We start from the raw sequence: 71,842 nt of genomic DNA on the forward strand, positions 1-71,842 counted from the left end.
AGCCGGAACGGACGGTTATTATTGAGATGATAATTGAAATTATAGTTAGCCATGTTTCCTGTAATGAAACTAAATCTGGTAGAAGCTGATTGCATAGGCAATTTAAATCTGTTGAAGCTGAGAATATAGATCGGCAATTTCACTGGAGTACACTTAAGAACCATCTTGGCGGGAGTGCCGCAGCCGCGACTACCTTTTCTAGAATCCTGGTCTTAGGATTTTGACCTGCGTTACATTTCTTTGTCTTTGACTGTGGGCAAGATGGACCTGCAATATTCTAAGGAGACCCACTTCGTTTCTGGGCGCGGAGATCAGACTCCATATCCACACAGTCCATAGGGGATGCGTCCATAACGCTGTTCGAAGGAGAGGCCTGAGAGGTATTTTGTTGCTCATATTGTTTTTGGCCCTGTGGAGCGGAATTGATTACCACAGAGGGAGGAGCAGCTTCCGAAGCCAAAGAAGGCAAGAGCGGAGCGGTGGGCGTCTGCAGCATATTGGTCATCTGCATAACTATTACCTGCGAAATGCACGTGGAAACGGTTTTCATAATGCGATCCATTGCATTTGCCACAGCTTTCTCAACTGCCGCTGTAATAGCCTGGGACAAACTGGCATCCATTATTGGTGGGCATTTGGCGGCCACACTAGAGTAGCCTGAAACTCCCTCCTTGACTGTGGCAAAAGCCTCTCTCCGCGTGCATCTGCGCTTGTCTATAAGCTCGAGCACCTGAACTTCTTGTGCTCGTGCAGGACAGTCAGGCGAATCAACAGGGTGAGCACCACTACACAAAAACATTTCTGTTGCTGGTCGGGACATTCCTCTCTGCAATGACGTTCCCCACAAGCACAGCAGCGTAAGGCCAATTTGCAGGCTTTGCCGCTGTGGCCAAATCGCCAGCAGTTTTGACACTGAAGGGGTCGAGAGTTGAAGGCATCTACTCGAAAAACCAATGGCCACACCTTAATCTCTGACGGCCAGAATGTTCCTGCAAATGTGGCAATGACGGACTCCGTAGGAATTTTTACTCCGTCAATGATCCTGCTGCATCGATGGACAGCAATCACTCCTGCAGGCGAGAGGTTCTCAAGTGTTTCCAGAGGTCTCCACCGAGAGTCGACCCCTCGGACCATGCCCTTGGAACACGCTAGATGAGGCGGAATGAATGCGCTCACCGGGTGGTTGGCGAAGGACGTACACTTCAGCAGGTCTTCAATACAGTCCTTATCCGGTGACCTGCACAAAATACCACCTCTTCCGAACTGCCGGACATCGGTAATGCGCATGAAGTGCTTCGATGTGGACTGAAGAGCCGCCTGTACTGCCTCCGGGTTGTTCAGTCGGATCGCGCCTCCATCAGAAGGCACTGAAGCGACCGGAATGCTCTAAACTCCACTGCGGAAAAACAGATCAATTGGGAGCTGGTCTTGAGGAAGAGATGCCGATCAAGGGGAAAACCCCTGGCCGGGAGAAGTAGACATTAAGCTCTCGTCCCGCGCCCAATCACCCTAGAACAGGAGCAAGTAGGCACAGACAAAAAGTAGAAATTTAGCAAGCCAGCGCAACCCCGCCAGGTACTTAGCCGCTACCCCGCAGCCTGGCCTGCTTCCAGAGATGTTGTTGCTAGCCTATCAAAAGATGGTACATACCCACACTGTGGGATCGGCCAAGAATCGGGTGGCTATTCACCTGAACGCAGTTAATAAAAAGGAAAAGCACGTGGGAGAGCAACACCGTTGAATTCTTCCTCATGAACAGTAAAGGGATGAGAGTTTTGATTTCAAAATTATATGAATAATAATAAAGAGAGGGATTAACTAATAATGATTAAGTCAAAATGTAATAATTGATAGAAAAGAAAAATTTTGGAACACTTAGCAAGGCAGTCGGTGAGATTCTATCAAGAAATTTAGAACAGCGGTACAAACAGATCTGTGGCTGAACCCAAATGTGGTGGCGCCAAATGATAGCAAGAGCGGGCTGCTCAAACTAAGGCCAAGATGCTGCAAGGGCTCCTCCAGCAACCTTTTTCTCAGAGAGTTGAATCGGCGACAATACAGCCAAAAATGTTCTATAGATTCAGGCTCACGACAAAATGCACAAAGGGGAGAGAGCGCCAAACCAGACTTGTGTAAATAGAAATTTAGAGGGGGGAGGCGGCAGCGCAGCCTTGTTCTTCTTCTTAGTAAGCATGACGCCTTTCTGTGTCTTCTTCTTCTTCTCCTTAGTAAGCATGGCACGTACATATCCTGAAAGGCAGTCTGCAAGAATAAGAACCCGTGCTACATGCCTGGGAAGTTTTAGAAAAGCCAAACCAATGGCCAGAAACTCTGCGAACAATATAGGAGTATAATCTGGGGTACGCACAGAATAGCTCCAAGCCAGCTCCTGCGAATATGTCCCAACCGCAGCCTTGTCACAGCTGCTGGAAGCATGAGTGGAGATAACAGTATGAAGAGGAAAATTCTGTAGGTGTTCAGAAAGGAGACCATTTAGGATATTTGCGAGCATATGTTTCGCATGGGACGGGAAAATACGGTCGTAATAGAAGACGGGGTCAGCCTGCGTATCTGCAACTTGTTGGTAGGAGATCAGATCAACCTGAAGCGGGGCTAACAGATTCTGCGTGAACCTAACTTGCGGAAGCTGATAGCGTGGCCAATGATTAGTGAGAAACAGGTGTGGTTGGGATAGAAAAATTGGACTAATAATGCCGGGTGCCGGGTAAAAGTACCTGAGGAAAGTACGCACTGTTAGAAGTTGGAAGCGGGAAAAGAGATCGGGGATACGGGCTTCCAGATAAAGGAGAGCGTTTGAAGCTGAATTTGGGAGGCCGAGGCATAGCCGTAGGGCACGCCTTTCCAGAAAAGCTAATGGCTGCAGCTTCTAGTTGGCGCTACCAGAGAATAAGACGCAACCAAATTCCAGAATCGGTCTCATATAAGCCTTATACAGCAACAGTAACGTGTCACGACGCATGCCAAACTTTTTATTGCCAACTCGTGTCAACCGGCTTAGATCACGTTTCCCTTTAATAACATTGTTCTTAATATGGTGTCGCCAGTCCAAACTTTCATCATAAGTAACGCCTAGGTATTTAACCGACTCCACCTGCGGAATTGGAGTGGAGCGGTAGACTAGCGAGATGTACAAAGGAGTGGCGAGCGGAAATACCAGCGCGCCACATTTGCTGACATTAAGTGATAAATTAATTTGGTTCAACCAGAATTCAATAGCATTCAGGTATGCCTGCAAACACTCGTAGAGTGCATGAATATCATTTGCTGATGCGAAAAAACTATATCACCTGCGCATACATAAACTGTAATGTTTGGATGAATGCGTATGTCCCGAACCAATATGTTGAAAAGCAGTGGAGACAAAATAGATCTTTGCGGCACACCTCTTGATTGAACATAGGTATTAGAAAAGAAAGATCCGTCTGTACAGAGGAAATATTTCTTTCTTTTAAAAATTCACAAATCCAAGCATAGATTTAGTGCGGCGGATGTCGCCGAGCAAGGTAGTTAATAAGGACCGTGTGCTCAACGCTGTCGTAGGCCTTAGCAACATCAAGTGTCACCAAGGCCGCAACTTCTCTCTTGCGCATTGAGAGTCGCATTCGGCTCTCGAGATCCGCATGCGCGGACCTTATGGAACAACCGCGACGAAAGCCAATCTGTGCGGAGCTGAGGCCGTTAACGTGATGAACATGCTCTGTGAGTCGACTGTGTACTACTCTTTCTATTAGCTTTGCTAAATTTGAGGTTAAAGTAATCGGCCGAATATTGTCTAAAGGAAATCCATTCTCGGCAGTTTTCAAAAGTAAAATTATTTTCGCAATTTTCCAACTGTAAGGAATCCAAGAGATTTCCAATGACGCATTTACAATATCCAGAAGGTGAGTTGGAAAGTCTTGCACTAAAATGTTTAACATGCCCACAGTAACCACATCAGATCCCGGAGCAGCAGACTGCATCGAGGAAACAATTGGGAGGAGTTCCGACACATCTACTTGACCCTACAGGTAGCAGAACCACCCAGAGGCAGAACCTGCAGAAGCTTGTGCATGAGTATGCAGGCCCACCAGAGGACCTTTTCCTTGAACTTAAAGATAGATATATTGGCAATGCTCCTATCCAAGCCTTCCCAGATTATGCTGGTCCGGAAAACACGCAGCTCGACTCCCCCATTACTGTGGATGAGGTTAGGGCAGAGATTGCCAGGCCAAACTGCAAATCCGCCACTGGCCCAGATGCAGTATCGAACAAGATCCTCCGCAACCTGGATGAAGTGTCGCTACAATTACTAACTGAGTATATGCAGAAATGCTGGTCGGAGGGCTCCATCCCACAAATATGGAAAACGGCAGAGATCATTCTCATCCCAAAGCCAGGGAAGGCACTCAGCCTTGAGAACCTCAGGCCGATTTCGCTCACGTCTTGTGTAGGTAAGCTCATGGAGCACGTAGTTCATACCCGCCTCAACCGGTTTATGGAGGAGAACGAGATGTACCCTCCAACCATGATTGGATTTCGACCAAAACTTTCTACGCAGGATGTAATGCTTCAGCTAAAACATCAGATTATTGAGGCAAAAACGCGGGACACCAGAATAATTCTTGGACTTGACCTGGAAAAGGCCTTTGACAATGTCAGACATGATGCGATCTTGGAGAACCTGCATGAACTCGGGGTGGGAGCCCGCACCTTCAACTATATCCGCGACTTTCTCTCAGGTAGAAAGGCGCATTTTCAAGTAGGAGGTCTCCACTCGCATGACTTCCCCCTCGGCAACAAGGGCACCCCGCAGGGATCGGTCCTATCACCATTTCTCTTCAACGTTGCAATGTTGAAACTTCCACACCAATTAGCGCAGGTTCCGCAACTCCACCACAGCCTCTATGCTGACGATATCACCTTGTGGACCGCCGAGGGCAATGATGCCGAAATCGAGGAGAGACTACAGCATGCAATAGATATCGTGGGGAACTATGTAGACCCTAGGGGGCTGCGGTGCTCTCCAGCCAAATCTGAATTTCTCATATTCCGCAACATCAGATCCCTTGCGCAAACCCCACCGGCCATCGAACTCAGTATTCGCGGAGTCCCCATTCCTCGAGTGCCCAAAATTAAAATCTTGGGCCTAATTCTACAAGAACACGGCTTCAATGGTGACGTAATTCGGAAGCTTCAGGGAACCTCGCAGCAAATTATGCGACTCATTCGCCGCATTAGTAACCGCCACTCGGGCTTGAAGGAAAGCAATACTCTCCGTTTAGTACAAGCCTTTGTGATAAGCCGCATAGCTTACGTATGCCCTTACCTACATCTCAAGTCAGCTGAAAAAGAAAAAGTGGAGGCTATAATCAGAAAATGCGTCAAACAGGCAGTTGGGCTACCCATGCACACAGCGACTGAGAAAGTGTTAGGTCTCGGTCTTCATAACACCCTAAGCGAGATTATTGAAGCGGTAACCGTCTCGCAGTACGAACGACTATCGGCCGCACCAACTGGCAGACACATTCTGTCCACACTAGGCATAACATACGAACGACAAGGCGGACCCACAACTGACCTTCCCAAACATATACGCCAGCTTCTGGTCATTCCTCCACTACCTCGGAACATGCACCCAGATTTCCACGCTGAATGTCGTACAGAGAGAGCCAAATCATTAGGCAAACGCTTTATTAATGATACCTCTGTGGTATATGTAGATGCGGCAGATTCTTCGGCTGACCAGATGGTAGCTGTGGTCACCACGGAACGTGGTACACTCATAACTGGGGGCACTGTACGCACTCAGCACACACATGTTGGAGAAGAAACAGCCATCGCTCTAGCCATTGTGGGATCCTCGGCAGAAACCATTGTCAGCGACTCAAAATTGGCTATACGTAACTACACGTTTGGAAGAATCTCCCCACAAGCAGCACGGATTCTGCCAAAGTATCAGCCCACGCGGCGCATTCGCCTAATCTGGACGCCTGCTCATGCTTCCCTTGCTGGTAATGAGGCGGCTCATAACCTAGCTCGAGAACTGTCCCGCCGAGCTGGGTCGTGCAGCCCACCCGCCCTATACTCTGGCAAGGACAGGTTGTTTTCTTAGAGAAATCCTGCAGCACTACAGGCTTGCAAGACTCAGATTCCCCCCAGAAGATAAAACGCTCTCCAAGCAACAGGCCAAAGCCTGGCGTAAACTTCAAACTAACACCTATCCAAATCCCCAATTGTGTAGCTTCTATTCGGAAGGACTCTACTCAAACAAATGCAAAAATTGTGATGCGAAAGCCGATCTAAATCGTATGATCTGGAACTGCCCGCAGTCCCTACCCGCGAGTCACTTCATTACCGACTCTGCTCATTGGGAGGCTCTATTGCTCAGCCCCGACCCGGGGATACAGATCAAGCTCCTCCAGCTGGCTGAAGACGCCGCCGCTGCCCAAGGGATAGCGGCCGCCGTTTAAGCGGGGGGCGACTTCGTGTCGCTCCTCTATATCCGCTGGAAATAAAGTTTCACAACCAACCAACGTCCACATCAGGATAGTCCGAGCTGGGGGCGAGAGTGTGCAAAGGTTCCGTTTTCTGCACTTGGAAACGTTAAGCGAGCCCCTGAGCGATACGTTCAAGGTGTTGCTTAGCTTCCTGCGGAGACAATATACCATTGACATTATGCGGTTGGAGGCCGGAGAGTTGTTAATTCTGCGCCATGAATCTATATAGAGCCTTCTTATTCTGGGGTTTAGAGAGATAATTGTTTAAATTCTGATTATAATCTAGATTACAGCCGTTCAGGTCAGCTTCCTCTTCACGCTACATAGCACGCGGACTCTGCCGCCTCTAAAGGCACCTACGGAAGGATAACGTTCGCAGCACTCCAAGCGGAAATTGCCCTTTTTTGCCTCAATTTTGACACACGCAGCTCCGCTTGGGTGTATATTACCTCTCCTTCTATTCTCTCTCCCTGTCCCTCACCTCTTTCATTTCATTTCTCCATCCTGCCTGCTATCCTTTGCTTCCGCTGCCCCAGCTCAGGTGCTTCAGTATCGATGGCAGATTCCGGGGATAGCAAAAAGCTTTTCCTTCCTTTTTATTAGTATTTAATAAAACCACTACTAGCTCCGCTCGCACCCGGCGCGGTGGCTCAGTGGTTAGAGCGCTCGGCCTATCGATGGCTCGCTGTTGCGACTAAAATTTCGGTGCAACTACTCGCAATGCATGACCGATGACAGCTGCTGCTGCTCAGTACACTGGAATGAAGGACAGCGTCATCGAGATTTTTCCCTGGTCGTTGCATATGTACAAAAATGCAAAGGTTCTTGAACGACAAACATTCATTAAAATCTTTGTCCTCTACTTGCTACTTTCATGGCCTTTACGTTTTTCATATCAGCGGCATGCACTGCTTTGCTGGTCCCGGACCGATATAGTTCTAGACTTCGTGTGATATTTTCTTTACTTAATAAATACGCAAAAACATGGAAGCATTGGTATCAATTATGGCTGCCACGAATGAACGATAAGGGGATAGTTGGTATGACATGATTACAAGAAATAAAACTGAGCATGGAACCAGACACAGAAGATAAGCAAACAGAGCTCGTCCTGTTTCCTTCTATGCTGTGTCTTGTCCCCTGCCCAGTTCTATGTTTTCTAATCATGTCTGCCACGATTTTTAAGACATACGAATACATTCCTTTATTTAAAAAATACATATTTCACTTGTCTAGACAGTGCTTAGCGTTATCTAATACACATTGGCATTGTCAATGGCAATGCAGTTATTATTGATCCTTCCACAAATTCTATGAGGAGGCCGGGCTGCGACATGAGCCCTCCTCGGCACAAAATTTCTGACTATGCCACTGCTTACGCCAACTCGATAATCTGATTGTTTCTTTTTTCTCTCAAGTTGTTTCGGTTTCGTTTCAACAGCCGAACAAGCAGACGATTTGAGATCACGTGAGTCATGCAAAAACTGCGATATAATCGCTGCTTATTCATTTTGTAGGATTACAACTCTTGAGCAGGCTTGCGTAAAAGTTTATGTGAATTAATAGACGAAGGTAACAACCATGCTGCAGTTTTTCTTTGTCTGGACCTCAACGCGTCGGTTTCGTCACAGCCGCCATTCGGCTGTTGAAGACGAAAGCCTAAACAGCATCTTGTTGGCGCTATCCACGCGGCTATCCATATTTTCTAATGTGCAGCATATGCAGCGCATCATGCCAAACAAGTAACTCACGAATAAAATTTGGTGTCACTGCTCTTTTAAATTAATGAGATGAAAATCTGTATTTGCGACTTATTTCTTCAGCTATACTTCCAGGCTGGAGACTATAACATTGACTTCAATCACTATCAACTGCTCTTCGAGACGGAGAGGAAGAAACACCTAAAGGTCATCTCTAAACTGGCGGCAGCTCATGTGCAACGGACGAACCTGCAGAGAATGAACATGTGGCTTGCTGTGTAGGTACACTATTTCTTCTCAAGGGTTTGACTCAGTAATCATTGTATTCTTCGGGCAGGTCATCAAGGACTTCCTCCATCTACTTGATGAAACAGAGCACAACCACCAACATCGAAACATGCTCCTATTTGCTTCAGAGCAAACGACAGAATCTGTACGAGTCCTTTTGCTGTCGGCTTTAGACATAACTGATGAGCTGCACAAAGCAGGTGTGCCTTATTGCTGATGGCCAAGCTGAACCAAGATCCGTTGGAGGTAACACGTGTGCATAATGATGAAATGGTGAACATAGCTCAATTCTCTTGAAGTAACAGAGTATAACCCAATGGGCACTGGAACTCCCTTCGACATTCTGCGGATGATCTGAACGTCCGGAAGACGTCCATAGGAGTGTTAATGTTCACTGGGTAAGCGTCAGCCTGTTGTAAAGAGCGCAATTTCCTTGAAGTAGCGGCGTATAAGCGGCAGCCTGTTCTAAAGAAATAAATTTGGTTATAAACGGGTGCTATTACTAAGAAATTTTTCGCCTGCTTTCTTCTTTTTTTTTTCAGAGATTCTTCGGAATTGTCCGCTCTTTTCACGTCGATGATGACCATCCCACGATTATACAGTTCAGCCAGATTTGTCGGCTTTTGTCCCTGTTCCCCCCTGTGAATAATGCAGTTGAAGGGAACTGTTGTGGAGCCGCTGAAAGTGTCCTCGTGTCGCTGCATGACAGCCTCGAAGAAAAGGCAATGGCTGCTGCGAAGCTCAGGAATGCTCTGTAAGAAAAGCTGTGCAAGAAGCTTCTTAGCATCAGCTATCTTTCGGGTGAAAGTATTGACCTGGGCGACCATGGATATGAAAGAGCCGGCCCAAAAGAAATGGTTGCCTATTACTTAGCAGGATATGTGCATAAGAAGATAACTAAGGCAGTGCATTGTAGGATAGCCAGGTCACGCTGACGGCTGCTCCTGAACACGCCAGCCCAAGTGTTGTTGTCCAGGATCATTTGACTGACCTGAAGTCGTTCAAGCCAGGATGCCTTCGCGAGCCACCGCTATGCTGTACACAGTCATTAAGAAGATGGACAGCATTGTTCACAAAGCCCTTGAGAAACGCGTTGTATTTGGTGACCTGCTCAGGGAAGTACTAGATAGGCTTGAGGAGTCCTCTGTGCCTGCAGTCGGTTGTGATGTTCACTGCAGAGAAGTCACTGCTAAGAAGCGTAAAGGATTGGGCAAGTTGGTCAGACATGCTTAACGGAATAATGGCGCAGATTAAGTGACAGGACAGCAGGAGAGTACAAACACACACAAGCGCCACTCAGCAACCTTGCTTTTCTTGAGTTCCTCCTTTTTCTTGGTCTTGAGTCGATTCCTTTCTTCATCACTCAGACGGGCCTCTACTTTTTGTTTCCTGTGCAGGCCTTCAGCGACCGATACCAACAAGGGATCCGGATAGCCCGCTGTCTTTAGGCGCGTGACCTGCATACTGAAGCTTCTGTCCATTGCATGATGACACGAGTTTCTGAGAGCATCGGTGAAACAGTGTTGCACAATGGCTCTCTTTACTAGTTTGGAGTGGGCTGACTGGTATGGCAGGAGGCCTTTCTTCGCTCTGGGTTCATAGCACCAACAGATGTGGTTGTCCTTGAAGGTCAGACGAAGGTCCAAAAACCTTATAGAACCTTCACTTGGAAGCTCATGAGTTAGTAGCAGAGGCTGTAAGCCTGTCGTGAACTTCCTCAGCGTTCTATCAATGAGATCCTATACCATATCTTCACGCCGTTTCACACAACCTCAAAAAGATCGGAGCTCGTGCGAAAGTCAGAGTGGTATGTTCCGCTCCTGTCAAACTTTCTGCCCTTTGTAAGAAATCCTGCCATGTCAAGAAAGCGAAGCCGGACTGCATAATGAACCATGAGAACAAATTCGTAGCCTGTTCTGAAGGAGTCGTTTACAAGATCCCTCTACCATGTGGTGCCAGTTACATAGGCCAAACAGGAAGGTGCCTCAACGAGCGTCTGAAAGAACATCGCAGGAAGTTAAGTCAATTGGCAATTGAAGGCCATTTAGCCGAACACTGCAGGTCCTGCAAGTGCAGGGCGCTACTCAAGAAATGCTCTGTTATTTACAAGCACAAAGATCAGCTCACCCGGGAAATTGTAGAAGCGCAAGAAATAGCGCGAGCATAGAATACCTGCATCAGCGCGGCATCAATCTGCCTAACGAAAAAAGAATTAACCTTCCTCACCAAACGAGAGCACTCTGGAGGTGGCAGACCTACTTGAAGGGTTTTGTTTTTGTTGTCCTTTACTCTTTATACGGGGCCCCGAGGTCGTGTCAGCATGCTTAGTATGTTTTTTTTTGCGCTTTTATACCAGGTTCCTTGTTATTCACTTTCATCGAATTTAGCCGTGTTTTTGTTGGCTTTGTAGTTTTGTTTTATTCGTCTTGTTTTACACTGAGTCTTTGCGTGTTCTGTTGACGTTACAGGTTTCATTCTCATGGTTTTAGCCTTTTTAGTCCTCCTTTGTCATTTCCCTGCTTTTGTGACGTGGCCTTCCGTCATAATTTTTCTTCGGTGATATGTTCGTGATTAGTTTAGGTTTTAGGTTGTGTCGTCCCGTCTTTTACCTCTTGTTTTTTTTTTGCCAGTTAGTCATCTCTGAGACAGGGATGTTCCACGTGCTGCGGTAGAGCTTTGTGCACTCGTCATGTTGTTTGCCTCGTGCGATATCATGTTTTTCCGCTTCGCACATCGCGTCCATGTGCGTCACTGTTTGATTATTGTTAACAGTTTGGGCGTGTTGTTTTGTATAAAGTCGGCATATTGGCAGCCAAACAGTAAAGTTGTAAGTGGCGCTTGTGTGTGTTTGTACTCTCCTGCTGTCCTGTCACTTGATCTGCGCCATTATTCCGTTAAGCGTCACTGCTAAAGTGATCAAATTTTGCGTTATCATGAGGATACACTTTTTTTCCAGGAAAATGAACTCTGAAATGTTGGTAACTGCTCAAGTGCAGTAAGCGAGAAAGAGAGCAAAACTGCTTTAAGCACCTATATATGGAACGCTTTTTACAGCAAGGTGCTTTTTTTCCCTCTTTCAATGGAAGCGTTTGACATTCAAAATAAATTAGTTATTTTTTTAAATGGCGCAGTTCAACCGTGAAAGCGCCGTCAAGAACTGTGTAATAAAATAGTTGAACAAGTTTATCCTTCCTTGTTCATATAAAGTTCAGTTATTCGAACCTAATGAACACAAGAAACAGAGGATTGTTTCGCTGTACAGATTCTGATTGGTGTGCAGTGCTATAACCGCACTAAAAGCAAACATACACGTGTGTGTGTGTGTGTGTGTGTGTGTGTGTGTGTGTGTGTGTGTGTGTGTGTGTGTGTGTGTGTGTGTGTGTGTGTGTGTGTGTGTGTGTGTGTGTGTGTGTGTGTGTGTGTGTGTGTGTGTGTGTGTGTGTGTGTGTGTGTGTGTGTGTGTGTGTGTGTGTGTGTGTGTGTGTGTGTGTGTGTGTGTGTGTGTGTGTGTGTGTGTGTGTGTGTGTGTGTGTGTGTGTGTGTGTGTGTGTGTGTGTGTGTGTGTGTGTGTGTGTGTGTGTGTGTGTGTGTGTGTGTGTGTGTGTGTGTGTGTGTGTGTGTGTGTGTGTGTGTGTGTGTGTGTGTGTGTGTGTGTGTGTGTGTGTGTGTGTGTGTGTGTGTGTGTGTGTGTGTGTGTGTGTGTGTGTGTGTGTGTGTGTGTGTGTGTGTGTGTGTGTGTGTGTGTGTGTGTGTGTGTGTGTGTGTGTGTGTGTGTGTGTGTGTGTGTGTGTGTGTGTGTGTGTGTGTGTGTGTGTGTGTGTGTGTGTGTGTGTGTGTGTGTGTGTGTGTGTGTGTGTGTGTGTGTGTGTGTGTGTGTGTGTGTGTGTGTGTGTGTGTGTGTGTGTGTGTGTGTGTGTGTGTGTGTGTGTGTGTGTGTGTGTGTGTGTGTGTGTGTGTGTGTGTGTGTGTGTGTGTGTGTGTGTGTGTGTGTGTGTGTGTGTGTGTGTGTGTGTGTGTGTGTGTGTGTGTGTGTGTGTGTGTGTGTGTGTGTGTGTGTGTGTGTGTGTGTGTGTGTGTGTGTGTGTGTGTGTGTGTGTGTGTGTGTGTGTGTGTGTGTGTGTGTGTGTGTGTGTGTGTGTGTGTGTGTGTGTGTGTGTGTGTGTGTGTGTGTGTGTGTGTGTGTGTGTGTGTGTGTGTGTGTGTGTGTGTGTGTGTGTGTGTGTGTGTGTGTGTGTGTGTGTGTGTGTGTGTGTGTGTGTGTGTGTGTGTGTGTGTGTGTGTGTGTGTGTGTGTGTGTGTGTGTGTGTGTGTGTGTGTGTGTGTGTGTGTGTGTGTGTGTGTGTGTGTGTGTGTGTGTGTGTGTGTGTGTGTGTGTGTGTGTGTGTGTGTGTGTGTGTGTGTGTGTGTGTGTGTGTGTGTGTGTGTGTGTGTGTGTGTGTGTGTGTGTGTGTGTGTGTGTGTGTGTGTGTGTGTGTGTGTGTGTGTGTGTGTGTGTGTGTGTGTGTGTGTGTGTGTGTGTGTGTGTGTGTGTGTGTGTGTGTGTGTGTGTGTGTGTGTGTGTGTGTGTGTGTGTGTGTGTGTGTGTGTGTGTGTGTGTGTGTGTGTGTGTGTGTGTGTGTGTGTGTGTGTGTGTGTGTGTGTGTGTGTGTGTGTGTGTGTGTGTGTGTGTGTGTGTGTGTGTGTGTGTGTGTGTGTGTGTGTGTGTGTGTGTGTGTGTGTGTGTGTGTGTGTGTGTGTGTGTGTGTGTGTGTGTGTGTGTGTGTGTGTGTGTGTGTGTGTGTGTGTGTGTGTGTGTGTGTGTGTGTGTGTGTGTGTGTGGCGCTCTGAGAGGCGACCGCACATTCGGCTGGTCGAAACCGGCCGCTCTGACTACATTCGGCTGGTTCTTTCCGAGCGCTCGCCTCCAGGTCAGAGCGCCCTGACGCGCTCCGAGAAAAAAGTCGGAGCGGCTCCGAGATGTGTTCACGTGACAGAGCCACTTCCGCTACGTCGCGAAAGCAGTGCGAGTTAACCGCGGTGTCCCCTACTCGTAGGCAGACGCAAGTGCCGGCTTTTGGTGTAGTCACGCAGTTGTAGCGTCCTTGCTGTGTTGTGTTTTGCGTGGGCCGCGCTGCGTGAAACAAAAAAATGTCAAAGAGGCGCCGGCTAACTACGCTTGGAATGCCGTCTGTGTTGCTGTCGCACGACAACAGTGATTCCAGCAGCAGCTCAGACGAGGACGACAGTGCTATCCACAAGGCGATGTACGAAAAATGAGCGTCCCGTTTGATGGAAAGCCGGGGTAGCGATCGATACAGGCTAAGCGGTGACCGCGATGCAAACTGTGTGCGACCACGTGCGGCTAAAGGTAATCAAGGGACCTTACGTGCGGCTACTGTTGACATGTCAGCAGCGATGCCGCGTCATGGTTCCGGAAGTTACGTCCTCTTTCTGCCTCCTGCGCTTCCGCTCTGAAAACTCGCTGACCATTCGGCTTGACTAGTCTCGCTTTGCGTGGCCAATCCTAACCAGATCGCGGGAGCGACCAGTCGAAGACACCAATAGTGACACACCCGAGAAGGTTGGGATGATAGATACCTAAAAGGCTAAGCGCGCCTCGTTCAAATATCGTTCGCCCCAACCCCAGTGGTTGCACCCTTGTGCCCTCCAAGCGGAACCGCTTTTCGCCACGTATCAACAGCAGTTATGCCATATTCTTGACTGCTTACGTCGGGGGGAAAAAAAACGCACAGGTATGGGCGTGGCGCCGCCCGCCTTGACGAGAGTGTAGCGGGCGAGATGTGTAGAAAAACGCGACTGCAGCGCCAGTAGTTCCAGCGACGTCCGTGATAGGCGCGCCCAACGTTACTAGAGTAAAGCCCTAGAGTAACGTTTAGGCACGCCAGCATGACAGTGTTCTAGAAGGTATTGTAGTGGCAAAAGCGGCGCTCTCCAGCTTTAGAAGCGGTTGCTGTGGCGCGTCGCTGGCGTAGACTCCTGGAGCAGAAACAGCGCGTCGTCATCACGCTGTTTTTTATGGCGTTATCGCATAAGTATCCCATCTTTATAATGCATCACCGCTTGGCTGCCAATGAAGATGCAAAAACGAATGGATAATTATTTTACATTTCAAAGGGAAATCAGTGGCTGTGTTTCACTGACGGCGCCAGCGGGAGGCAAGGAATGGCGGCGGCTTCCACGAAAATTTGCCCGGCGCTCCTTTCTGTCACTGGAGGAATTGATTTTGTTCGCTCACAAGCACCTAAGCAGCTTAATCTTTGCGTTGCGTTATGTGAAACCAATATATCGCGGTCTCAATGCCGCGATTTGTTCTTTTTATTTTTTCTTGATGAGGAACAATGCCCAAAAATTATCTCCCCCTTCGACGTAAGTACGTAAGCCACCCCCGTAGGATGTCCTGGGTAGCCCTTGGAATGGTAAAACCATAACCTACAACTTTTGGCTGCAAGTTTGCTCTATTTGAAAGAAAGGCAACTGCCAATCTTGGTTTTTCTGGGTTTTGTCTCATTATTTTGTTTTTCAAAATGTCAGGTGGAATATCTTCCAGACGAAATAGGATAGCGCTTGAACGATGAGTCCGCAAGTGCCTTTTACTGTTTCGCTCACTCGTTGAGGTTCACAACACAGGACACCGGATCCTTGATTTTTTTTTTCCTATGCAATAATTCACCACCGTTCTGACTGTAGTTTTATTCGTGAACATTTTATAATGCTATTAAAATATCATGCGCTCAAGGCGTTCTTATAACGCTCCTAGGAGAATTTACAGCTACTCATCCATTGTTGGACATTTCATGGCTGATGAAACGGGCGGGTGTAGCATCAGCTGCATGGAAGTACGAGGCCCACTATTTAATGAAGGCCGTTCATACATTAATGCAAATCACCTTATTGTGCGCGATTTTCTACCCATCGTGTGAGTGCTTATTATTTCTTCAAGTTCACTTAAATAGGTTGCGCCATTAATTATGATGGCCAACCCATACATTTACTGGTTCTTCTAATACTCGCTTCTCAATGCTCTGTTTTTCACTATTAATTAATTAATGCAAATCTTACAATTGAGTTCCATGTCGCTCCTCCCTAATGTTAGAAATGACTGTTTTTCAAATTTAAGTTTAACGTTAACGTAACCACAAGCCAAATAAATGCAGTTTTAGAATTATAAATTGCTAATTTTGATGCAGTTAACAACGCAACAAACTTCTGAAATGAATGCTCTATTAAGAGCATCCATTTCGGGCTTGGACGTACATTATTATATGGGACATATTCACCAATAAAACAACAGCTGTCATGTTCACATGATACATATATGCAGAAAACTTCCCCGTTCCAACTTTGTACTGGTTCTCAAGCGATGGAAAGAGTGACTCAAAGGTACCGTGGCGGACGCCTTAATGGTGTCACTGCAGGGACTGCGGCTGCCTGCCAGGCTATGAGAGCTGTTTAATGATCACGAATAGTGGCCGCCTTACCAAAGAAATTACTGAAACCGTTCAAATTACTTCTGCCGCATCAGCGAGCCCTCTCTCATTCCCACAGAAAGGGAAATGTTTCTGTCAGCGTCGGCGGACGTAGGTCTCTTCTGTTTGTCTCTTCGCATAGTTTTATTTTTTGCCTTCTTTTTCCTGCTTAATGAGCACTTGCTTTATTGTATTTTTTTTCGCGCTTCCCTTTTCTTTCGCCGCCGTGATTTCTGACCAATGGTTGTAGTGCGCGCACGGCTGCTGGTCAGAAAGATTCGGGTTGGATCCCGGCCACAGCGGTCGCATATTTAGATGGAAGCGAAGTGCTATAAATGCACGCACGTACTTTGCGATGTCAGTGCACATTAAAGAACGTACCCCAGGGCTTCGAAATTATGCAGAGTGACTACGGCGTCCTTCGTAACCCGAGTCACTTGTCCCAATAGCGACTCAGATTACGAGGTTAAACCCCATCCAACCGATCCAAGCGTTTCAGTAGTTTATCTTCTCCAACACCTCCGTTCGTTCCTTTTACTCTTCGTCCACACCCTTTCATTCTTGCTTTACCGTCGTTTCGTGCTATTTCCGAGTGGTATCACCTCCATTTCATTTAGCCTATCATCTTTCACCTCCTCCTCAAGCTTCACTGCTCATAGCTTGTAATTGTTCGTCAAGTTTGCCCGCGTTCGCTGGCCGCCTACTTGCTGTTCAGTGCACTTTCCCTGCCCCAGATTGTTTTTTTTCTTTATGTGCCTTTTTTTGGCGATGCATCCTCAGGATGCCCCACTAAGGCGAAATGTTCGCCGTCGGCTGGGTCGGGAGTAGTACCCGCGTATTCTAGACTTTTTCCATATGTTTATGTCTCCGAGGGGCGCGCTTACCCGCTTTTATTATCCCAACGAGCTTAAAGCGCCCCCTTTTCCCAACGACAACGCTCAAACTCGCTGAATGCAACGACGCAGCAACGCAGACGGCCGGCATTTCCCCTCCAGTATTCGGCGGCAGCGCCGCGCGCAGCCTACCGCTGTTTTTTTTTTTTTTTGCTTCAGCGCCTCCCATTCAAACCCGCTTCGCTCTTGCCACTACAACTCCTCCTAGAACACTACAAGCATGGAGGAAAAAAGTTTTTTTTTCATCCATGCACGCCAGCAAGCGGCGAGTATACGGAGCTGCGAAACTGAAACACAGGCGGCATAGGCGTTTGACACATTCTCACTTCTAGTTCACGGTGGATGAAGTGCTCTTCCATGGCTCTTTCAGAAACTGGCATAGACGGTGGCGCCAGTTTTATCTCTAGGCAATATTTAGAAACTCTACGACGACGTAGACTACAATTTTTTAAATATTCCGCAGCCATTAAAATACAACCGCCGGAGTGAAAGTTAAAAAAAAATAGTAAAGGGGTTAATTTAGAGAAACTTTTTTATTCGGATCATATGTTTCATCACTTTGCATTCTCTATTACTGGCAACTGTTGCCAGTCGCTATGTGTGGTGCTGCGATGCGGCAAATAACCGCGCTGCAAATACATTCCAGCTTCCGTACGCAATGTAAAAAGAGCAATAAAATAGTTTTAAAACAAAAACCGAAAGTACATTTCTGCCGCTAGGCGGCCACTGGTACCTTTGGCCATTTGATTTTTCCCGCCTGCACTCTGTGCCCGTGCTTCCGAGGTTGATGTGAAATGCGTTTTCGTCCGCGTTTTTCGAGGTAGGGTGTTGAAGGGAGTGGGCATATATGACTGGAGAGGTGCGTAGGTTCGTTCACTGCTGTCCGAGTACCGTATCTGACGCATAGGGACAGAAACTGCCTTCGGAGCAAAACTTGTTGTTGGGCTAGTTGGTAAGCCATGATCTCGGAAGAACCAGTGCAAAAAAGGACAACGGACAAGGAAGAAGGACGACGACACGGAGAGAGCGCACCTCTGTCCTTCCTCCTTCGTTCTTGTCTGTTGTCCTTGTTTACGCAGGTTCTTCTGAGATCACGGCCTTCGGACGCTCTGCCGAATGCGCTTCATTGTTCTAGATTTGGAGAAAGTCTGGCGCTCACTCACATTTTAAACGTTTGAAGTCAGAAAGCATGGCGGAAGTTATGTGCGCGTGTTCATGCGCCAGAATGCATTTGTGAAGTAGCAATCGTTGTCCTGAAGTCGATGTTAATGAAAAATACCAGCGCTGCCGTGATGTGGAGACGGGGAGCTTCTCGGCACTACTCACCTGCCTCGAAAGGTACGCAATCCTAGCTATATCTCGATACGTGCTAGTGTGCATTTTTCAAAGGATATTTTGCGAAATAGCAGCCTCCGGGCTTGCCGGCTCTACCTAAGTGGCATAACCAGCAGAGCGACAGGCTCCTCTTTCCGTAAAGTATCCAAGAAAGAGACGCAGCACCGAACAGAGTTCGCCGAGGATCATTCGTCTCGCAGCTGTTATTGTTTTGACGAAATGAGTGTTGCAGAGTACTGGCGCATGCCGCTTAGGAGCTCAAGTATGTGTGTTCTGCCAAATTTAAAGTCGTTTAACGCTATTTTGTCAAATTCCTTGGCGTATGGATTATTCACACGCGGTAATTTTTCCGGCCGTGCACAGCGACTGTGTTTTCTGCATAAAATGCATTCCGTATGCCTGACGTCTGAGTTCAAAAGTTTTTCTGCTTCTCAGGCGCTGACCGCTGGTCGTTTTGTGCGTCAGGCCGCTTTGCAGTTGATGCTACCATCTGTTTTAGGTTTTGTGTTTTACAACGACACCCAGATTAAGAGATCCTGTGCCGTTGAAGCTAGGTATCTTTAGAATGCTTATTCAAGGTTTTAGAAGCTCCATTGTTTGGCTAGAGTGCCCTAATTTCTGAATTTTGGTGTTCTGTAATCTTGATGGTATCAAATGAATGCCTGCAGGGAGAGACAACTACTTCCACATAGGTACCCACAGCCATAGCTTTCACCTTGCTGCCTCTGGGAAATATTCATGAGCAGTATGGAAGCAAAGGTGTGTTTTAGTTCTTGCTGCGAGCTTCTTTTTATATTGTATGTTAGGTTCTATTCGGACCATTTTTCCTTCTTTTCTTCATCGAGCTGCTTCATGAAACAGGGTAGATAGCCTAACAATGCCCACATTTATTTCTACAGCCCCGGTCAAAGTATACAGCCCAACGGGGTTTCCTTCTGAGCTGTTTAGCATGGCTCCCTAGCACATCATGCAGTCCAAAGTGTGGGAGGATTGGGGACGCAAAGCCTTTCTTTCGAGAGATTACGGTTGCTGAGGATGCATAACGAGGCATGCTGCAGACCTCGCAGCGAAACCCTTTGAGCTGTATACTTTTGACAGGGACTGTACATCCCTGCTAGTTCGTTGTCAGCATAGGGTTATCGCAAAACAGTGAGTATTGTTGAACATTGTTTTCTGAAATGCTGCATTAAATGAGTGAAGTGCCAAATGTGTGCATGGGTTTGTTTTGTATGATGTGAGTAGGCCAAAAAATGTAGCTTCTCGCGCATCTTCTTTTGGTGTGTCGTGAAGTTGGGAATTTCTAAACATGGTCAGCATCATTTGTTAATAATGGAAATCGGGTTGTTACAAAAAGTAATGCAAAATAAAATCCTTTACTAAATCAACACCCCAACTCACTTGGTGCTCGTTTTAAGACCTGCTTTCATAATTAAATATATTTGTACAGATATTCGGGCCTCTGTATGACAAACATAACGCAGGTTCACCCATTTACATAAGCCACTCACAAAGTCCTAATGCATCAGTAAGTATGAATACTTAGACAATCAAGTGTAAAACTTGAAAAAAAAAAAAAAACGTAGACTCTGACTGTAGCATCAGCATTGAAGCTGGCAGCCGTAGCTAGGATCAAGTAAAAGGCATTGATAAAGATGGCATAGAAAGCCTGGAGGGCTAGTTTGTGTGACATCTGGCGCCAAGAGCACACATACAGATGTAGGCAAGTGCAGGCTGAGTAGCTTTTTGGTTGTTGTAAATCTTCCATTTCCTCTACATTAGAAAGGCCTGTACAGTCTCTTATGCCAGTGCAGACTGTATTAAGCAGAATATCCAAATGTGTGGTTCGTAACCCTACTGATTCTTTCTTTTTTTGAAGATGTAAGTGTTCATTGGTCTTTTTCTAACAATAGCTGGCATCCAAATTATTTAAAGCATTGGCCACAGTGTAATCGGTAGCATTTACCTGCTGCTTTTAATCCGTATGTCTGTCACTTGCAAGCAGAGGAGGATATTCCACCTCACCGCTTCTTGCATTGCATTAGAAACTATGAGCGAAAGGCAATGGCTTCCAGAAGTGTGCACATGCCCACGGGCCAGTCATGGTTGTGGAAGCTGCCGCCTCACTAGCATAGGTTCGGCTCCACTCTACGAAGTTGTGAGATGGAGCTTACTAGCAGTGTAGGTAAAGTGCCAGACTGGGTGTTTAAAGTGTTTTTTTTTTTTTCTGGTATAAGCATGCATTGAGGTACCTGCCTAATTTTTAAAAATCTTGCGACAAATTCTCTAACACAATGGCTGTCGGTATTATGCAAATCGAGCGAATCTGGAGAGAAAGAGAAATTATTTTAGTCCGACATTGCAATTTTCGCAGCATATGCAAAAATTCAGACTGCCCTCTTGTGTATTTATCACTGCAATTCTTCTTCTATGACGTTATTGCAATCACGCAAAAGTGGTTAAAAGAAAATGGAACTGCTGAAGTACCTGGATATGCCATGGCATCATTACGGAGGTCCTGCGCATCATGCGGTGGTGGCGTATCGCTTTTTGTAAAGAAGTTGATTACCAGTGCATCACGGATAGTTCATGTAGTAAGCAGTCTGTCAAAACTCTTTGTTCACCTCAGGTGTGTTCTTAATATTGGGGTAGTATACCGACCTTCCAACCCGAGCATAAAGAAATTTCTCTTGGATATGGAAACTGTCATCAATCCGCTAATTTTTTTAATGCCCCAGTTGTTATATGCAGTGACGTCAATATTGACCTTTTTTATGATGGATGTTCTGAGTGTGGATTCTTGCTTCTTATTTAGTCATTTAACCTTAAAAATGTTATTAGTTCTCCTAATAGAACAACGCAGAAATCTTCAACCCCTGTTGATCATATCTACTGTGACAACGAAATGACCGTGCGCATTGGCGTTTGTGAAATAACTATTGCTGATCACTGTCCAACTTTCATGTTTTTACCGCACAGTTACATGCATCCATATTGCAAAATGTACTCTCGAGATATAAGAACTCGAGTGAATTATGCCAGTGCCCCAAACCTCTTGTAGGGCACTGAGTTTGAAAAATTCCACGACAGTGGCGTCAACACAAAATGCGAGAAGTCGAGGGTGAACAAGATAGTGAACAAGGGAGCCGTAGTGCTCCCGAAACGTCTTTTCATCTTTTGACTTTGGCCAGTGACCAGCAATCTGCATCAGAATGCGAGAACTTCATCCATTCCATATCAAACACTATAATGAAATCCACACGCAAAGGCGCACGTCGCAACTACGAAGAAGCTGTGCACCCATGGATTAATGATTGTATACTTTGTGTTCTAAAGAAAAAGATTCCATTTATCACAAATGCAAGCAAAACAAAACAGCTATTATCGCGGACAATTCAAGCATTATACCAACCTTGTCACGAAACCCAGCATTGATTCGAAACAAGTGTGGAAAATTGTAAAGGATGTCACAGGACTTGGACAAATGAAACGTATTACCCCTGATGGCTGTTCCATGCAAATTAATAATGATTTTAATAGCTACTTTGCTAATATTGCTGAAACCCTTGCAAATCAGTTCTCGTCTTATTCCACTTATACATATTAACCCACCTAGGGCTGTCCACAACAACCATAATCTGAGTACGATTACTGTCGAGGGCATTGTATCTGTTTTAGGAACACTGCCGGTTAATAAAGCAGTTGGGCATGTCGGTATTCACACCGCAATATTAAACTACAACAAACATGCGACTGAGTCTAGATGCTGTAAAAATATTCTCAAAGTAGCCAAAAGTTGATCCTGTTTACAAAAGTGGGGCCCAAAACGATCCAAGCAGTTATCGACCGATATGAGCACTAAGTATTATCAATACTATTTTTGAGAAACTATTCGCTGCTCAGCTAAGAATATTTGTTAGAATAACATAATCTCACTTCAGCAGCATGGCTTTGTCCCAAATAGGTCTACCTCTACAGTGGTTCTAGCACTTTCCCATTTGATAAATTCAGCTCTCCATAATAACAAAATTGCAATCAGCATTTTTTTGTACCTGAAGAAGGTATTCACAGTGTATCGCATTCGATACTATTAAAAAAATTTTCCGCTTATGGGCTTTCTGATGATATGCTGAAATTTTTCACTAGTTACTTATCATCTCGACAATAAAAAGTGGTAATTAAAAATCATGAGTTTAAATATAGGAACCTGAAATGCCGAGTTCCCCTAGGATCTGTCCTGGGGCCTATACTGTTTTCCCTTGATATGAATGACCTTCCACGTGCAGTTTCATGCTCCAAGATTCTCAGTATGCAGACGATACTGCCCTCATATTCACAGGTAATTCGTTGTCTGCAGTGCAAAATGGCATGATGAAAGATTTATTGGGCATCGGCTCTATCTGCTTGTCTTTTCAAGTTCTGAGACATGGGTGAGACAAGTTATGTCTCACAACTTGATAAGAGTAGGAGCTAGAGCTGGTGTGAGTAGTATTCCCTGCTGCAAACAAATTCCAAATCTCTGCAAGACCATCAGCTGGGAAGGGCTGTCACCTGCATTCTACAGTGCCACAAACATATGGTGTACAGAATGGAGCTATTCCGTGGACTATGTTATATCGGCCAAAGAGGCAAATGCCTAACTGACTGTCGAAGAGAACACGAACGCTTCTTAAAGCCACCTCCCAAACGCATTGTGGTCATACGTTGGCTGCCATGCAAAAGCTGCACCCCTGTTTTCAGCCGGACAACTTTAGTGTACATGCATAAGGACCACAGAATGTGGGAGATTGTTGTGGAGGCGTTTGATTCATCACGAGCAAGACAAGTGCTTCGGCAAACCTTCTGTTGCGCTCACACTAAGAGAACTAGACTACCTCAGCAGCTTAAATGACAGAGTGGTGGTTTTTGTACATTCTTGAACATTTTTCTGTTAGTTTTTATTTACCATTGTTTTTGCCCCACGCTGTCAATTTTTGATGCAGTGCCGCGTGTTTGTTCTGCTCGTTCTTTACTTTTTTATTGCGTGACAGTGATAAAGGTCATCAATCGGGACTCAGCACTGTGTCTATCTGCTTCGTACATCTTGTCGTAATCGTGCTGTGCCTTTACCTGATGAGCATCTACCGACTAGCTCGAGAAAGTAACCTTTTACATTGTGAAGCCATTTTGCAGGCTACATGCAGGAGCAGGATTGTGGTCAGTGGTATGAAGCCTCATAGAAAAGGAACTTGCATTCATACTTCCAATATTCACAAAAATAAACAGTTTCTTGGCATGACTTTTTCTCCAAAACAGTGTAATGTACTGAACATGCCTCATGAAATGAAGAGCTCATGATTTTTAGATTGAGCATTTTAAGTTCACTGAGAGCAGTATTTCGAAGCAGTTTGGAGCCTTTGCTTTAAGAATGCATTAAATTACTAGTGCAGTGCAAGCGTTTCCCATCTCGCATGTTGCCGAAAATTGTTGGTTTTCTAGCCTCAGCGGCGTCCAGAACATATGAACACACTTAAGCAGTGCCATAGTGTACTACAATCAAGATCCCATTTATGGAGTGGGGGTTTTGCTGCCGCTGTTTTTTCTCTTTTCTACTGATTCATTGAGCCTGGTACTAATGGCATACAGGTTAATTTTTTATTACAATATACGAGCAGTGTTTGTTGACTTGTAAGTGAACAAAAAGTGCAGCAGTAAGGGTACAGTACTACATGTAAAAGTGCTTTTTCTTGCATCTAAAGGATTGTTTTTAGCTGTGAATTGCTTTCTCGAAAGTGATCAGAGCCACATTGGCTCTACTGGCATGAGCGCCTGTGAGACCACTGCTGTTCTTTGAAGATCCTCACTTGTTTTCACTAGATGCTAGGTTGGAAACAGTAGGTGCAATAGTAGCATCTCTGTTTACGAATAATTAATTATACTAGTTGAAGCCTTCTTTATTTATATGGGAGCCCTGGTTCTTCGTTCTCGCTGTAACTTTGCATCTCGGCCTACTAGTTAGTAACGGATACCCCTCAAGAATGAAGTGCATAGGCCCCCATACGAGGCCCTCTAGCCAACAGTGCCAACATACTGCAATGACAGCAGTCAACAGCCTTGTACATATTCACATAGCAATGTAGATGACTAGCACATACAATGTCAACATTTAAAGTGCACTGTCATGAGAGAAGGTCATACTTGACCTCCTGCTTTCCGGTCATGCAACTGAAGGCCGTGGGGGCATATTCATGTGCAAGCATGCCCTCTCCATTATGCTGCTGGGGAGTCAGTTTTCTCTTGTCAGCTTCTTGTGCCACAGGTTTTTGTTCTGATTTGATTGGTCATGTGTTCAAGGTGGTGGAAGTTATATCACTTTATGTCATGGCGGCCTTTTTTTTCTATTTGTTTCTATATAATTTAGGGAAGTGGCTATTTATATTATTTAACTATGTGTAGCGTATTTTCCTTGCCAAATGATCACACTTGTAGGAATGTTGTTCTGCAATCAGCTGCAAATTTTTTTGAACCGGCAGGATCTCGCATGGTTTGAATTGATGACTATTCAAATCAAAGTAGGCATATTTTTGGAACTGAACAAGCATAAATTTTGTAGGCTTACGAAACTGTTAGGAAGGTGCTTACGTCTGTACCTTAGCATCATGAAGTCTCCTTTGCTGCTCAAGTCTACAGTGGCACAATGCTCGAGATCTATGATAATGCAGGGCGTATATCTGAAGTACTGGCAGGAACGATTACACTGTCCAAATGCACAGGGGAGTCCGAGTGCTCAGTGTCATGGTTAAACATCTGCACAATGTAAAGACTCAGGTTGATGTCCTCTTTGTAACTTGCTGTCCAATTAGCATTTAGGTAGGTTTGACCAATTGTTCAGAATAAAAATCGCATTTCAGGTCGTTGTAAAGCAGTAGAGTGAAGCACTTAAAAACTGCTCTGGGAATGTATTTAGCAAAGTAGAATTTTGCACAAGTTGATGAAACACGGAGGAAACAATGCCGAGAAGGTAGGACCTGTCAAGTGCTGAAAAAACAATGTCTATTGCGTACGTCCTTCTCAGAAAATGACTGCATCTGCTTACAGGCTGCAATAGTAGGAATGTGATAGAACACGTACTTGCATATTGCAGAGCAAATTTCCTAGTAGAAAACAAAACCTACAGAAGGGTAAAAAATAGCCAAGGAAAGCTCAAAGTAACAGGATACCCACCTTGCAAACAACCAGCATGATGCATTTTTCGTTACCAGTTGGAAGCATTCTTTTGACACGAGAGCATGAAATGAATGACACACGAAACAATTTATGTTAAAGGCCAGCTCGGGGGGTTTTTTGAACATGTTTTGGTCACATCACATTCTATAGTCTCCTCACTCTGGTTTAAAAAGCCGTTTTTCAAAATACCAAATAGAAGTACTTCAAAGGATGAAAACCCAGGAAACCTATATTATGTTTCGACCTAACAATGACTCCACGGCAGACCGCCACCCTATGACATCACAGATATTTACACAAAGTCTATCTTGTGCTCATTTATTGGCTGAGCTGGTGAGTGCAAGTGCGAGCTTGGGCCATTATTTGTCTGAAATGACCAGAAACCAGCTCTACACTTTTGTCGTTCAGCAGAGCAAATATCGATGGTCGTGCATCCATTGGCATCACACACGCATTGTTGCCCTCTGCCAGATATTGCCATGATGTGGGAAATTTGAAAGTTCTTTGCACTGCAATAGAACACCTGCCCACTGCGAAACTTGGCACAAAGGATCAAAAAACTGTCGAGAACATACTGTGAAAGTTTTAGTATAAACAGACTAGGTAGAAAAAAACGCGAGTTGAGGGAGGGCGTGCTTAAAGCGGATTTTTAACATTGAGTTTTAAGGGAAACCAACCAAATGGTCTTGCTTTGTTCGTCCTATCTTAGAATTCATCATAACTGAGTTCGTATTAATGGAAGTCTATTGTAGTTACTGCAGTGCTGTGTGAAGGGAGCACACTGTGTGTTCCCGTTCGAGCCATAATACACATGCGTGAGCCCACTGCAAAGCATGCTGTCACTGTCTGCAGTTCAGAGACACTGCAGTCCTTAAGGGCAACTCCGGGAATTTTTTGAGAGTCATGTATTGTGGTGAAACATTGGCTCCGAGTTTTCCTCCCAATCCTGATTATTTCTTGCAAGTATGGCAGCCTGTGCGGAATTCGTTCCTTTGCCTATCTATATTAAAGTTTGCTGTTTCCTTATCCTCAGTTCCTGTGATTTCTGTGGGCAACAATACATTCGCAACCATCACAAACATTAGGCACACGTTATTACTCTGCCCGCATGAAGAATCAATTTTCGTACTTGTATTAGGTCGCCTAAGGCATGTTATGAATGGGGTCATTGCCAGTCAGTATTTCTTCCATTGAATGCGCATACGAGTGTTCTCTGAATAATGTTCATGAGAGCATTGCTGCATTGCCCGAAGCATCATCCTTGATTGTAAACTGATGTATGTTCGGTTTTCTGCTTTAGATTAGTTCCACTTGGGATTTTGAAAAATTGCTTCTTGTGCCAGAGATAGGAGAGTCCAAGGAATGGGATGCGCTTATTCAGTCAAGATATTGGAAAACTACCTGAAGTTGCCCCTTTGTTGGGTTTTCTCTCTTTAAACTGATCCGCAGCACATTAGAAAAAACACGGAGTGAGCCGCTCTTTTCGCACGCCTCACATTACCAGATTGCTTCTTGTACATTAAAGCTATTGTTTGCCTTTTGAGACCAAAACCAAAAAAAAAACATGCAAAAAAATAATCATAAATCATTCAGTTCCCGTAGGTGAATTCCACGCTGTGACTCTCATCACACCAAAGATAAAAAGCGCATTACACGAAAGAAAAAAATAGATAAAAAAATTTGGCACCTCTAGTTTTAAAGAGGCAAGGAAAGTTTCCAGGAAAAATTTTGACCGGGCACTAATGCATAAATTGGGAAGTGTCACACATGTCTGCATTGCATCTGTTGCCATTTAGGATGCTCATACTGCTTAACTTGTCACTGTCTTTATTGGTTTTCACTGTTTTTTGTTTCAAGTCGTGTTTCCTGTGTATTACTCTTTCGAATGTTCGTCAGATGAAAGGCTATTTTTTTTGCTTCTCTCACATTTATCTTCTAATTTTGTGTGCCACTTGGTCTATAGATCTTGTTTATGTCATTTTTCAGGCATTACAGAAGTTTCTTACAGTCCGGCCAATATTTTGACCCATATAAGTGCTCCTATATACCTGGTGGTAAGTTGGCCGCGTATTTTGTTGTCTTATACTGAATGAGGTCATTCCGCGCCAAACGATCCAGACTTTGTGCTTGACTGAGTTTGATTTCTTAAAAAAAAACTCATGTCTTAGTATGTACTGTCGCAGATTTTCCCACCTTGTTTTTGCCAGAAAAAAAACATTTCATGGAAAGGCCGTCATTTTAAGTTTACAAGCGGTAGCAGAGCCTAATCGTTCGAAATCTTGTAAAAATAAATGTTTTTACGCATGACTTAAAATTTTTCGTATAAATAAACGACATTGTGCTTTCATATCCAATAAATTAAATGAATATTTTTTCTTTCAGTCTTTATATAGAACAAGAAAGAAGGTACAAACATATGAAAATTTGTAATTCTTGTCCAATTTATGTTCTCTTAGTAGTCATTTCAGCTATTTCTCTGATTTTTTCAAAAGGCAAAGAAGCCGATAAAAATTTTTTGAGATGAAAAACATGATGCGTATCAGCAAAAAAGTTGTAAATTTGATAAATTTTTTTTTCAGGCATATGCAGCCGTCAATTGCACAGTGAGTAAAAGTTTAATTGGAACAATTATTGTTTTATGCGAGGAAATAAGTTTGCAAGTTGAGTCGCTGCGTTCAACCCCAGCATTGTTCGCTGCTTGCTTGTACCTGCAGTACACGCTATAGCTGGCATCAAGGACACACATGAGCTTTGCGGCATGGTGCTCCAAGTGGATGCTCCTCATGTTTTGCTTTTGAAAGGTCTGCTGGCATGTTCATTCACATTTTGTCGCTTTTAACTCTTAGGTTGTTGAGCATGACGTAAGTCTAGCATGCACCATTGAGAGACAGATGAAGGCTTGATGTGGTGAAACTTTTGTTTTCCTTTTAATGATAGCACTTTTGAAACTGCCTAGTGAGTCCACCTTCATTTTCTTGAAATATTTGTTGGGGCACTCGGAGCGCTACGACACGCTCGATAGTTTTCTCTACTCCACCCACGTAAACAGCTCATAGAAGGTCAGCATTTGTCCTTTGTACGGCCTCTGAATACTTTCTGTTGCTGGCAAGGGCCTCATAGTTCCACCAATGCCGTCGCAAACACGACTACAATGTGACGTGGCGAAAAATCCGTTCCGCTGAACATTTGAAATCATTTTCATGGTAGCAGAGATTTTAACTGATTGCTCAGACTGCAAAGTGTGCTCCGCAGCTCAGTACCGTTTGTGTTGAGGTACAATAGTCGTTCTGCCATGCGTCCACTTCATTTTTACTTTTTGTAAACGGGCCCTTCAGCAGATGTTTGTATTACCAAAGCTGGCTGTATGGAAGCTTAGCACTCCATTGTATTCGAGCAGTGGAGTGCTGGTTTTTGTATACTTGCAGCCGGAGGCAAAATGTGCTGCAGGAAGCACGGAGCAATGTCGATGTTGAGGGCAAAGGCTCAGTTTGCCAAATTGTTTTCTATATTAAAAGAAAATGTGCTCTGATTAAACTTCTAGCAATAGATGCCATTAAATGGTGCCATGCAACTTGCTATATTTCATAATTTCATTAAGATGACGTGATTTTGCAATTGAAAGCTGAATTTATCTCAAAACGGGAATTTTCTCAACTTTAGAATTTTTTTTGCTGACTTGTCTTATGCTTTTGCTCTCTGAAACATTTTTATCTCCTTCTTTGCCTTCTGGACACCTTAGAAAGTTGGAATAACGACTGTAATAGCAAAAAATTTGATAAAGGATTCAATGTTTAGCACCTTCTTTTATGTTTTGTTCAAAAGAAAGTATGTTCAATTTACTGCATATGAATGTGCAATGTTTTTTATATATATAAAGAAATTTTCGCAATCATGCATAAGAATGTTTATTTTTACAGATTTTTTCGCAAGCCTAGGTTTTGCTACCGCTTCCAAACGTGAGATGGTGTCCAGAACATGAGAAAATTTATTCCGACAAAATCAAGGTGGGATAATGTTTGTCATAGTAATGCAATAAGCCAGGATTTTTAAAAAGAAATCGAATATGTTCGATTGCTAAGCCTGGATCAGTTGGCGTGGAATGCCCAATGACATATAAATGTTAATTGTGTGCTGTTTTGAAGCAGTCTTTATATTTTCGTAGCTCGAGTAATATTCCAGTGTAGGTAGAATGCAATTTGTTCTGCTTTCATAATTGTAATGATTCCATATCGCGGCCTTTAGTTTTGCATCTTGTGTGGGAACTTGCATTGCTTTCTAACTAATTTTTGCTGCAGGCATTCATCCCATATGGATGCTGCTGCTCTTGAGCAGCATACTCAACTGGACCAGTGGAGTGGTATCGCTGTTTGTACCTTTGGTAAATTTCTGGGAAAAATTTATGCATTCATCTGGCTGCTTGTTATTTTCATGGTTCATGTGTAACGGCGGATGAAATGCTCATTGCTCCAAAGGATGATTGTGGCCATTTGTTAACACCATTTTATAATAGCAATATATGCAAAAAGATTCATTCTATTTATCTAGTTAGTACTTTTGCTCACTACGTTTTGCATGTATGCTTCAAAGGAAGCGATGCGCACCCCTTGCGTAGTAACAAATTCACCCGACTTGTTTGCTGTGGATATTGTGATGTCCCAGCTAGCATTTGTGACCTCCAAGTGCACACTTTTATCTGTATGTATTTTTGTGTATTATATGTATGTATACACTGGCTGTTGCCCTTGCACGAGCACTAGGCCAGCAGCCAATAAGTTATCTCTTGTCCATCATTCATCACGCCTGATTATCTGCCTGAGTGCCATGTAACATTTGGTGCAAGTGCTGGATATCGTCGGCATCCTGGTCCTGGAGCTTCGGCATCCTGCGTCAGCTGTCGTCGTTGGCCATATAGTTCTTGGCCTGCATTTACTGACCGTGCCGCAGCCTATCAGACCTGAACCAACCTCGCCGTTCACCCTAGTCCCGTCCCCTGGTCCGACCAGAAGACATGATGAAATGAAGGCGCTGCTGCGACCAGATCCTATGACCCGCCTGGCTCGAGACGCGGCCCTCGCATGAAGACACCGTTCCCCTGCCCAGGCCATTTGGTGTGTCCTGGGGCCACGGCCGTCGGCTATGGCACCCTGTGGCCCGGAAGCTTTGTTGACCGGAACTCATTCTCTCATCTCATTGTGGGAGCCAGCACTTCACCAACTTGCCATTTCTTTTGTGCCGTTGCTGAAGCCGATCACCATCTCACGCATTCCTTCGTCGGTGTCTTCTTCTGTTTACCATAGGAATTGTTCGGTGGCCCAGAGTAGTGTCATGAAGAAGAAGCTGGCAGTGGTGTCAGACGGAGCACTCGCGCGAGGCTAGCAGCCATGAAATCATCTCTTGTTTATCATTCATCGCGCTCATTCCTTTGCTGGCTGCCATGTAACAATGTGGCATGACATCTACCTTTCATTCTTATTTCTCAGTCTTGTAGGTGTAGATAGGCAAATTTCTCTACCTTGAAGCCAAGGCTATAGATGAGGTCATCGGGGAAACCAGGTCGCGTAACTGTGTCAGTTGGGCCTCGATGCTTACCAGCTTATGGTGAATACGCGATCTGTTTAGGGCACGTTTCAATGCAGCTCTAGGCACAGCCCTTATTACCAGCTTCGTGGCCGCTGATGATTATGTTTACATGTCTTTTTTCTACCGCGGGGCATAACACCCGCACATATGGGCCGCTCTAATGTACAGCCGTAGAAATTGAAGCAGTCCTCCAATGGCATTTCTTTGGTCAGCTCAAAGTCTGGAAGAACTTCAGAGAAGATCTTAAAGATGTTTTCAATAGCTACCTTGTGCTGACCCTGGTTAGGAAGCTTGTGGATCAGTAGGAAGTCCAGAAGCAGGAAAGTTATGATATTGCAGCCATGCAAAGCTTATTTTATTTGGTGGTCTCAAAAGGCTGGCAGAAGGTTACAGAGAATTGGTGAAACACAGAAACCGGTGCATACTCCTTGCCATTGAACGTAAAGATCGCCATTAAAGTTTACAAGGGTAAAATGCAAATAGTTTTCTAGCAACTCCAAGAGTCTATCCATTTTAGTTCTGCATTGGTTTGTGCAATCTTACTGCTCCCATGAAATCAATGCCTTCTCTTACAGTCTCAAAAAATGCGGTATGTGGCAGTGTGTAATACAAGTCCTTGATGTCAGTGGAGAAGGCACTCTTGTGTGCAGCGTTCCGATTGGAATATGGACATTTCTTCTGTCTTCTTTACCAGGATCTTCCATGGTGAGGAAGGAGAATGATTATATCAGGTACCTTCCTAAGGGTTCCTGCCACAATCCTTGTTGAGACAATTACTCAGGAAGGCCACTTATCCTTCTGTGTTTTTGTTGTAAAAAAGGCATTCAGGCATAGTTTCTCGCTCTTCTTCATAGCCGGCCCTAGTTTGGTCAAGTTGTTTCTACACACAATATTTGGGCTTCGTTCTTCACTGCTTGAGCCTTGATCTTTTTTTGCAACTTACGGAAGTACTTGGCTGTGGCTTGATTTGTTTTTTTTATGGCTGTACATCGGAGAGGCCCATATTTGCAGGTGTTATGCCCCACGGTCGAAAAAAGGGCTGTGGCTACAGGTGCATTGAAAAATGCCATAAACACATCGTGCATTCATCGTAAGCAGGAAAGCGCCAAGGACCAATTGAAGGAATGAATGAACAAATGAAAGTTTAATGAAACAGAGAAGATACAAAGAAGTTGGTCTGTCTAGGAGGCTGATGAAAAGGCATGGATGCCTGACAAGTGTTAGTCCCCTTTTCTTAAACACACTGCACCCAAGCATTACATGAAGGTTACGTGAAGCTGGTTTCCACATGACATAATCTGCTGCCTTGGCTTCAAGGTAATGAAAGAACTGCAGATTGGGCTAGTTGGTGATGCATAGTGGTGGTTCAACAGTGCAACAGCACACACAGACCAAGTAGGAGACGAGACACACAAACCAGCGCTGAACTTAAACTAATTTTTTATTGGGAAGAAGCAAGTCGTATATACAGTCACGGAAAAAACAGCGCACATGCGCAATGACAACATAGCACATAGTGATAGCACATGGTAAAATCCGCTTTAAAAGCACGTGTGCATCCGCTGGACCGCTCCCCACTATGTAGCATATTGATTTCTCGAGGCGATAATGAAACAGATGGCGTACTCATGCATCCTTCACTTTTTCTGATAATATGAAATGCCTCAGCTACTTCGCGAGTGTGCTGGTCAGGATGAGCGAACAGGACATCAGTGTCATCAAAAAACGGCGTGCATTTGCACGTGAAACAATGTTTAGCTAGGTTAGTTTCTTCGTTAAAGAATTAGCGTGCTCCATGAGCCGCACGTTAACGCAGCGGCAAGTCTGTCCTATGTATGTAAGGCTACAGGACAGGGGAATTTGATACACTACGCCCGTCTTGCAAGGAACATATCTATTTTCATGGTTTATGCTGCAAGCATTTCTTTTGCGCCCTTCATGCCTTCTTTGAATTGCCGGCCCCACTCTTTCTAGTTTGTTAGGTGCAGAGAACAGAACCTTTACACCATGCTTGCTCCCCACCCTTTTAATCCGGTGCGACAGCTTGTGGACATATGGCATAACCACTACCCTTGTCCCTTCTTCCGAACCCTTTTCCAGCCCCAAGGTACTTGCAGACGATTTCAGGGAACGACGGACTTTGTCTGCACTCGAAACGAGAACTGAGTCCGGGAAACCAGCTTCCCTACATCTGTCTGCCTGGGCTAAGAGACTGGCATCATTTTATGATAACAAGATATCTTTACTGCCATACTTACGTGGTCTGTGTGTGCTGTTGCGCTGTTGAACCACCACTAATGAAAGAAATTTTTCGATTTACTCCTACTAGGCTGCAGAAAGAAGAATAGAAGTTAGCTGTTAAACTGTATGGGCATGGTGTTAGCCACGTGCTAACAAAAGAGGTTGGGCGGGCAAGACGCGTGTCGGACTGTGAGTGCATTACACATTTCTGACGATGTAAAATCTGAGGAAATATAATCGAAAGCTAATTTGGGAGTGTCACATGTAAAAGGCCAAGAAAGACAAAGAAGTTTGAAGGAGAAAAGAAGACTACGAAGACGGTAAGGATGAAGTGTGCCAATTGAAGAACAAAGAAGATGAATTATTCGACGGGGGCTTAGCAAGAGGTGGTTCACGGAGAAGAGAAGAAGATGAAAAGGATGACATGTATCAATGCCGAGGGTTTTAAAGCTCGAAGGGATGATAATACGCATGGGGGAAACAGAAGTTGAGGCTCCTGATGGTCAGGGACACTTTGGTTGGGGCAGAGCAACGCCGGCTGCTGCTACAGCAGTCCTGAGCCTATTCCGGGGATTCAGCGGCTGACGCAACCACCTCCTGTGCCCAGGGGTATCACAAACGCTGCTGCCACGTGCCAGCTGCATCGCCCTGGTGGTCCCTCCAACGCCAACGTCAACGCCAATGTTGCTTCCACCAGTGCTTTGATCGGGTGTTCATCCGACACCAGCACATCACACTTCGAAGGTCACCTCAGCGTGTGCGTGTGCGTTCAGCTGTTGTCCGGTCTATTCCTTCAGTCCCAGCGTTCTCCTGTGATCCATGACAGCGAGATATTTGAGGCGTACATCATGCATACGAATTGTTCAATCTGCGTAGGCACATCATCACTAACGTTAATGAAAAATGAAATTGACTATCTGGATGAATAATCACAACAGATGGGTCTGATGACGATTCCATGACTTTCCTTTGTATTTTAGATGGTGCTTCCTTTATTTATTACAAGCAAAGCAATAAATTTCTCAGTCATTTGTCAGCGCTGTGCCTGTGTCATCTTGTCTGTCTCCTGTTGCCCTGCGCCTTGTTTTGCAAAGAATCATGCACGGACTGGCCCGGGTGCTCTCCGTGAAGTATTTTAGTGACCTCGTGCAAATTTTACTTGATGGCTTTTTGAATTTAGTTGCTGCGGACACGGGAGATATGTAAACTTAGCACTGCTGCCTACCTTTCAAGATGTCATATGCGGGCTAGATAAATGCTTATTTTGTGTTGTGTTGCGGTGGACCACTGTCATGGAAGGGGTTGCGTCGCTCATTTTGACACAAATACTATGTTTTCTACTGTAGCAGTAATTGTTACTTCTGACTTGGTGTCGGTTTGTAAACCATAATGAAGTGCGCTATTATTTTCGTCTTTGTTGTGGTGGTGTTTTCTGCCATGTATAGTCAACTTATGTTCCAGCCAGGTTGGTGGTTTTTGTGCTGGCTTGTTGCAGTTTGTGCAGAATTAATTGCATGGCCTGACCACCTTCGTTCCATTTTCTAACAGGTAGCATTTTAACTCAAAATTGTTTTTATATTGCCATTTAGAGCTGTTTTCTCTGAAACCACAATCACTTCTTTGGAATGGTTTAGGGACTAACAGCTGGCACTGGCTTGCCATATGGGCTGGTTTTTGTTTTCTGTCGGTGTTAGCATGCGTAATATCACCCATCATTAAGGAGCAGTATGTTGGCATTTTGTAAGGATCATTGAGCAAAGAAAACTGATGTGAAATTTTTTTTTTTGTAAAGTGTGGACTCGCACTATGCATGTTGTTCTTGGAAGAAAATGCTGAGAATCTGTTCGTGGGGGGAGGATGACTGCTCAGCACGCTCGCCATTGTAGTTGACTCCACAACTGTCATAGTGTCAGGATTATGGATGGTCAGCATAAGCTATTAAGTTTGTGTACAAGCTATTATATGTCTTTGAACACTATTCCCTGAGAGTTACGTGTCAGTCGAAGCGTTCCTCAAGCTGGTTTATAATGGTGCACAAGCATGAATTTTTTATTGTTTGCTCTGAAAATTTAGGTAGATATAAGTTCAGTTGTTTGAAATTTTTCAATTAGTGTTCATTGGGTGGCATTAAGGAATTCATTGGCGAATATCTTTGTGCTTTGTTTATTGGTGTGTTTTCTTCTTATAATTAAAATGTTTCTATATTTCTGTACTGTTGTGGTTTGCCTGTAAATAAATGTTTTTCATAGGTGCACACAGCCTGTCTACTGCTATGAAGATCTCGGGTAGTACCGGTATGTTGCATTATGTAGGCGTTATAATGGTAAATTTAAAGAATGCTGAAGAAAAGTACTAGATGTGTACACAAAGTATGAACCCATTGCATGCATTTTTCCTGATGGCTGTTGGGGTGTAAGGAGCGTTAAAATGCCATTTGGCTTGGCGGTAATAGCATGTGATTCACGGCAACAACTTTTGGTCACTTATTTTTATTTTTTTCATTTTCGGGGCGGTTCTTTTGTGAAATACGCAGAGTAAAACCTGTATGAAAACACAAGGCACCCTTTTGGGCCTAATTATGAACACTTGAAACCGGCTTTAAATATGTTTTATTTTACAGCGAGAGCTCCGCTCCTTGGGCTACATTTTCTGATTTCGATGCCGATGACACAGTGGCCTACAATGCCTCACAAGGTCAAACCGTATTTAACTGCGTGGTGGTATGGCTTAAGCTATGTATCAGCACATGATCATATGACAGGCCATTGGGTACCTGATTTTGACATTTGATTTGACAGTGGAGACCATGCTGAACAGAACTTTCGCTCGTGTAACTAGGATCAAGCCATGTTGAACCCTGGCCAATATTTTTTTTGACAGTGTAACTGCATGAGGTGTTTTGGAAGAGTTTATGATGCTGTTACACTGGAGCCCTTTTGACATTAGTCTTCCATTAATGATGCTATGAATTTGGATCCAACAGGCGGTATGCTGTCTTCTACCTTTTCTGAAATGACCTTATGTCTAAAATGATGACTCTATTTTCTCCTCTAATCAGCATCACAATGCACAGATTAATTCCCTAAAGGCGCCCATTTCAGTAACCATTTTTTTTTGTACGTGCCAGAACGAATAACTCGATGTCACCAATCGCGGACAGCATAATGTTTCAATTACTCAGAAGTGGAGCGCTGCTGTTTCTCCCGGCCAGCTCATGACAATGGGTCACGTCTTGTAACAGTCGAGAGAAAGTGTGCCACGCAGGTTTGGCAAACGACTCCTTTTGAGTGGATGGTGTTCAGTGCAGATTAACAGGTAATTTTATCGCGCCGCAGTGAGGGAACAGTATATATGGCATTTTACATCTTTAACTATTAGCGTATGCGGTGGCTTAATTGCATAGGTCATTCACAGATAAGAGACCGCCTCTACCAGCCCACAGGAACGAATCATTCATCGTGAGGGGAGGAGAGGGAGACGCCCCCCCTCGAAACCTTTGTTTCTGAAATTCCTTCCTTTCCTGCTCCAGCTTGCCCTGGTTCCTATTATGCACTCGCGACCCTAGGCTGAGGGTTTTTTTTCTGATTGACTGATGTAATGCCTATTCGGCCAGCAGTTTTCTGAAGAGTATTTTATTTATTTACACCAGTACCTGCAGCATCAAGGGCATTATTAAAGGGGGGGGACAATTGGAGTAAAATGTACATATGTGACAAAATCTAATACAGCTAAGCCCAGATGGTAAAAGCAAGAAAGCAACAAAATACGTAGCATCAGTAAGTTATCTCGACGGCAAACGGTCTTCAGTGTACCGCGGTGCAAAATTACGACACAGAAATGGAAACGGTACACTATCGCATGAAGCGCAATGCCAGCCAAACGATATGGAGTAAACGGGATATTAATCTATGGCTTACTGCGTGACAATAAAGACAAGCTCTGAACACGTTTTACATTCATCAATACTCATATCTTCGATACTAAATTTTTTTTTAAATTAGCCATTGACATTTTTTATTGCTTGTGTTTCAGCGGTGATTTTATACCCCAGCACGTGACGAAAAAAAGACGACGCGCGCGTGACAGCGCGCGACTGCGCTCTCGGAACGGCAGACATCTTGACGTAGCGAGTGGATGAGGTCGTGGCCAGCGGCTGCTCTTGGACGGACGTTCGTGTTCTGCGCGATACGAAGGAACGGCTTTCAACCAGCTTGCTTGACAGCCTAGAGGTGAGCAGTGCTCGTCTATTTTATCGCATTCACCGTCAAAACTACCGCACAATGTATGTGGCCTTGACCATATTGTGCGTCCCTGGAGGACGCGGTGGTATTTTCTGTAATTGGCTATGCCTAGGTCTGATTCTGAAAAACTCTGTCCTGATGACATCATCCCGCAGGAGCTACCGAATGAGCGTCATGTACTGTACGCCTGGTTATGGCCAATCCCCCTTGTGGGTATGTGCCATTGTGTGAGGTCAACAACAATACTGTAGTGCGTTGTGGGCAGAAATTGATCGCTCACGTGGAGGCACTCTGTCATCGACGGCTTCGCAACCATTCCTAGGATTTCGAGTTCGGTCGTTGAACGCGAGTGTTTCTACGTTGCTTTTCAATTAAAATGTTGCGGCCATGGCCAACACTGAAGCTGCAACTCCGTACTGTGGATCTAGACGCCATAGGCACTTAGGCCCGTTTCTCGTGCTGCGATTAGAACGAAAAAATTCAGGGGTGCACTTTGTTGACCTAAATTGCGGTGAGGCAGAAGCCTTTAGCGCGGTGTTGCTGGTTGTGTCGCTGATGTGTGGTGAAGATGTTTAAAGACTAACTACAAAGAGCATTTAGGCGGCATATCGTTCCATATCTGCGTTCAAGAGGCGTCTGGATTGGGATGCGATAGCGTGTTGCAGCACTGCCATGGAGTCAACGGAACACCACCGCCCGTTCGGCGCGACGCCTTACCCGTTGGACAATTTAAGGAAAAGAAATGACGCCTGTCTCACATCTCGGTGGACACCCTATCCGCGCTGTAAGGGAAGGAAAAGGCTTTCGTTAGTTGCTGGACCCCGCCGCGGTTGCTCAGTTCCCGGAGTTCCCGGGATCGAACGCTACCACGGCGGCCGCGTTTCGATATAGGCGAAACGCAAAAGGCGCCCGTGTGCTGTGCGATGTCAGTGCACATTGAAGATCTGCAGGTGGTCGAATTTATTCCGGAGCCCTCGACTACGGCACCTCTTTCTTCCTTCTTTCACTCCCTCCTTTATCCCGAATTTCCTTATGGCGCGGTTCAGGGTTCCGCCTATATGTGAGACACAATTGCGCCATTTCCTTTCCACAAAAATCAATTTTCAATTTCAGTTGCTGGATGTAACGGACACATCCATGGCCTCGATTATAAGCCATTAAAGGCTTAATTTCGCCTTTAAATGGTCGGCCTAGTCGGTGACGCCACGGCGCGATTTTCGGTCAGTGCTTTCACATGCAACGCGCGCCCAGCGAATTCGGTTGGAGGGACAATTTTGCATATGCAAGCCGTGATTAAACGCGACGGAAGCTTTACACGAATTATGTTACTGATACTATTACCTGCATATTTTTGCAATTAAGGCATTAATATTTCATATGTTTTGATTAGAAAAATGAGCTGCAGTTTAACTACTGCTGAACCTTGTAAGAGAGCGAAAGGTGTGGTGTATCGGGCAAGTAGACGCGTCTTGGCGTCTGTGCGTTCCGCACACCGGATAGGCAGCATGCCCAGCCTGGTGGCAATTAAATTAATGGCTGATCGCGAGAGGTTGGTCTCCCAATTAATGCTGCGGCCTATTGCTGCAGTGCCTCGTGTCTGCCACAACGTTGTCAGCGCTATTTCATGTAGGCCACATGTCTCTCACACCATCGCCACGTGCCTCAAAGCGCGATTGAGGCGTCCACTGACCCAGGGATCCAGTTATATGCACCCTTCCTTTCCTTGAAATCATCGGAGTCCGACGCAAACAAACATGAACGCCGACGGCCTATAAGCGGTATTCACATGGGGACATCGGCATGGATGGATGTGGGAAGGAGTTGAGCGACGTCACCGATCCGCCCAAGTCCACCCCTGCTCTTGGATTCACGATTCAGTGGGCGCCTTAGCGTTTTTCCTCCACAAAAACGCATCCGCCGCGGTTGGGTTCGAACCCGTAGTTCCCGGGTTCGAACCCGACCGCGGCGGCTGCGTTTTTATGGAGGAAAAACGCTAAGGCGCCCGTGTCCTGTGCGATGTCAGTACACGTTAAAGATCCCCAGGTGGTCGAAATTATTCCGGAGCCCTCCACTGCGGAACCTCTTCCTTCCTTTCTTCTTTCACTCCCTCCTTTATCCCTTCCCTTGCGGCGCGGTTCAGGTGTCCAACGATATATGAGACAGATATTGCGCCATTTCCTTTCCCCAAAAACCAATTATTAATTATTATTCAGTGGGGCAGCAGGGAGACGCCGACATGGACGAGCGAAGCGCTGCCGGGCTGCGGAGACAGAGGGGCAGGGGTCGAAATGGAAGTAAGGGGCCAAAACAATGCTCCCTTGTGGGGTTGTGGCGAAAAAAAGACAGAGGGGAAACAATAGATGCTCGATAGGAGGGATATAAGAGAAAAGAAACCAGAGGGGGAACAGCCAAAAAAATTGTGGATTAGCCCAGATAATCCCGGATATACAATGCGAAAGTGACATAGAGGTATCCACTGGCCCACAGAGCCGGTTGTGCGCCTTTCCTTTGGTGAAAATGAACGGTGTTTGCAAAGTTGTCAACGCCAATGAACTCTATGAACGCTGTCGGCTCACTTGTTTTGTTTGGTTTTTGAGGAAAGGAAATGGCACAGTAACCGTTTCGCATATCTCGGTGGAATCCCGAACCCCGCCGTAAAGGAAGGGATAAAGGATCGAGGGAGGCAAAAAAGGAGACAACTGAAAATTGGAATTTGGATTTTAAGGAAAGGCGCGGCGCAGCACAACGGCGGAACACCTGTGGCTCGGTGGTACTAGTGGCGCCTGCGCAGTAGTGATAGGCAGCGATAGAGGAACAGGCGACGGGGTCGGCGGCGGCCACCTGCGCCGTGCGTGACGTCACTCCTGCTCCGACATACGCCGGCTGGCGCGAAGCGCGGAGTTGACTGGCGTAGTGAAGCTTTTCGCTTCAAAAAGACGGCAGCGGGCTGCACCCCACGCATCACCGAAGGCCACATCTCCCGGGGAGAAGGACTGAACGTACCGGCCGAACGAACGGTCCCTTACTTGATCGGCGGCGGCCGCCGGAGCAAAACCGGAAGCTGCGTCGCCACGAGCACTCTCGAAGGCAGGACGTGTGAATACGCTCGGTATCGGCGGCGCCTGCTGAGTGACGTCATAGCTGACACGTGGTTTGGTCTTCAAACTCGCGCACGGCGAAGACGCTGCGCAGGGGTGGTGGTGGTGAAAGCCTTAATAGACAGAGGGGAGTTTAGGACACGCAGATCCTTGGGCCCGTGCACGGCCACACTGCACTCAAACGTTCATGTACCGGAGGCTCATGACGCTGCATGGTAGCCTGGCCTGTGGCGGTGGCTTGCTTAGCCGCGGGTCCTCGGAGCGCAGTAGGGTTTCCCAAGCCTCTAAAGTGGTAAGTGTTCCAGGCACCGTGGGGGAGGATCCGCCGAGCCGAGGAAAAGGATATGATCGAGAGTGGCTTTGGGGTGGTGGCAGAGAGTACAGGAGGAGTTTGTGTGGTCTTGGGGATAGCGCGAGCGTATATATATAAGGGGAGGGTATCGCGCGTGTTTGGAGCCGCCTCCAGAGTGTCTGGTGATAATTTTCGAGGGAGAGATGGGGTGGGGGGTAGAGCCGACACCCGGCTTTGCAGGTCTGCATCTGTTCACTTAATGAATACATATGCGCTCCCGTGAGAACCCTAGATCGGAGGCCGCCGGTGCCCGGTTGAGGAACCCCGGGCTAAGCATTGGTAGCCTCGTTTCCAGGATTCCCGGAGTGGGCAGGCACCCATATGAGCTCCATGTGGCGGGGTGGGTGTGCGGCAAGTGACTTCAGTATGTGAAATGCAGGGTCGTGAACTCTCCCATGAGCAAAATTTAATATGGCAGTTTTAGAGTCCGATAGCTATATACCGGGCCTCCGTGCGCGTGATGGCTAGGGCAATGGTGGCCTCTTCATCCTCCTCCGAAGTGGCAGTGGGGATATGTGAAGAATGGCAATCGGTTGTAGGTAGGGGTTCGTGATGGCCACAAACACGTCCGCACCCGTGCATGAGGCATCCACCCGCATGGCATCCGGTTCCGTGCCATAGTGTTTGTGGAGTGCGCGTGCGCGAGCTCTGCGGCGGGGTTCGTGGTTGGTGGAGTGCATATTTTTGGGGAGAGGTTTAATAAATATAGGTCCAGGTGAATGTGGTGGCGGACCTGGAGCTGTATGGGATCCGTGGCTGGTGTCTTGATACTAAGGGTGTGTAGGATGTGTCGGCCGGTGGTGGTTCTCATGAGACGTATGTATTGTACCTGTCGGTCGGTGGGCCTCGATAAGCTCAGCTATCGTGTTGTGTAGGCCTAGCTGGAGGAGTTTTTTGGATGAGGTATTTAGGCGTATGTGCAGTGCTGTCTTAAATGCTGTTCGGATCATGGCATCCGGGTTGGAGATTTTTCTGCCCTGGAGTTTCAGGTAGGGGAGCATGAAGTGAAGGCGGCTGAGGACGGAGGGGAGCATAGTAAAGCTTTTGCTTAAATAAATACTTTTGCTTCCACCATGGCAACAGCTCCCACGTGACCCCATGTCGCAAAGCCGTCTGCAGTTAGACCGATGTCCCTCCCCAGTCTCAGACCGACAGAAAGCGCAGCGCCACAGGTGAAAATCGCATGCTCGTGAAATGAGCCTCTTTTAGCCGCCAAGGCACACCGTAAGGGCCTGCCTTTACGGTGTGCCTCAGCCTTCACTTGGATGAAGGCCTTCTTGGTGATGCTTTCATTGTAAAGGTCTTTCACGTAAAAGCCTTATGCTAAAGGCATTTAAGATGCACTCCAAGTAAAGACCTCAGGTAGACGTTCTTTAGGCCGAAAGACTTTATGTTAAAGGCCTTTTATGTCAAATGGCTTTTGCACGTGAGGACCTTAACTCATAATTATATACTGCATGATATTTTCACAAATGGGTTTCAGAATCAAAAAGTTAGGCACAGGCCGTAAGGAATCAAGCAATGTTCCAGCTCCAAAGAGCACGCGCGTCTCACTTCTTTGTCCTCAAGGCACCGCCCTGGGACACCTGCCGGCATTATTCCCCCTCCGTATCCAAAAAAAAGGAAGCAAAAACGTGGGCGCACTTGGGGCGACGTACCGGTGTCCATACCCTCACTTTGTCATCGAGATGGTACTCGACGAAGCGATGTTGTTGGTTGTAGCGTTCTGCATCCGTTGCCTGCTGCCGGTGGATGTGCATACGAGCCAGTTGGCGGGCTTCCTCTGCGTGCTGGGTAAATTCCTCGGCGTCTGGCGTGAGCGCCTGGTCGTGAGGGGGGCACGGAAGCATGGCATCGAGCATTGTTTGGAGATCACGCCCGTAGACGAGGCGAAACGGCGTAAATCGAGTCGTTTCCTGAATCGCCGTGTTGTAGGCAAACGTCACATATGGGAGGATCTCGTCCCAAGTCTTCTGCTGTACATCGACGTACATTGCGAGCATGTCTGCTAAGGTTTTGTTGAGGTGCTCCGTGAGCCCTTTTGACTGCGGGTGGTATGCAGTAGTCTTGCGGTGGTTTGTGTGACTTAGCTGGAACACCTCGTGCATGAGCTACGCTGTAAACGCAGTGCCCCTATCGGTGATGACAAAGGACAGAGCGCCATTTCGTAAAGCAATGTGGTGTATGAAGAAGCACGCGATTTCAGAGGATGTACTGCGCGGCACCGCCTTTGTTTCCGCATAGCGCATCAAATAATCAGTCGCAACTATAATCCACTTATTGCCAGAAGACGACACAGGGAATGTGCCCAGAAGATCAATGCCGACTTGGTCAAAAGGTGTGCGAGGTGGCGCAATTGGTTGGAGCTGTGGGCTTGAGCGGTGGTGACTTACGACGCTGGCACTCACGGCAACCTCTGACCTAGCGGTGGATGGTCTTTGCAAGTTTAGGCCAATAATAGCCCTGATGCACTCGAGCGAGCGTGTGTGCAAATCCCAAATGGCCAGAGGTGGGCTCGTCATGACGCGGCGAAAGGATGTCGCGGAGGTCTGATGGCACGACTAGGAGGTAGGGACGGTCACCGTTGCTGGAGTTTTTCTTGAACAGTACGCCATTGCGAATGCAAAAAGAGGACGAGTGGCGGGAAAAGTGTCGAGGTACGTTAGAAGCATGGCCCTCCAGGTGATCCATGACAAACCGCAGGTCAGCGTCAGCACGCTGCTTTGCCACTAAGTCCAAACTGCTGATCACACCTAGGAAACGATTGTCATCCTCTGCGCTGTCTTCAGCTTGCTCGACGGCTGCGCATGAGAGCGTGTTGGCGTCTTCGTGTTTACGTCCGGACTTATAGGCAATATTGTGTAATCAAATTCTTGAAGGCGAAGGCTCCAGCGTGCTAGGCGTCCTGATGGGTCCCGGAGATTGGTAAGCCAGCACAAGGAATGGTGGTCGGTGACCACTTTAAAATGATGACCATAGATATAAGGTCGAAGTTTCATCGTGGCCCAGATGACAGCGAGGCACACCTTTTCCGAGGTGGAGTAGTTGATTTCGGTGCGCGAGAGTGTGCGACTCGCATACGCGATCACACATTCCACGCCTTTTTGATGTTGAACGAGGACGCCACCAAGCCCGATGTTGCTAGCGTTGGTGTGTATCTTGGTAGCAGCCTCCTCATCCAAGTGAGCCAGCACAGGGCTCACTCACGTCTCACTTCTTTGACCTCAAGGCGCCGCCCGGGGACACCTGGCGGCATTATTCTACACGGAGTCATGCTAAACTGTCTGCTATTCTTAAGGCGTAAGCCTTTCTTGGCTCTGCTCATGAGTGGCGTCAATCATAAGTTGCACAGTAATTAAAATAAAATGTAAAAGTTGATAAGCAACATTTGCTAAGAAACATATATGTAATCATAGTTGTGACCGTAAATAGATTGTAAGAAATTGTGATAGCGATAATGACAATTACTGATAGTGAGAGTGCTGGAGATAATGATAGTGATGATAGCGGTGGAGAGTGATAGTTCTAGAAATAGTGAAATGATAGTGGTAGAGATAGTGATAATGATAGCTACTGATAGTGCTAGGGATAGTGATAGTGAAGATGACAGTGATGATGATAGAGATAGTGATAGTCTGTGATACCAATGGTGATAATAGTGGTGACCATAGTAATGAAGGTGATTGCAATAGAAAAATGAAAATGGAGGGAGAAAAGTAAGAATTGAAATAAATAATAAGAAACAAAAATAAAAACAATGAAAAAGGGAGGGAGAAGGAAAGGAATGAAAGGCTATTAATAGCATTTCTGCTATTAAGCAGACATAAGTGCAATCTTGTATTTTTTTACAGCAGCACTGTGTGCTAATACAGAATTTTTAGTGGGCCATACGTGATGTTATGCATGCACAACACAGCTTCTAATTCTAAAATTACTTATTTACTACGTAACATTTCCTACGGTATACCTGAATGCAGCACTCCAAGATGGCTACCTGCAAGCGGCATAAAGAACGCCTACACGGGAGTATCTCAACGCCGCAACTTGGCTTAGCCCCAAGGCTGGCGCTCCTGCTGTTCCTCATCGGCAAGAAGCCGCGACTTCAGGAAGCCGTCATGCTGGCGCCCCGAGCGGACCCGGTGGTCATGGTGACCAAGTATCGGCTCAACCTGTCCGGCTTATTCACCCCCAACTGGAGCGACGCGCCAGGTGAGTGTCTACAAACGGCACCTGTTTGGAATAAACTTTGGAGCATTAAATATGTGTAATAATTTTTCAAAACATATCCTCATTTTAATTTAATATTTTTCTTTTATTATCACCAAAGGAGTATTTTTCAGCGTTTCTAACTAATACGCCACAGCTACTGAGTTGCCATATAGTGTGCTGGGCCTTGAAGGTATATGCAAAAGCGTTATTCGATTCAATGCCTGGAGTGCACAAATATTCACTCATTTCTACAATGTGCTCTCAGCACAATTCTCAAGCAACATTACGTAGAAAAATAATAAAGTAATTATTTTAGAGCAAGCCCAGTAACCTCTTTAGGTTACTGCTATAAACATCCGTGGTTTCTGCGACTTATTTGAAATATCACATGCACTGCAAGATGAGATTGAAGGAAATAAACACGAGTAGCTACCCTTGGAAGTGACGCATGTTGAACACAGACCTCTGGAGTCATATGTCGAAACAAAATAAAATATTTTAAGGCGCTTTAACAGGCTGACTTGTGTTTGTCGAATGCGCCTTGGAGATGAAAAGTGGCTGGCATCGCTAATTTCACTGCCTTCACGATCGCTCAGTTGGGCAATGCGCCAACTTTAGTGGCACATTTTTAGAGCAAGAAGGGAGTTTATTTTGTTCACAGTTTGGAGACATGTCACTGTAAGTATAGGCAGTATAAAAGGACACATACAGGAGCCAATTTAGACAGGAAACGAGTTTCACGGGCTGCACTGATGTAGGTGCAACTGATGATTCTGCTTTTGCACAACTTTCATGAAATGCCACTGTGCATCTTGTAATGATGCCTTTGCAGTATTAAAGGAGGCCTAAACATAGTGGTACAGATGCACAGAACTTGTGATTGTGTTTAAATCATCTTACTCACTAGCACTTTCAACCCCGGGAACTATTTCGTGAGGTAAACCAACTTTGCAAACACAGGAGAGAACAGTTGGTATGTGAGCAGTGAGCTGATGCCTGCCTTCTATTGCTGAAAGACAGAAAGAGAAAAAGTAGGGAATTCATCCAGCCATGTGTGGCTCGATTCTTTGCTGTCACAATTAACTTTATAGGGTTCACGTTTAGTTTACCTAGTATACTCTTAAAGGAGGCCTAATCATAGTGGTACAGATGCACAGAACTTGTGATTGTGTTTAAATCATCTTACTCACTAGCACCTTCAACCCCGGGAACTATTTCGTGAGGTAAACCAACTTTGCAAACACAGGAGAGAACAGTTGGTATGTGAGCAGTGAGCTGATGCCTGCCTTCTATTGCTGAAAGACAGAAAGAGAAAAAGTAGGGAATTCATCCAGCCATGTGTGGCTCGATTCTTTGCTGTCACAATTAACTTTATAGGGTTCACGTTTAGTTTACCTAGTATACTCTTCCTCACAGCGGGTTGGCACTGATGTGGAGGCTGCATGCCATTCTCATATCTTAGAGTCTCTGCTCCAGGAGTGTAGTGCCGGAGAGGAAATCTCGTGTTTCCCATGCTTTTAGCTGCTCTATCGTTTGCACCAACGCTGTGGTCTTAGTCCCACATGTCGGGAAGGCTGTTTGGTATTCACAAATTTATTGCAGGCCTTTGTGGCTCTTGTGAAAAAGATGATGACCCAGACAAAGCAGATAAGTCGTGAAAACGAAGAAGATGGCCCGCGCGTCAGCCATATTGCTACCGCCACGTGTGTCTGTGCCCGACCTGGTTGCCCTCGGATTGTTCTCGCCGCTGCTCCCTTCCTCCCAGGTCTTTTAAATAAACTCCCGCCTTACATTTGGTGGAGGTGCCGGGTAACAGCCCTGGAATTGCGCAACCGTACTCTCCCGCCACCTGCGATGCCTCACGACGTTCAACATCAAGCCATGCAAGTGGGCCCAGCTGTTACCTGCGCCGGCTCCCTTCACCAACGGGATCTGGCCATCTTCAGTGGGACCGATCAGCAGGATGTCGAACATTGCCTCACGTCTTACGAGAGGGTGAGCCTTTACAACAAATAAGACGATGCCACCAAACTATATAACGTAATTTTTTATCTCACCGGTGTGGCTAACCTGTGGTATCGGAACCGCGAGGTGGACATCCGCACCTGGTCTGCTTTCAAGACAACCTTCTCCGAAGTGTTTGGTCGTCCTGCTGTTCGGAAACTCCGCGCCGAACAACGCTTGTGTGAACGGTCTCAGCAGGTCGGCGAAAGCTTTACCAGTTACATAGAAGACGTCATTGACCTATGCAAGCGTGTCAACCTCAACATGTCAGAAGCTGACAAGATTAAACACATTTTGAAGGGTGTTGACGACGACGCGTTTCAGATGCTGGTAGCGCGCGACTTGCGCACCGTTGCTGAAGTCGTCACACTTTGCCAAAGCTTCGAGGAGCTGCGGAAGCAGAGGCTCCTGACTCGACATCACCCTCGAATAATTTAGTCACTTGCTGGACTGACACTAGCAGCTGACACCTCATCGCTGCTGCAACAAATCAAACACTTTGTTCGGGACGAAGTGGCGCGTCAGCTTTCTCTTCTGCCGAACCCTACAGGGCAAGCTCCAGAATTGGCTCCGGCCATTCGACACGCCATCCAAGAGCAGGTTGCCGAGGCTCTTCCACCCGCCCATCCGCCACCACCTGTCGCCACTCCACTGACATATGCCGACGTTGTCGCCCAGACGCCACCCCCTATGGGCGCTCCGCTGACATACGCGGACGTCGTCGCCAGACCTCGACCGCCTACCTATGCTTTGCCTCCAACACCTGTGCGAGTGGTGGCTCCTTCTCTTCGGCCGGCTCCGCGAGTCAGGAATCCCTGGCGCACCATCGACAACCGGCCTATCTGCTACAATTGCGGCTAGCCTGGTCATGTGGCCCGGCTTTGCCGCCGCCGTCTCCCAGTCTACGCGCCACCTCCTCCAGCTCCCGCGTATTGGCCTTCCACGAGTCAGTACTCCGGATCTGCTGAGCCGCTGTCTAGTCGTCCTTTTTCTCCTGACTGTTCAGCCCTTTCTAGACGCCGTTCACCTTCACCGAGGCGCCGCTCCGTTTCTCCTATGCGACGTCGCGCCAATCTTCCTCAAGAGGAAAACTAGGTGCTGCAGTTCCTGAGGCGAGAACTGTGTCCTTGTCGAACTTTCCAAGGCCTCACATATCCCCTGCTAATCTGATCGAAATTTCTGTCGAGGGCAATACTGTCTCGGCCCTTGTGGACACCGGTGCTGCGATTTCTGTTATGGACGAAAAGTTTTGTAGTTCGTTGAAGAAGGTAAAGACGGCGATTGCTGGACTGTCGCTGCGTACGGCCAGCGCTGAGGACATCAAGCCGTCCGCAGCGTGTACCGCTCGAGTTGTGATTCAGGACTCCCTCTACACGATAGAATTCGTCGTGCTGCCTTCCTGTTCCCATACTGTTGTTCTGGGCTGGGATTTCCTTTCCGTCCATGAAGCTATCATCGACTGTGCTCGAAAGGAAGTCGGGTTCTCTTCTCTGCCCAATCCTTTTCTGGACGCCACTCCTCCTGTTGCCAGTGTTAAAACCCTCGCCGCCAAAGGCATCGACATTCCCCCGTGCTCTTCTGTTCTTGTACACTTGTCTTGCGACTCTATCGGTGATGACACTGTCCTCTTTACTCCAGGCCATACTTTTCTGCACCGCAAGTGTCTCCCTCTGCCATACGCTGTACTGACTGTCTCCGCTGGCCTTTCGATACTTTTGGTTTCTAACCCGTTTTCCTGCCCTACCGCTCTGCGCCTTGGTGAATGCCTCGGCAGTGTGCAGCCCATCGCATCTCTGCTCATCCGCGAGGAGACCGACGATACATCGCTCCTCGCCATGAACGCGCTCAGACCTCCTGCCTCTATGCCAGATCTCTCTTCTACCGAATTGTTCTTGTGCTCCATCAACGCTGATCTTCCCCTGCCGCACAGAACACAGCTTCTCGCCCTCCTTCATCAATTTCGCTCCTCCTTCGATGCTCACCGGACTTCCTTGGGCCGAACTTCCACCGTCACCCATCGCATCGACACTGGTGCCCACGCGCCGCTGCGGCAGCGCCCCTATCGTGCGTCTCCAACCGAGCGCCAGACTATTACAGAGCAAGTCGACCAAATGCTTCAAAACGGCGTCATTCAGCCCTCAAGTAGCCCTTGGGCATCGCCTGTTGTCCTTGCGAAAAAGAAAGATGGCTCCATACGCTTGTGTGTCGATTACCGCCGCCTTAAGATAACGCGCAAGGATGTCTATCCACTCCCCCGCATAGATGACGCTCTGGACTGTTTGCAAGGGGCGGAGCTCTTTTCCTCCCTCGATTTACGTTCTGGGTACTGGCAGGTCCCCATGGAAGCGGCCGATCGTCCCAAAACTGCTTTTGTGACCCCCGACGGATTGTATGAATTTACTGTGATGCCATTCGGCCTTTGTAATGCCCCTGCTACCTTCGAACGGATGATGGACACCATTTTGCGTGGACTCAAGTGGAATATGTGTCTATGCTATCTCGACGACATTGTCGTCTTTTCCCTCGACGTTGAAACCCATCTATCCCGCCTGAAGCACGTTTTGACCTGCCTTTTTGACGCTGGCCTGCAGCTCAACTTGAAGAAATGCCGTTTTGCTGTGCGTCAGCTGACTATTTTAGGACACGTCTCTAAGCAAGGCGTTCGTCCCGACCCAGCTAAACTTCGCGCTGTCGCAGACTTTCCCAAACCCACTTCCGTCAAAGACTTGCGCAGCTTCTTAGGTCTGTGCTCTTACTTTTGGAGATTTATTCGCAACTTTGCTTCGATTGCTGCGCCTTTAACACAACTGTCCGGCAGTTCCGACTTATCGATGTGGTCTCCAGCATGCAAAGATGCGTATAACACCTTGCGCCGCCTCCTCACAGCGCCGCCCATACTGCGCCATTTCAACTCGACCGCTCCTACCGAGGTCCACACGGACGCCAGTGGTGTCGGCCTCAGCGCTGTACTCGCCCAGCGCATCTGTGGTTTTGATGAATACGTTGTTGACTACGCAAGCTGCACACTTACGAAGGCTGAAACTAATTACTCCGTCAGTGAAAAAGGGTGGCCATCATATGGGCCCTTGCCAAATTCCGCCCGTACCTCTATGGCCGCTCTTTTGACGTTGTGACGGACCAACATGCGCTTTGTTGGCTTTCTTCCTTGAAAGACCCATCCGGCCGCCTTGCCAGGTGGGCTCTTCGTCTGCAAGAATATGACATCCGCGTGGTCTATCGTTCCTGCCGGAAGCATCAAGACGCTGATGCCCTGTCCCGCTGCCCACTTCCAGCCAAGATCGCCAGCCTTTCCACCTCTGACGTCTCCCCGTTGTCCCTTCACATTTTGCGACATGCCCCCAGTGCAACGTACTGACCACTGGATCGCTTCTCTTCTCGACTTTCTCTCCAACCCCACGGCTGCTTCTCCATCCCGTGCTCTCCGCCGCCATGCTTCCCACTTCGTGATTCGCGATAACCTCCTCTATCGTCGTAACTACAGCACCGACGGCCACAAGTGGTTACTCGTTATTCCTCGCCACCTGCGCACGAACATATGCGCCTATTTCCACGCTGACCCACAATCTGGTCACGCGGGAGTTTTCAAGACATACACCCGCATCCGGCTGCGCTATTACTTGCGCGGCATGTACACCTTCGTACTTAAATACGTACACACCTGTCTCACCTGTCAACGTGACAAGCCATCTCCTCACCATTCTGCTGAAGAGTTGCAGCCACTCCTTTGCCCACCACGCCCTTTCGACCATATCGGCATTGATTTCTATGGCCCGCTTCCGTATACTGCGGCCGGCAACCATTGGGCTATCGTTGCGGTTGATCATCTCACTAGATATGCTGAAACCGCCGCCCTTCCGTCTGCCACAGTGACAGACATTGCACCTCGTGAACTGCTTAGCGACCGCGGACGCGCCTTTTTGTCCGATGTCTTCACCGCCCTGCTCTGCCAGTGCAACATAATCCATCATACCACCTCCGCCTATCATCCGCAGACAAACGGCCTCACCGAGCGATTTAACCGCACCCTCGGAGACATGCTCTGTATGTACGTCGCATCCAACCACTCGAATTGGGATCTCATCCTCCCTTATGTGACTTTCGCCTACAACACCGCCCAGCAGTCTACTACTGGCTTCTCTCTCTTCTATCTTCTTTACGGCCGTCATCCATCTGCTACCATAGACACCATTCTGCCTTACCAACCTGACGCCTCCGAATATACCCGTTTCCGAAGCCGCGCAACACGCAGAAGATTGTCGCCAAATCGCCCGGTCACTCACAACTGACGCCCGTCATCGCCAGAAATTCTGCCACGACAACGCTCACACAACATTGCACTTCTCTCCTGGTGCGCTTGTGTGGCTCTCGATACCATCTAGTACTCCTGGACTCTCCTCGAAATTTCTCGCCAAGTATCACGGTCCCTACCGTGTCCTGGAGCACACATCTCCAGTTAATTACGTCGTCGAACCCCTCACGCCATCTCCGGATCTCCGGCGCTGTGGCCGCGAGACAGTTCACATCCAGCGTCTCAAGCCTTACTACAACCCCTCTATATTGCAGTTGCCGTAAGTCGCCAGGATGGCTCCTATTCGCCCCGGGGGGGATTGTGAAGAAGATGATGACCCAGACAAAGCAGATAACTCGTGAAAACGAAGAAGATGGCCCTGCGCGTCAGCCGTATTGCTATCGCCATGTGTGTCTGTGCCGACCTGGTTGCCCTCGGATTGTTCTCGCCGCTGCTCCCTTCCTCACAGGTCTTTTAAATTAACCCCCGCCTTACAGCTCTATTTAGTTGACTTGAGGTTGTTTTCTAGTCAATAGCATGTTGCTTAGCTGAAGACACCAGATGTTTAAATTCCTTGGATAATATATAGCTTCATGCGGAAAACACAGGACATGGAAAAAAAGCTCTGGGGGAATAAATTTTCACACGTATTGCTGACACCTTTTCTTGAGAGCCCAAGTTAACTGCACAACATGTGTTAATTCTCCTTACGAAATATCCACTATGTTTGCAGAATCGTTTGCATTGAGAGTTTGTTTTATATATCCTCTACCGGTTATTGCTCGGAGCAGGTTAATTTGTGTTTGTACTCTAATTATTTGATTTAGTTGTTGGAATAATTTGTGCACTTTTTGTCCCCTAACATGTTGACTGCAGTCATCTTTGCGTTTCCTAAAATTTATATGCTTGGCACGCAACGTGGCTTTGCTAGACCAGGGACAAGGCAGCCATGGCTGCTGGTGTGCGTATCGTCCTTTGGCGGCCACCCAAGCTCCCTGGAGCCGCAGGAGTGCGACCCTGGAGCCACATCGCATGGCCATCAATTGGTGAGTCCGAAGTCCTGCTGGGTGCAACACCGCTTCCGGAGGCTAATGCTTAAGAGGGGCTCGGGGCTGCAGCCTTTCAAGCATGATGTCACTAAAATGCTAGAGCAGCTCGGCGCCGTCGTGGGACTCCCATGCAGGCCCAGTGTGGCAGTGAGCGACGTCGCATTGAGCATTCAGGTTGTGGCGGTATCATATATTAGATCAGAATAAAGCACACTAGCATACGCTAGTGTACGCATATTTGTCTTAGCGTGCAGTGAGCATCCAAGAAGCGTGCAAAACATTCAGGACCTGTTATACAGTGAGAAGTCTCAAAATTCATTATTTCGTGAGAAATGAAAATTCAAACATAATGCATCAAATCTCCGTGTTTTTAATGCGAAAACAGTTCTTGTCTCATGGGTGGCGGTCACAGGAGCTGTCAGCATAGTGTGTCATCAGAGCATGTCCTCAAGAAAATTACCATTAGAAAAAAGAAATGCTCCAGGATTTCGGTTCTAACCCTGGGCTTAAGTGTGCCAGGCGGGCACGCAATTTATATGCCATGAAGGGTCTTCTGTTCTAGTGTGTTAGAGGGGCAAGAAGTCAACACGTTTTGGTGTGTGCAACAGTAAAGTGTGTTCCCAATATGTTCTGATGTCAGACAACGATGACTTGCAAAAAGTTGCCGACATCATCCAAGGGTCACTCTATAGGTGTCATATGACAACGATGACTTGCAAAAATGTTCCTGAGGTTCAAATGACTGCATTTCTCTAACATAGCAGACTGCAGTGCTCTCCAACTTTTTTACATTCTCCTCATCCTTGTTCTCCTCAGTACTAAAGATAATAAATTCTTGTGGACAAATGAAGATCTTATGGGCGAAAGCGGATGTTAATGTTCACTGCCATCTGGCTGCATTTCTTGTCATCAGAAGGCGTTAAGTATAATTTTATGCAAAAACCATATGGCAAAACAAGCCTGAAGGGTGCTGAAAAGGGAAGAAAGCATACTTATTAGTACGGTATTAACAGCACTTGTTGCATTGGCGAACAAATGACTGTGATGACTTGTAATGCAGAGAGGGGGGACTCTGAATTTTTTATTTTCCTTTTGATTGTGCTGCTTTATTTTCATAAGGGAAATAACACGAAGCTAGCATGTCATCATAAGCAACGCATAAAGTGACCAAGATATGAAAGGGAAAAAAGAAATAGAGGAATGGGCTGACAAGGCTTTTTGAAACCCCTTTAAGCCTTGTTGTTCTTAGGCATAATACAGATGACAAGTGCATAGTTACTCCTAATTTTGTTTTGATTCTTACGCTAATTGCATTATATACTTTTACTCTCCTTTGACTTTCAGTTTGCTTCATAGTGCACCGTGAAGAAAGAAAAGATGCAAGATAATGCAAGTGAATTTGATTTACTGCAGGAAAAAAAGAATGGCCTGCGAGTGTTGTCCGTGGGCGCACTCCTGCAGCTCGAAGCGTGCATCTGCGGTGCATTCGAGCCACGTTTCACGTCAGCCTGCCTGCAGTGGGAAGGGGCCTACAACTTCTGACGAAAACTGGTAACGTTTAAGTCATTAATGGCTCTTCCTGAGGTGTTATACGGAATGTGCTTTTTGTGCACTTATCCATCCTCAATGCCAGTATCGTTGTGGCATTACAGAAAAAAGTGAAAATAGCCGTGCTCAGAACTAGGAAAGTTCCCATTTGAGGCAGTGTGGAAAGTGCGACAAGAGGAGGTTGTGGAATATTTTTGTAGAATATTGAAAAATGCACAAATTTATGTCCCCTAGCCTATGCTATTAACTGCATCAAGCTTACTTATTGAAGAAAAAAAGAAAATGAAACAGTGACACAGAAAATAATGTCGCAGGATTGTTTAAAAATAATCTAAGTGAACAAATGGAAACGTAGCATTCAGCTGCATTACCTACTTGCTACTTTTATAAGTGTTTTCTTTTTGTGTTCTTGTCTGACGCTTCTAATATAATTGTTTTTTTTTTAATGCTGGAGGTCTTCTGTGATTCTATTGGGTGCTTTTAGGGTGTGCAGTCTTCTTGTTGCATCTGGTGACAAGTTTTCTGTTCTGTACAGTTGGTTGCCAGTTTGAATAGGAAAAAATGAGGCAACAAATCTGCAAAAGCATTTATTTACCCAATATTATTACTTTGATGTTTTCATTTTATTGAATGGTTTTGCTCTAAGCCGAGAATTTTTCTGACGGGTGAATAAGGGTGGAGGTGAGTGGGTAGCGGTGGGTGGTTGAGTGGAAGGTGCAGGTGGGGTGAGAGGTGGGTGAAGGTTGGCTGTTGGGGGGGGGGGCAGTCCCCTAGATAAGGGAGGTGGCTGGTGAATGGGGCTTCTGGAGGGCAACTGATTTACTCACTGCTTATATGAATTCAATTTCCCTATTGCATATTTGTTCACCTGCTGCCTAGACTTCCAGTGGGCTGAGGCATTGTGGAAGGGGGAGGTAGGAGGGCTGGTGGTGTACAGTGCATCTGGAAAGTAGAGTTCCCTGGTGAATGAGGCCTCTGAAGGGTGGCGATGGGCGGGGATGGGGAGGATGACCAATGGTGGTGGTGCATAGATGGGCTGCACCCTATCTAGTGGGCTGAGGTGGGGCAGGGTGCTGGTGGGTGTGCTGCCGCCCCCTAGGGTTCTGCCAACCAGAGCGGCGTTTTCGTGATGGACAGTAGCACTGCTTCTGCAGTAAAGAAAGCTTTATGTCTTCTGTGCGCATTTGGTTTGTTGTATTTGGTAATCTTGTAACGGTTACGTCATTAATGTCTCATTTGGTCTTTGACAACAAATACGAATCGGTTTATGGGTTTTAACGCCCCAAAGCGGCTCGGGCTATGAGTAACACCATTTTGAAGGGCTCTGAAAATTTCGGCCACCTTGGGAAGAACCCCAGGTGGTCGTCCCTCATTGCCCTCAGAGCCTTAGCGTTCCTCATGGCCCGAGTTACTTTGGGACATTAAATGCCATAAATCGATTAGTATCTTTTGCTAATTTTATTCTGATGCTCATTCCTATGGTCAGTATACATATTTATGTAGGCCCAGCGTAACTGTTGGCACAGAACACAGGACAAGAACGACTTGGACGCGGACACCACTGCGCTTGCGTCCGCGTTTACTTTGCGTCATGTCTCAGCATTTGCATTGAAACCATTATAGATACATGCAACTTTTTATAGATATGTGCCACTGTTGTTAAAAGAAACCTGGAGGGGACACTTAACCTCCACCTTAAGGGTATCATGTGATAGTGTTAATCAGGTAATGCCTGTATCCATGGAATTTGTCATCCTCAACTTTACGTTCATTGATCTCTGGGAGCCCTCATGCAACCCCTGGCGCAGTAGTGCAGCAGTTAAGCTATGCGCAACTGCCCAGCGCTAGATACATGCAACTTTTTATAGATATGTGCCACTGTTGTTAAAAGAAACCTGGAGGGGACACTTAACCTCCACCTTAAGGGTATCATGTGATAGTGTTAATCAGGTAATGCCTGTATCCATGGAATTTGTCATCCTCAACTTTACGTTCATTGATCTCTGGGAGCCCTCATGCAACCCCTGGCGCAGTAGTGCAGCAGTTAAGCTATGCGCAACTGCCCAGCGATGCAAGTGCTGCTACGAGTGGGGCTCGAGATCCAGCTTGCTCTTCCCGAGCATTGTCTTGCGACCAATTAATAATTGAACTGCCATCTGCCACGCTGGGCAATTTTCTCACAATCCGGTGGGGACGCTGTGATGACACCACTAGGTCACTTGACCTAGGTGGCTCATTTAGGCTGCTTCTCCGAGGATTTTTCACTTACTACGCCACCGCCGCTGCCAGATTTTTTGCAGAATGAAAGTTTAACGCTATCGCTTTAATATACAGCGAAAAGGGTCTCCTTTTAAGCCATGTAGTGTGGCTCTTGTTTAACTTCTTGAAGATCTGTGCTCCGGACCACTTATATCAAGACCTACAGTCACCTTGGAAAGATTCGGAACGCCCATGAGGCAAAACAAGCTACGGGCATGGACCAGAAACAAGCCAGGTAGTCTGTATATTTTGTACAAATTGTGTAGCAAGTAGCTCAGCCTCAACCTCAGTCATGGTTCTAATACTGTGGGGAGGTTTTGTGTGGCTATGGGTTTTGTGAGGTTTTTCAAAGGAAGGTTGTGCTCCAACCGATATGTTTTTCATACTGTGGTCCACGACACCTTGTAACCCTTCGCCCTGAACCTCGCCACGACATTCAGGCAAGAGGTATAAAAATCTTGCTGGCTGCCTCTCTATTCAGTGGCTTCTTCAGCTCAAGTTAGTACAGCTGAGCTGGTCATCTTGCATCTCTTGTGCAAGAAACAGCACGAAAAATAATTACAGAAATGGGATGTTCCGGATATGTAGGACCCGCCTCGATGATGGCCTTGTAGTATCGCCAGTAGCATGCAGAACCTAGCGATGTTACTGAGTAAGCCAGCGCGGCCTGGCCCGGATCGAACGCTTGGCCTAGATTCCCAGATGTTCCACTGGTGCTTTAAGCTGTGTGCTGGTAAGCGTGTGGAAGGTAAACCGAGTGCTGCTTCGCACATTACAATTTATCGGATCGAAGCAAGTGTTGTGTGGAGACCGCATGACAAATCTCGTTTGTGAATTTGTGTTGCTATGTGTTGGACCCTTGCCGCGCAGGGGCCTCCCACGCTGGACACGGCTGTTGCGTGGCTTCCGTACAGGGACCAGAGGGGAGCCGCCATCGTAGCCGCACACTTCAGCCCACAGGAGCGATGGTTTTCCGAGACTTAGGAGCCATGTCGCTCAATTTTTGACCCGGAATCGCTTCATGGCGATGGCGTATTGTGCTGCCATGCACGTTATTTTTGCACGTCTTGGCAAATTTCGTACTTTTTTGTAGTTCGTTTAGCGTAACATTGATTGCGTGCTAAAAAATTGTGTTCTGTGTGTGATTATTACTTAGCCGTGCACTAAAGCCTGTGGTGTGCAGGCTCGATGCAAAATAGTTTTTGTGCAGTTGGCCAAAACCTTAATGAACAGCATTGAATCCCAAGAGGACACACGTGCTGCATCCACTGGTGAAATAAGAGCTGATTGACTGGTGAGGCAATGCGGAAATTTTTTTTCCCGCTAATCGACATATCCGGAACTTTTGTCTATAACTTTATATTGGGAAATTAGTCACCCAAACCTTGTATTCAGTTCCTCGTACGCAGTTTGTAGTGCCTGATGTATTTGAATGCGTGTGCATTTGAAGCCCCACCATGAAAAAGTGTCCGGCGTTGTCCGGCGGCATTGTGTTGTGTACACTTGACTCTCGCGACCTGGCTGGTGGAAAGAGCCACATGTCACTACCTTCCACCTGCCATGGTTGTCATGGCAAAATGGGCAGGGAAAAGGAACCCTCTGCACTTGTAAGTTAGAAGAAGTGAGTCCAGAAGGTGGCTACCATGGGAAGGACAAAAAAAATTGATAAGAAGTAGTAATGACTATAAAAGGTCAGCAAGATTAAAAATGACAAACCACTGAGCAAAGAGTGCGGCGAAGTTGCTCAGCAGTTTGAAAGCAAAGTATTTAAGAAAATATAGGAAACGTAGTACAATTGAAGAAAAGCAAGGCACGTGCCCAATGCTAGCGCACTGCCACCGCGTAATGATGAATAAGCACGTCCATAATTTTTAGTGTCAGTCTTATTGGCAGGCCGTCGGAGCTAGTGGGAAGCACCCTTGTATATCTCCTTAGATGAGAGCGTGTCTGTGAGTGTGATTTGCGAAGTAACTGTGAAGTCCAACGTGGAGCATCTTCAGTTTCGCTACACTTGATTGACGCCAAAAGCATTGCAGTGCGCATTGTGCTTTCAATCGTCCATGCATCAGAGAGGCCTCACTGTGTTCTCAAAGGGAAAAAAATTTTCTTAGGCTGCTGGATTAGCAATCCCCATAGATTGCTGGGGAGTTGAAGACAATCTTGGGAGGACAACTCGGTTCTTTTTTGCCAGAATGGTGATGTAACTCTTCTAAAAGAGCCTAGCGTTCCCAACGGTTGCATTGACGATAGTGGGCTTGTACAATCATTCGTTGATGTTATCATGCCTGCAGCTTTGTGGCAGCATCACCATTGTAGAGTGAGTAGCAGCAATGTGCTGCACCATTCTAAAACCAGGAATGTAAAGCCACAAGGATAGTGAAATATTCTTAAGAAATTAGGGTGGTGGGCAGAATACAGGAAACTGATGCTCAAATAAATTGTCAGTAAAACAATAATAGCTGTAGGGAGCAGTTGCTGACTGGCACTTGAATGAGGATAAGCCAATTTTCAGAATGGCCTTGCACCAGGGCCTTGACGAGAAACTGAAAAAAAAAGCATAACAATTCAGGGGCCATAATAAATGTTGACTTCGTGGCAAACCTTTCAAGCTGTAGAAGGTTAACCGGAGTGAGTTTTGGTATACATGTCCAACGCTCTTGTACAATAGTTCTGAATATTGAAAAATTGTTAAATGCTGTTATGGAAATATTCAAAATAATGGTTCAATCTTCGGATGTGTAACAAAATCTTTCTTTTGGTGTGTTTCCATCGATCGCATTGAACACTGCCGTAGAAGACCAATAGGAAACTCTTTTTGACGATAACAAAAACGCTAGTAGCAAAAGAAAATTCAATACTGCCGTCGGGTGGTCGGCGGATGTTTTGATCGGTATGCTGGAATCCTAATTATATGAATAAACTGCATTCGTAAACTGTTTCCCGCACATAAGCGCTCTTGTCCAGAATTGTTGGGCATGAATCCAGTGACTGATTTTTAAAGCCTGCTGTGAAGTATAACGACTGTGGACGATTTTTGGGAGGAAACATTTTGAACTTATGAACCTCACCCTTAACGCCCTTGCTTATGTAAGCGGGTAGATTGTCTTGAAGGCTGTGCCTGCTTGACCCCTCTAATAATCCCGTGGAATATGCATGGTTTAAGCAAGTTTATTGACGTAGTCGCCGCTCTCACCTTTCATGCGCCTAGCTGCAAGCAGTGCGATTACCGCGTAAACGCGTGTAAGGGTCGCACCTATGTATGGGGCGCATCCCGTTTTCCCCAAGGAAATATTACCAAAAATATTATCCTTGTAAAGGCCGCACCCAAGCTTTCCGTGACCCATGCGGGAATAGGGACCCCAACCTAAATTTTGCCGCGCGACGACAGCGCCGTGCTCCTCCCGTAGCGGCGGAATTCTGAAGCGTCAATAGGGCACAACGGCGCCGGGGCGCTCTGACTGGCCGTGTTCGCGTGCTGCGCGCGCTTTCTTCCTCCGCATGCTCCTCGTAGCCGTCTCCTCGCGGGCGCGGCGGATGCGAGCACAGCCTGACGACTGCACAGTGCGCCGTTTATGTCCATCGCTGGGCAGTTTTTACGCGGTGATCGAAGTGGCACGCGGCACCGTGGTTGCATAAAGGTGGGGAAGCGTCTTGCTTGACTTGTGGGCTTCTATGGAATGACGCATTTGCTTACTGACGTGTGTGCTGTCAACAGAAATTACCCAGGTGGCAGGAATCGTTCAATGCGAAGTACCGGTGCATTATCGCGCGCTGCAGTATTGATTAAAAATAGTACTACTTATCTATCACCGGCAGCAACAGGAGAGTGTGCTGGCGGGCACTTAATATATGTGCACTTACTCGGCCGACACCATGTGAAGTGGCAGCGCATACAACTGCGAAGGCGAAGATGGCAGACACGATTCCACATGTGAACTAACCTTGTGTCTCTGTCGTACACACGTGTAGCAGTGTGGCTCTGCAAATTACACTGTAGTTAGACCATTGTTGTCCGTAACGCATTACAAGTAATGGCGTTAACGGTAACGCATTACTTTTTTCGGTAAATTAGTAACATAGTTGTTACCAATTCGGAACTGTAATGGGTAACGTACTTACGTTAACATTTTTCGGTAACGGGAGGTGCCACGTTGCTAGTTACTTTTTGTTTCAGTTGTGCCCCACTCCGCCCCATTTTTTCGAAAAAGAAGCGCAGAGCACCTAAAGTGATGTAAATAAACAAAATGCACAGGTGCTCCCGACAACCCGTGTTGGGGTTCGCATGCATGCCAGAAAACAGCTGCCCTTGATAATGCACCCTACTAAAAAAAGACGGAATAGCCATAAAGCACAAAACACCTGCACGAACACGCATTCACACACTTGCCTTGACCTACCTCCCCTTCCCAAACCACTCTCACACACAACTTTCTAGAGAGTGGAAGCATGCCGATCATTTTGGAACATCACATTTTTCAGAATTACTTTAATTTTGTTGAGAGTAGTGATATTTTCTTTGTGAAGTTAGAATTGATGATGGAACATCACATTTTTCAGAATTACTTTAATTTTGTTGAGAGTTCAGTGATATTTTCTTTGTGAAGTTAGAATTGATGATCGAGTGTCATTTTGTGTTTAATGCCACATTCATAAGATGGCTTCATCATGTAATACACAGTTAGAATCGAACACATGTAACTCTACAGGCATCTTTAGGCTACTGTAACATTGCTAATCTCCTGCACATTTGTGCAAAGTATTCTCGTTAAATCAGGATATCGCGTAAAACCGTTGTTTAGGCTAGTTGTTATTTGGGAAATGTGAGCTTTATAAAATTGTTATCGTAAGTTCTTAAGGTGACGAAAACTTAACATTTATGGCTGTGAAGTAACGGCAAAGTAATGTACGGTACTTTTTTTTCGGTAACGGTAACGATTACGCGCTACCTTTTTGTAGGTAATGTAGGGCGGTAACGCGCTCCTTTCTTTACATAACCAGTAACGTATTTAGTTACTTTTTTCGGTAACGCCAGCAACACTGAGCTTGACCTCGGGCGGCCGCGCAATAGTGTTACGTGCCCCGTCGATGCGCATCAAAACTAAGTTGTGCCAGCGGTTTGTGAGTTTAATGTCCTAATTCTGTACGTAGATTGTGCGCAAAGCCGTTTCTAATTTTTAGATATCCGTATGGTAAATACGCCATATGCTGTAAATACGACCATATGGCAGAAGCGCCTAAGCAAGCGCGACACCGGTAGGAACGGCAATGCGTTACCATATTGGTGGCATCAGCCGCACGCACATGCTAACACTATCAAAGCTCAACAGAATGGGATTCATTAATGCGCACCTATATTGCGAAATACGCTGTCGTATTTCGCACAAATCTAAACGCGGTGCGATTTGATCTGTGACACTGGGGTGAGCAGCATAGCGCCAAATACATTGAAACACCGCGCAAATGGAAAAGGTAGCAGAAGCATGTCACCAGCACGCACGGCGGAAGCAAGCAGATCGAGACGAGCTAGCACTATTTGAAGACACGAAGAAAAAAAAAACGCGAAACGCATTCTTGCCGCAGCTTCGTTGGAAGGTAGGCTAAATTTCAGTTTTCACTTCGTACACCACGTGGTTATGCGCTCTGGGCACAAAACTAGGGCGTGACGAAAGCAACGCCCTTTTGGACTGTTTGCTTGACGCCGCGCACACGAGCTGCTCCCTCTACCACGAAAGCGCGCGCAAAATTTTCGTAGCAGTGTCAAAGCGTGCGGAAAACCCTCGAGCGGGCGTGCTCTTCTCTCACAACGGCGTCCATGCACGAGCGGAGCGAGCATAGCGCGCGCGAACCAAGCTCCACTCTCAACGGCGCCGAAGCGCGAGCCAGAAATAACGAGTGCGCGCGCGCGCGAAACTCGTTTCTTCACTTGCGGGCCAGGCAACACACACAAGTCAGTGGCGAAGCTCGTCGTCCTGCCCGACCAATTAGGAGTAATCGCTCGGAGAGGGCGCTGTTCACTGGCGTCCGCCGCGCCCTCTGGCCCAGGTTGTGTCCCCTATAACCTTCGAAATGCACGCGCCGTGGCCTCTGCGATCAGCTCCGGCTGCGAGCACCGGGGCGCATGATCGCGGAGGCTACGCATGCGCAAATGAGCATCCATGTACCGCCCACGGATGGCGCCCGAGGCGGCGGCTTATCACGGGAGTTATCCATATCGGCATCAGTATCACTAGCTCCATTGTGGCTCTCAGAGGCATGGGGCTTTCGTGTGCTGATGCCGAGCGTTGCAGTTTTTGCACAATAAGGCATGACACGGCTGGGTGTTGTCGAAAACGGCAAGCGTGCGGCGGGCAGGAAATTCGATGTGACCGAGAAGTGCGTCTGATGATGGTGCAACCACTGATCTCCACTAGGTGGCTGGATGCCACATTCCCGCTTTCTGAAGTGGGCGCACCCGCCGCGGTGGCTCAGTGGTTAGGGCGCTCGACTACTGGTTCGGAGTTCCCGGGCTCGAACCCGACCGCGGCGGCTGCGTTTTTATGGAGGAAAAACGCTAAGGCGCCAGTGTGCTGTGCGATGTCAGTGCACGTTAAAGATCCCCAGGTGGTCGAAATTATACCGGCAGCCTCCACTACGGCACCTCTTCTTTCACTCCCCCCTTTATCCCATCCCTTATGGCGCGGTTCAGGTGTCCAACGATATATGATACAGATACTGCGCCATTTCCTTTCCCCCAAAACCAATTATTATTATTATTATTATTATTATTATTATTATTATTATTATTATTATTATTATTATTATTATTAAGTGGGCGCAAGTGAAGCCACCGGAAGTTGGATGGCATGTCTCGGATGTTCGGTGTCTGCTGTGTATTTCAATGCAAAAAGTCGCGTCTTTCACCCTTCCGTCCTCAGTTTTTCGCTTTGTTTTCGTGTAACGTCTACTATAACATCAACGGAATAAGCAAGCTGAACGTGATAAATGTGAGCATTGTTCGGGGAACATTGTAATTTCAGAGGAACCGAAGTGAACAGGCGTGCATGTCTCACCATGCCGCGGTAAAGGGGTACATGCATTAAACACTATTTTGTGACCTGGTTCTTGTCTTCTGAGCGTAATTAGGAGTAGTAGTGGAATGAAGATGACCCTAGGTCATCTTAAAAACAAATTTTCGTGTAGCAAAGACAAGGCAATGGCACGGAAATCCTGACACTCGAAGAGCCACTCGTTATACAGCTGCCGCTGTTTCAATTTCGGGTTGGTGGCGGACGATGTCTCTTCTCATCGATGGCAGGTGATGTTTATCGCTTTAGTGTGCCATTTACCTTCCATACGTGCTTTTAATCTAACTCTATAGCACAGCCACATTTCATCTACACAACACGAGAGAAACGACTGACGAGAAAGACGAATGCAGCAGCGCATGTGACAAGCGCTGTTAGAAGTCAACTGCACCAAGCATCGCGAATAAAAGCCCATTCAGGCATAATTTGCGACAGTATGAAACAGTACTTGATACGCTCCGTCGAAAAAGCAGTACCATATACACTTTGGACGCGCTAATGTGAACCAGCAGAACACCGACGGCAGCTCACTAGATTGTGGCCCCGCCCTAGCTCGTTCCGGTTCGGTCTCAACATAATTCGGTAAAATGGTCACTGCAAACTCGGCTGCCTAATGAAGGATTCCACCTAGTCTTTCTTAAATTTATCCCCCATTGATGGCATAACTTGGGCTTAGAGCACGACAACGTGCATCACAACAAAGAGCAGAGTTGGAGACGCTAGCGCAACAGGACGACACAGTTGAGCAGACGAGGCTCCGTACGTGCTGTGTGCAGCGACTTTCTGTCGTCTGCTAGTGTCGTCCCATAGCGATGCAATGGACCCTTATTTTTGGAACGTCTTTCCCGAGGATTTTGCTGCTCTCCTCACCCAGTTGACGGCGCAACAGGTAGGCATTGTCACGAAGAAAGACAAAATGCTAAGCGGAAAACGAAAACTAAAACTGAAAAACCGTGCTGAGGTCAGATTTCGTGCACTGCCAAAGGCTGACTTCCGGGACATGCCGACCAACTTCCGGTGGCTCACTTCGAGCGCCCGATGCGGCATCCAGCCCCCTAGTGGAGATCAGTGGTATCATCATCAAGGCGATTCGAGCGTTTTTGGTGTTTTGTTGTGATTAGCGCGAAGTTTAAATTCTGCCGACTTGAATGGCGTGGTGGTGGTGTGCTACAACTTCATTGCCACAAAATGGAAGGGATTAGTTGGGGCTGGGGCGAGTCCAGGGTGGCCTCCACTTGGGGGCGACCTCTTGAGCTCGCGTGATGAGGGCCAGCTGCGTTCTTTTTCTTGAACTGGCCAAGAGCTTGTCCCATTCCTCCGCCGAGGGAGCTGGCAAGAGTTTCGTCGGAACGGGTTTTCTAGCGCATTCCCATGATATATGGCCTTGGGTGGCGTGCGTCCCGTCACCGCAGTTGGGGCATGCAGGGTCATATTCACCGTTTGTGATTAAACATAATCGGTAGGGGCTAAGAATGGCCTTTGTTTGTAGGCGTCTGAGTGTCGTGGCTTGCGCCCTGTCCAAGTCGGGGTGAGGGGCGGGATACGTGCATCTTAGCTCTCCGCGTACGAGCGAGGCGCCTCCGCGGGGGCGCCCGTTCCTGAGAGGTCTCCCGTCCCCCGGTTGGTTGGTCGGGCTAGACGGTCGACCCCCTCGTTTCCGGAGTTACCCGCGTGAGCCGGAACCCATACGGGATTGATGTTGGGATCAAGAGTTCGGTTGCACAGAAGTCGCACTGCGAGCGCGCTTACCGAGTTTTGGGCGAAATTTTGAATGGCGCTCTTAGAGTCGCTCAGAATAGTTTTGGTGCGGGGATCCGCGATGGCCAGTGCGATAGCTACTTCCTCTGCCTAGCGTGAAAGGTTGTACTGGTAACTGTTAGCGAGGGCTGACTTTGGAGTGGCTATACATGCCACGTATGTTCCGCCTTTGATGTGTTGAGCTGCATCTGCCTACACTGCTCGTGGTTCGCTCTCGTACTGTTTCTCAAGGGCCTTCGCCCTTGCTTTCCTGCGGGTGTCGTGTCTGCCTGGCAGCATGTTCTTGGCTGCTGGTTTAACAACTAGTCTAATAGTAACGTCGACAGATAAATGTGATGTTGCACATACCTCCTCAACGGGGTGGATGTGGAGTTTGTCGAGAATGACGCGTCCCGCAACAGTGCGCGACAAGCGGGTCACTTGTGCCGTCTTATGGGCTTCGATTAGCTCAGCGAGCGTGTTAAAAATTCCCAACTGCAGCAGCCGATCGCCAACTTGAATGGCGTAGACCACCACTCATCCTGCCGCCAGAGCACCAGGAACCACCCGAACCTGCGGTTTTCTTCAAAGTTTGATATGCCCAAGCATCTTCTCACCATGTCACTCAGGCAGAAAGAAATCGTCTGAGTTTGCGAGCTATGCACGCAAAACTACAAAGTATAGGTGGTGCATGCCCAAACTACGGCGGACATTGCGTCACGGCGAAGATTCATCACGTGAATTTGGACTTCCGGGTCGTTCCTGCGGTTTCGTTTGTATAGGCGTTGCTTGCAGACGTGCGGTTTCGACGTTTTTTTCCTTAATACCAACGCTCACATCGCTGTAAAAAGGGTTTTTTGCGCTGCCTCAAACTGCACCAACTTCACTGCAACGGAATGCAACATGTTCCGAGTGCCATCAAGTAGTGAACGGCGAAAACAGTACGCCGTTGCGATCCGCTGGCAGACTGCCTGCTACGAGCTCCATGGACAACTCTTGGCATTGCTTCGAGCATTTCGTTGGTGGTATTAAACGTTCCATAGCGTTGTAGAAGTTTTGGAATTTGGTTAAGTAGGCTGTGTTCTCTCCTTTAGGAGCACCAATTTCTCGGACAACTTCCCCACGTCCGTTCTCGCATGACGGCGGTAGAACCGCGCGGTCGTAGGTGTGCAGATATGTGCTATTCGGCCTCCGTCACCACAGCTCGACAAGATGTTAAAGGACAGGACGATTTATTCCTCAGACATTGTGCTGCATGCGAGTTGCTGGAATTGATAGCTAACACTTCAGGCCTATGCGATCGCAACCATCAGCTGCTGAAACGGCGACACCGGCCACGTGTACGGCGGGGTCCCGTTGCCTGACATTGCTGGTCGCAGTATATGTTTACGAGCACTTTCAGTATTTATAATTTGTTATATGAGAATATATTTGCTAACTTCATGCCCAAAAAGAAACATATTTTCACCAGCAGACCAGTCGACATGTGCACACAGCAGGTATGGAAAAATTATACGCGAGCTGTTACGTTAAAGTTCCCCGTTTGCGTAGACCCGCATGTTGCAGGTATGTTTCTTCATTCCTGTGTGTGGACAGGCAGGGTGACAGACAAGCTAATCGCATTACAAAGTGAAAAGAATTATTCACCACCATTCTTTTCATACTCAGAGGCAGTAAGTTATGAGAAGCTTCACTTCAGGATAACCGAACTTAAAAAAAATATAGCATCCAACATAGTCTATCTGTTTATCACATTTCATTGCACAGCCCGTAGGAGAATTGACATCTGAGACAAATGTTATAAAAACTGAACTGTCGCTGCGCAGCAAAGCATCATTTGAGAACTGTTATAGGTGCTGAACATGAATGTGAAGTAGATAAATGTCTGCGTCTCTAGCTTACGTGTGATGCATTGCATGGTTGCATATAGGAATATTGCACTGATGTTGCACTGACGTGACGTTGGTGATTTCAAGAAGTGCAGAATGCTGCAAAGACGGCAGAGGCTGGTCTGGTGGTCAGCCGGGTCAGTTATCCATAAGCATAAAGAGTAATAAACATGGTATAGAATTGCTTGTTTTAAAAGGCCAAGGAACACATTGTGTTCACAAGCATTCCAGATTTTTTGGTATCACTAGTGCCTTAGGCACGGTTTACCAAGGTCAGTTAACATACAATCTATGCCGCAGCTGTTCATGCCAAAACTAAAACTGGACAGGAATGCCTTTCGTTCAACAATGCACAAGGCTTTGGTCAAAGGAACTTGTAGAAAATGCTGAAAACAACTCTGAAAAAGCCTCTGTGTGTGCTGAAAAAGCCGAAGCATGATTTCTTTAAGTTGTACCATGCTATTTATTATAATTTACTATTTCTCACTCAGATCTGCATTAAAATCATTACATGCTGTGCTGTATAAAATGTGCGTGCAAGATTTATTGCAAGAGAAAGGTTATATCAGATTTTATTAGCCACAAAACAAGAAGAGTTTCCAGTTAACAGCCAATGAACTTTCTCATTTTGCAGTTCAACAGTAAAGCTGCCTATGTGAAGAGTTAGTTCTGCTTTTGGCTGCGGTCTGCTTTCTGTTTTGTCTTTGTGCCTGACTTCGTTTGTGTTGTAGTGCCTGTAGCGAAGCTGTGTAGCAGGCTTTGATGCTTTGCTTAGGCTTGAGGTTTTCGTTAAGAAAAACACAAGGCAAGCTAATCTTGTGACCAGCTGTTTGCGTTATTACTTATCTACCTTACCTTGAACACTTTCCGTACAATGCATAAGTTTTATATTTCCACGTTTATGAACATATGCATCAACAGCTGAGGTGTCCGAAATTGGGGGCATCTGTCCGCACATTGGCTGGTGGTTCTTCTTTGACTAGGCTCCGGGCACTAAGTACACGGCAGCAAAATGGCTGCCTCTGTCTTGATGGGAAGCCACATTGATTTACTTTCCGAAGCTAGTGAACATTCAAGAGATGCCATAAAACAAAGCATTTGTTTTAGTACTTCTTTTCCATCTACATAATGCAGCAACTAGCAATGGGAAATCAAGCACAGGAATTCCACCATTCAGAGCTGCATGTTATATGTAAATGGCAGGTCATGTCCCACACCACCATATGCACGCTGTGAAATGCATTGCGTGATTATTTTTGTGTGTGAGTGAGGTTCTTGTGCACGCACCAAAGCCTCAGTAAATGGGTGCACCTCTCTCAGTGCCGGAATACCTGCTATGTCACTTGCCTATATTCATGCCCTTGACGCACATTAGTAGAGGTTTTCAGCGACAAAGTCTCGGCGCATGCTCACTGCAATTTCCAGTACTGGCAGAAAGAATACTGTAGGGCTGAAAGTGCAACACATTTGTCATGCAGTTGCATTTTTGCATTACAGACGAACTAAAATCCAGTTGCTTGAGATAGTTGTTATGCATGCCAGCTTGTGCAGTAATTATTCCATAAGCCATAGCAAATATTCTACAAAGCAGTTGAGCTGACAAGAACATTAATCGACAGCAAAACGGAATGTGCACCTTTGCTAAGGTTTTGGGAGGAGCTCAACGCGCCGCATGTGCCAATTTTAGCTCAACTAAAACGCGGTCAACCTTGCTTGCAGGCAACGACAGCTCCGGTGATACCGCGTGGCAAGAAACACTTGCAGCTCCGATGCAGTGCACGTGAAAGCTTTTGTAGACTAGAAAATCACAAAATATTGCAAATCGTATGGTGTTACGTCTAGAAGCGCCCCGTAGTCAAAGGCTCCGGATTAGTTTAGACGGGTTCTATCACACAGCACATGGGCGCCTTTCGCACTTCGCCTCCATCGCAACGCGGCCGCCGCGTCCTCCGGTTCGGTAGCCGAGTGCTCTAACCACTAGGCCACCGCGGAAGGTGTAGAAAAAGCACCGCAAGTAATCAGAGGATTTGCATTATGCAAGCTCTTCGCCGTCGTAGCCACTCTGCTACAATGTGCGCAGCAGTGCGCTCGTACGTAATGCTAAGCTACGGTTGCTGGTCGTCGAAATATTCAGCGCCTGGTAGCGTCAAACCTCTCGGAAATATGTACCCTAACATATGTGAGATCAATGTAGCAGTCTTATGATAAGAGTAACAACAGGAGAACTTTTTAGCGAGTGAATGAAGCGCCCTAAACTTCTGCGCGAACAGACGACGCACGCCGAAAGGTTCGTTTTTTTTTTTGCAACGCTTTTTAGCCATTAATTCAAATACGGAACGTCGAGCGCGGACAAAGTAATGCACGTACAGCATGCTGACCTTTTTTACGGCTTCATTCGCGCGTACTAACGCATGAAGAGCCAGATTCAAGCTTGTCAGTTCCGGCTTTCAAGCGAAGCGCTGTACACACGCATCTCGCCGAACGACCCGGAAGTTTGAGTACCCAGCATGCCTTGCAGCCAGTTAAGATTGGGCACCCCCTAAGTATTGCAGCTCCATTCGCGTTTACCAGAAGCGTAATCAACCTGACGGTCCGCTGAGCAGTGGCGTCACCATAGGGGGGTGCGGGGGGTTCGGTCCGCACCGGGCTTAGAGCTCTAGGGGTTGCAGCTGCAACAGAGGAAGGGGGACGCAGTGAATGGGGCGGTGACGCTGGGCTTGTCGAAGAGCCTTATTTTTCTCGGAATTAGCTCGGTGTGGTGGAGGAAGTAAATAAAGCCTTAGGAGCAATGCAAAGGGGGAAAGCAGCTGGTGACGATCAGGTAAAAGCAGATCTGTTCAAGGACTGAGGGGAGATTGTGCTTGAAAAAATAGGCCTTATGTCCTTGACCGTACCAGAAGCTTGGAAGAACGCTGAAGCCGTCGTAATTCATAAGAAAAGAGACGTCAAGTCAAGGACTTGAAAAATTACAGAGCGATCAGCTTACTGTCCGTTGCCTACAAGGCTTTTACTAAGGTAATCGGTAATGGAGTCAGGGCAACCTTAGACTTTATTCAGCCAAAGGATCAGGCAGGCTTTCGTGAAGGATATTCCACTATAGATCATATTCACACTATCAATCAGATGATAGACAAATGCGCACAATATAACCAACCTCTCCATATATAGGCTTATTTGATTACGAGAAAGCATTTGACTCAGTGGAAACCTCAGCAGTCATGTAGGTATTGCGGAACCAGGGTGTAGAAGAGTCTTATGCGAAAATACTGGAATATATCTATAACGACTGCACAACTACCATAGTCCTCCATAAAGTCAGCAATAAAATTTCATTAATGAAGGGTTCCAGGAAGGGAGACACGATCTCGCCAATGCTATTCACCGCCTGTTTACAGGGGGTGTTCCGAGGCCTGGATTGGAAGCAGTTGGGGATAAGAGTTAATAGAGAATACCTAAGTAATTTGTGATTCGCTGATGACATTGCCTTGCCCACCCAGGAGATGCACTGCAAAACATGATCAATGAGTTAGTAAGGCAGGGCAGAACGGTAGGCCTAAAAATTAATATGCAGAAAGCTAAAGCATTGTTCAACAGCCTCGCAAAAGAACAGCAGTTCACGATGGCAGCGAGGTGCTGGAAGTAGTAAGGGAATACGTCTATTTAGGGCAGGTAGTGACCGCTGATCCGGATCATGAGAAGGAAATAACTAGAAGAACAAGAATGGGGTGGAGCGCCTATGGCAGATTTCCCAGATCATGAATGGCATGCAGTTTACTAATATCACTCAAGAGAAAGCATACAACAGCTGTATATTACCGGTACTCCCCTATGCGGCATAAACGCGCAGGCAAATGAAAAGGGTTCAGCTTAAGTTAAGGACAGCGTAGCGAACTACGGAAAGAAAAATGATAGGTGTAACGTTAAGAGACCGGAAGCGGACAGAGCGGGGGTGGGAACAAACGCGGGTTAATGACATCCTAGCCGAAATCAAGAGGAAAAAATGGACCTGGGCAGGGCATGTCATGCGAAGGCAAGATAACCGCTGATATTAAAGGGTAACGGAGTGGATTCCAAGAGAAGGCAAGCGTATAGCAGAGGGCGGCATTACGTTGGGTGGGCGGATGAGATTAAGAAGCTTGCAGGCATAGGGCGGGCGCAGCTGGCAAAGGACAGGGTTAATTGGAGAGACATATGGAAGAGGTCTTGCCCTGCAGTTGGTGTAGTTAGGCTGATGATGATGATGCTAATAAAAATGGCAATTCCGGAACTCCCAGCCTTCTATGACTACAGTCAGGTACAACTAAAGAACAAAGGGCAAATGTCCTTCAAAGAAGTTCCTCCAGGCAATAGCGTCGAGCGATTCTCCCTCTCAACCGATCCCCTTGGATCTGCTATAGCGTGAAATCGCACGAGGTGTCAGATGAATTGGGTATATCCACTACTTAATCTGACTAACCACGGCGTGATGAAAATCGGTCGACGCCATTGGCTGGAGGGCCTTCTTTGAGGGGCATCTGCCGCTGCGTTTTTGAGTTGCATCCGACTATAGCTGACTGGCAGGGCACTTTGCATCTAAGTATCTTGTCTATGGAGGCACCTCAAAGCAACTGGCATAAACCGTGAAGAGGCAAAGCATTGGTCCGCATTGCACTTCGTCACAGTCATCACTGAGTGGGATTCTATTGTCCCGCACAACATTTTCACTAGACCTCCAAATATTCCTGAGCATATCTGTCGGTGGCATCATGAGAGAGGAAGGGGATTGTATTTTGAAACCTATCGGAATCTGCTTGGCATCTAGAATTGGAAAGCCTACGGTCTCAGGTCTTGCAGCATCATTAGTTGCTGAAAGTGAACAGATAAAAGCATTAGCGTTGAAG

General features: G+C 46.7%; 1 protein-coding gene across 3 annotated transcripts; it reads left to right on the forward strand.

The window, feature by feature from the left end:
• The first annotated feature begins 17,645 nt into the window (after positions 1–17,645).
• LOC144115160 (uncharacterized) lies at positions 17,646–59,210 on the forward strand. Of its 3 annotated transcripts, none has more exons than XM_077649341.1 (8): positions 17,646–18,182; positions 18,848–18,938; positions 27,369–27,436; positions 37,236–37,432; positions 44,872–45,103; positions 52,348–52,462; positions 53,879–54,016; positions 57,143–59,210. In XM_077649341.1, exons 5-8 carry the CDS (start codon positions 44,881–44,883, stop codon positions 57,210–57,212), a joined length of 546 nt encoding a protein of 181 aa, XP_077505467.1. In that variant the 5' UTR covers positions 17,646–18,182; positions 18,848–18,938; positions 27,369–27,436; positions 37,236–37,432; positions 44,872–44,880; the 3' UTR covers positions 57,213–59,210. The 3 variants fall into 3 exon arrangements, with proteins under 3 accessions (XP_077505467.1, XP_077505466.1, XP_077505465.1); XM_077649340.1 differs by lacking the exons at positions 17,646–18,182; positions 18,848–18,938; positions 27,369–27,436 and adding exons at positions 27,457–27,985; positions 29,300–29,760; positions 35,453–35,497; XM_077649339.1 differs by lacking the exons at positions 17,646–18,182; positions 18,848–18,938; positions 27,369–27,436 and adding an exon at positions 29,300–29,760.
• Positions 59,211–71,842: the final 12,632 nt, after the last annotated feature.

This window comes from Amblyomma americanum, chromosome 1, assembly GCF_052857255.1.
Source record: "Amblyomma americanum isolate KBUSLIRL-KWMA chromosome 1, ASM5285725v1, whole genome shotgun sequence".
Taxonomy (NCBI): Eukaryota; Metazoa; Arthropoda; class Arachnida; order Ixodida; family Ixodidae; genus Amblyomma; species Amblyomma americanum.

What these genes read in the sequence shown, in the direction of transcription:
- LOC144115160 (XM_077649341.1), top strand. Translation starts at nt 44,881, where the DNA reads ATGGCTACCTGCAAGCGGCATAAAGAACGCCTACACGGGAGTATCTCA. An exon ending in CAACTGGAGCGACGCGCCAG is followed by an intron (nt 45,104 to 52,347) that starts GTGAGTGTCTAC and finishes TGGCTTTGCTAG; the next exon opens with ACCAGGGACAAGGCAGCCAT. An exon ending in ACAACTTCTGACGAAAACTG is followed by an intron (nt 54,017 to 57,142) that starts GTAACGTTTAAG and finishes CTTGCCGCGCAG; the next exon opens with GGGCCTCCCACGCTGGACAC.